The sequence below is a fragment of the Saccostrea cucullata genome, unplaced genomic scaffold (genome assembly GCF_032062105.1).
Source record: "Saccostrea cucullata isolate Sc308-1 unplaced genomic scaffold, CSIRO_AGI_Scuc_v1 ctg5, whole genome shotgun sequence".
NCBI classification, from domain to species: domain Eukaryota; kingdom Metazoa; phylum Mollusca; class Bivalvia; order Ostreida; family Ostreidae; genus Saccostrea; species Saccostrea cuccullata.
The window spans coordinates 87,552-159,640 of record NW_026940631.1 but is presented as its reverse complement, the minus strand read 5'-3'; the positions used below and the strand labels follow the sequence as shown (position 1 = coordinate 159,640).

The 72,089-nt window shown below is 33.0% G+C and overlaps 6 protein-coding genes and 1 long non-coding RNA gene across 8 annotated transcripts in view; 4 read left to right on the top strand and 3 right to left on the bottom strand.

Annotated features, from left to right (window-relative positions):
* Window positions 1-9,313, top strand: part of LOC134255734 (G-protein coupled receptor 161-like) — a 9,512-nt gene extending 199 nt beyond the window's left edge. The window contains exons 2-3 of the mRNA XM_062738246.1: window positions 7,257-7,517; window positions 7,692-9,313. Of these exons, the coding sequence (XP_062594230.1) occupies window positions 7,283-7,517; window positions 7,692-9,313 (1,857 nt within the window). The 5' untranslated portion in view covers window positions 7,257-7,282. The remainder of the gene's footprint in view (window positions 1-7,256; window positions 7,518-7,691) is intronic.
* A 9,762-nt stretch (window positions 9,314-19,075) lies between these two features.
* On the bottom strand, window positions 19,076-34,452 carry LOC134255750 (transcription initiation factor TFIID subunit 10-like). 2 transcript variants are annotated; one of them, XM_062738260.1, is made up of 5 exons: window positions 34,373-34,452; window positions 20,022-20,164; window positions 19,585-19,649; window positions 19,379-19,487; window positions 19,076-19,281 (listed from the first exon to the last, which is right to left on the bottom strand). In XM_062738260.1, exons 1-5 carry the CDS (start codon window positions 34,386-34,388, stop codon window positions 19,192-19,194), a joined length of 423 nt encoding a protein of 140 aa, XP_062594244.1. In that variant the 5' UTR covers window positions 34,389-34,452; the 3' UTR covers window positions 19,076-19,191. The 2 variants fall into 2 exon arrangements, with proteins under 2 accessions (XP_062594244.1, XP_062594245.1); XM_062738261.1 differs by lacking the exon at window positions 34,373-34,452 and adding an exon at window positions 20,568-20,592.
* On the top strand, window positions 21,464-22,464 carry LOC134255765 (uncharacterized). The gene is made up of 3 exons (XR_009989621.1): window positions 21,464-21,642; window positions 22,020-22,124; window positions 22,294-22,464. It is a non-coding gene; the product is annotated as an uncharacterized LOC134255765 (long non-coding RNA).
* LOC134255748 (chloride intracellular channel protein 4-like) lies at window positions 23,256-29,186 on the bottom strand. Its single transcript, XM_062738259.1, has 2 exons — window positions 28,667-29,186; window positions 23,256-26,809 (listed from the first exon to the last, which is right to left on the bottom strand). The coding sequence occupies exon 2, from the start codon at window positions 26,645-26,647 to the stop codon at window positions 25,877-25,879; it is 771 nt and encodes a 256-aa protein (XP_062594243.1). The 5' UTR covers window positions 26,648-26,809; window positions 28,667-29,186; the 3' UTR covers window positions 23,256-25,876.
* A 3,174-nt stretch (window positions 34,453-37,626) lies between the features above and the next one.
* Window positions 37,627-49,247, bottom strand: LOC134255801 (uncharacterized). Its single transcript, XM_062738344.1, has 11 exons — window positions 49,243-49,247; window positions 48,167-48,736; window positions 47,695-47,789; window positions 47,585-47,597; window positions 47,334-47,408; window positions 47,017-47,103; window positions 46,468-46,692; window positions 46,092-46,148; window positions 43,868-43,930; window positions 40,950-41,048; window positions 37,627-38,829 (listed from the first exon to the last, which is right to left on the bottom strand). The coding sequence occupies exons 1-11, from the start codon at window positions 49,244-49,246 to the stop codon at window positions 38,768-38,770; spliced, it is 1,350 nt and encodes a 449-aa protein (XP_062594328.1). The 5' UTR covers window position 49,247; the 3' UTR covers window positions 37,627-38,767.
* Window positions 49,248-49,320: 73 nt separating this feature from the next.
* On the top strand, window positions 49,321-54,982 carry LOC134255772 (leukocyte receptor cluster member 1 homolog). The gene is made up of 8 exons (XM_062738293.1): window positions 49,321-49,386; window positions 50,963-51,062; window positions 51,249-51,443; window positions 51,754-51,874; window positions 53,056-53,128; window positions 53,362-53,458; window positions 53,882-54,135; window positions 54,171-54,982. The coding sequence occupies exons 1-8, from the start codon at window positions 49,364-49,366 to the stop codon at window positions 54,208-54,210; spliced, it is 903 nt and encodes a 300-aa protein (XP_062594277.1). The 5' UTR covers window positions 49,321-49,363; the 3' UTR covers window positions 54,211-54,982.
* Window positions 54,983-56,440: 1,458 nt separating this feature from the next.
* On the top strand, window positions 56,441-68,333 carry LOC134255813 (synaptic vesicle 2-related protein-like). Its single transcript, XM_062738357.1, is given in 17 exon segments — window positions 56,441-56,636; window positions 58,376-58,461; window positions 58,608-58,665; window positions 58,668-58,678; window positions 59,076-59,147; window positions 60,980-61,104; window positions 61,254-61,317; window positions 61,498-61,623; window positions 61,722-61,853; window positions 62,201-62,277; window positions 62,384-62,460; window positions 62,798-62,899; window positions 63,127-63,238; window positions 63,459-63,540; window positions 63,706-63,795; window positions 64,856-64,969; window positions 65,886-68,333. Coding segments are annotated over 17 exon segments (1,557 nt in total). The 3' UTR covers window positions 65,919-68,333.
* The last annotated feature ends 3,756 nt before the right edge of the window (window positions 68,334-72,089 follow it).

Genomic DNA, 72,089 nt, shown 5'->3' with positions numbered 1-72,089 from the left:
CCTTTCGAAAGACCTATAAGAAATACATAAATGATTGTTTAATTAACATTTGTTCTTTTAAAATACCGCGAAAAATGCATTTTCACCTTATGATAATGATAGTAATCTCGAAGTATTCACAATTTTAAAAATAAAAATCGCTGTACCAGGGACTGTTCTTGGTATTCTTAATATTTTCAGTCTTTTGTTAAAGTCGTGAGTAGTATCACATTTTGGTGTGGGTTATTGCTGTTTTTACGCAAAAAGGTCACCGTTTCATTTTTTGACTAGTATAATCTAAATGAACGAAAAACAGGAAAGTATACTTATAGTCTTTGAGTGTCTATTTATATGAATCTGTCGATGTAGAACAAATTATTCAATATAATTAAACTTACAAAATCACAGTACGTGATTTGTTGGTTCTTGTATAGGACATGGTGCGATTTGTTGGTTGCTGTTTTTGGTAAGGTATGATTAGTTGGTTGTTTTATTGGGTATGGTGTAATTTGTTGGTTCTTGTATTGGGTATGATATGATTTGTTGGTTGTTGTATTGGATATGATGTGATTTGTTGGTTGATGTATTGGGTTTGTTGTGATTTGTTGGTTGCTGTATTGGGTATGGTGGGATTTGTTGATTCTTGTTTTGGGTATGGTGTGATTTGTTGATTCTTGTTTTGGGTATGATGTGATTTGTTGTTGTTGTATTGGATATGGTGTGATTTGTTGGTTCTTGTATCAGGTATGGTATGATTTGTTGGTTGCTGTTTTGGGTATGGTGTGATTTGTTGATTGTTGTATTGGGTATGGTGTGATTTGTTGGTTGTTATATTGGGTATGGTGTGATTTGTTGGTTCTTGTATAGGGCATGGTGTGATTTGTTGGTTGCTTTTTTTGGTAAGGTATGATTAGTTGGTTGTTTTATTGGGTATGGTGTAATTTGTTGGTTCTTGTATTGGGTATGATATGATTTGTTGGTTGTTGTATTGGGTATAGTGTGATTTGTTGGTTGATGTATTTGGTATGATGTGATGTGTTGGTTGTTATATTAGGTATGGTGTGATTTGTTGGTTCTTGTTTTGGGTATGATGTGATTTGTTGGTTCTTGTATTGGGTATGGTGTGATTTGTTGATTCTTGTTTTGGGTTTGATGTGATTTGTTGGTTGTTGTATTGGGTATGGTGTGATTTGTTGGTTATTGTATCAGGTATGGTATGATTTGTTGGTTGCTGTATTGGGTATGGTATGATTTGTTGGTTGCTGTATTGGGTATGGTGTGATTTGTTGGTTGTTGTATTGGGTGTGGTGTGATTTGTTGGTTGTTGTATTGGGTGTGGTGTGATTTGTTGGTTGTTGTATTGGGTATGGTGTGATTTGTTGGTTGATGTATTGGGTATGATGTGATGTGTTGGTTTTTATATTGGGTATGGTGTAATTTGTTGGTTGTTGTATTTGGTATGGTGTGATTTGTTGGTTGTTGTATTGGGTATGGTGTGATTTGTTGGTTGCTGTATTGGGTATGGTGTGATTTGTTGATTCTTGTATTGGGTATGGTGTGATTTGTTAGTTGCTGTATTGGTTATGATGTGATTTGTTGGTTGTTATATTGGGTATGATGTGATTTGTTGGTTCTTGTTTTGGGTATGATATGATTTGTTGGTTGTTATATTGGTTATGATGTGATTTGTTGGTTGCTGTATTGGGTATGGTGGGATTTGTTGGTTGTTGTATTGGGTATGGTGTGATTTGTTGTTTCTTGTATCAGGTATGGTATGATTTGTTGGTTGCTGTTTTGGGTTTGGTGTGATTTGTTGGTTGCTGTATTGGGTATGGTGTGATTTGTTGGTTCTTGTTTTGGGTATGATATGATTTGTTGGTTGTTATATTGGGTATGATGTGATTTGTTGGTTGCTGTATTGGGTATGGTGTGATTTGTTGGTTCTTGTTTTGGGTATGATATGATTTGTTGGTTGTTGTATTGGGTGTGGTGTGATTTGTTGGTTGTTGTATTGGGTGTGGTGTGATTTGTTGGTTGTTGTATTGGGTATGGTGTGATTTGTTGGTTGTTTTATTGGGTATGATGTGATTTGTAGGTTGTTTTATTGGGTATGATGTGATTTGTTGGTTGATGTATTGGGTATGGTGTGATTTGTTGGTTGTTGTATTAGGTATAATGTTATATGTTAGTTCTTGCAATAGTAATGATTGCCATATAAAAGTTATAGTAAAGATGGTGTGATTTGTTTCTTATTTTGTTCATATTTACACTATATGTTTTGTTGTTTGTTTCTGTATCTTCCAAAATTGAAGTACGTGATTCGTTGATTCTTAAATAGCTCTGATTAGCTAATTTTGCCTACCAAAATTACAGGGTATGTGAGTTGTTGCATTTTGTGATTATTATGATTTTTCTGCTAAATGCAATACGTGATTTGTCGTTCGTTTCTGTTTTTAATGGTTTCATTGATAAAATAACAGGGTTTTTAAGGGGGGGGGTAATTTTGTTTTCATTAAGCAAGTATTAAAAAAATGATTTGTTTTATTTGTCACTATCTTAAACAAGCAGAGAAATACAGATTTGATGTAGAAGGATTTCAAATCGTTTCAAGACACTCAATTTGGGTCTTGGTAGGAAATCGTGACAGTTCATGGATGTCGTTTTACATTTTCTTAGATCTAATACCTGCCTAATGTCTATCTTACTAGTATTATTTTTCTGAAAATTATCTTTTTCCAATTTATTCTCCTTTTTTCATTCATATAAAATGTCTAATTAATCTCTCCTTCGTTTATGCATATATGATTGAGAAATGGACAGATATTTTTCTTTCGGTCATCAAGGATATTCTCATACTTTTCATTTTTCTGTTACATTTTGTTCCTTTTATGTGATATAAAGGGACACACATAAAAATCGTTTTATCCGACCAACGTTATAATCCGGATATTCCGTAACAACTGACAACACTTCGCAATTTGTATGGAATCAGCATTATATGGCAATATTACATTTAATGATAATCAATCCTAACTTCATCCGGTAAGCATGTCGGCTTTAGCCTTTTCCAGTTATTTGATTGAATTTCTCATCTGTATGTACTGAACATAATACACTTTTGTTAATTAAATAGTTACCATGGATTGAGGATGTATGTTCAATGGCCTTTAATGTGATTAGAAGCATTTGAGCAAATGTGTTGTACGTTCGTATCTTGGGTTGTAAAATAAAATCACCAAATCTTGGTTTGCAGCATCCTAAATAATTTTAATGAAACTGGTGATAGACATACATGTACCTGTATCTCTGCAAGCCAATCCTCACAATTTCAAGGTTTGTTATTTCAAAAACCACGTTTTTTTTGTAATTTCAACAATTATCGAAGTTAATTTGTATCCCATATTATCTGGCAGCATGATCAAGCCTCATCATTCCAGGTATTTAAATTGTCCCCTAATGAAACATGCTCACGTTCATAAAGAAACATCTGTTTCATATATATTTTTTTAAAATCAATACACCAGCTATTGAAGGTAATAAAAAGCAACTATCGTAAAAGCGTACAATTAAAAAGGTAAAAAAGAATTCACAACTCCGGTTTTTATTCCGAATTTCATAAATATTTTCAAGCCTGCTCATACAGTACTGTTTCTTTTGATAGAGATTGCATCATTTGCACCGAGGGAAGTGTTGGATTTTTCACTGGTGTGCACAGTAATTGATTTGATTTTTAAGAAAGTATAAATATGTGTATAATTTTTGTTCAGTAGAAAAAGATGCCTAAATTACATGTGTCTTAGCCAGTTAAAGAATTGGATTGACAGTTGTTCCTTCCTCACTATGTAAATAGAGATTCAGAAATGCTGGTCTGTGTCTGCTGTTGTAACAATTAAAGCAAGAAATCGAAAATTCCATTCACAACCTTCTCCGTCAGTTTCTGTCTATATGACGTATTCTGGAGAAATGACATAATATAGTTATATTTAATGTGATAAACACCGCAGACCTGTATGCAATCTGCATTCGTTAAGAGCAAAGGCCCCATTGACCAAACCACTCAATTCCTTCACCGCAAGAGGATGATTGCTGCTTATCACTAAGAGCTTTGCCATTATTAATGTGAATTTTGAAAAATCCAGAATATTTCTTCATAAACTTTGAATCCAGGGGCCCGTTTTACAAAAGAAACTTACGACTAAAACCAAAATTTATTCTGCTTATAACTCTCTTATTTTTATTAAATTTAAAATTGTTTTAAACTTTAAAAAAGGATTGTAGAAAGATTTTTCCATGAGAGCAATTTTAACTCAATTATTCATTGTGCAAAATATTACAATCAAGCAAAGTTCTTGATCTTTGTCGTAATTTCTTTTGTAAAACGGGCCCCTTGCTAGCGCTCTGACTTTGCCCCGGGTATGTTTTTAATGAACATGGATTGATTAGTCCTGTGCCTAAAGAAATAACAACTGGATCCAGACTTTTAATTAAATCTTACCGAAAATCATCGTCCGATGAAAGATGCTTTAATTTTTATCTGACCAGATTTAAGTAGATGCACCCAAAATCACAATTTCGAGATCTCATGGTATATCTACAGAGCACCGACAATCAACATCCACAGACGATTTGTCTACTGCAAAACTTCTTAAATGAGTTGAGGGAACCAAGTGTTTTATGGAAAAATCATTCTTTTTCGAACCACAAAGCTTAACATAAGGTGAAAATATGATTGCAAATCCAAATGCAAATAGCACATCTATAAGATGTTCTTAATCGTATTTCAGAATATGAATTGGCTACGGAAAAGCTGTAAGAGCAGTTAAGATAAGGTTTTCAAAATTTTCAACAGGACACAAAAATTAAATGTGTTAGTACAAGTATACACTATATGTAGAAAAATGTCAACAACTGACATGGTTTTGAAGAAATTTATCTGTAGAATGGGGACTTTGAGTAAAAGTTGTAATATCACTCGTTGAATTTTAATCAAATTCCTACAAAATTGCAATAGATCTTCAACCAAACCTCTTTTTTTTACTCCTCACTAAGTTATAAACAGTAGTAAAGAGATGCTTCAAGAGTACTGTGCAACAATATATTCAGGAAGTGGTGTTAATCAGATGTGGATACTTAAAATTCCAAGGAACATTTGGACAATTTGAAATCACCTGCTTTTTCAATAACAATGTAACTCGTAAATTTACTTACCTTGTCATTGGTCATTTGCAAAATTATTTTTGTTAAAAATCATTCTGATGTACACACAAGTACTCTGAGGTTGACATAAAAAAAATGCTTGAGTTTCTGATTGACAATATCTATGTCGTTTTTGGAGACCTGGTCTTCCAACAATCTGTTGGAATTCCAATGGGTACCAATTCGACCCGTTATTAACATACCTACTTTTTTATTCCTATGAAGCAGAATTTGTGCAAAATCGTATGCGTGTAAAGAAGAAAACACTTGCTGTAGCCTTCAGCTCGACATTTAGATACATCGACGACGTACTGTCAATTAACAATGGTAATTTCAATTCTTATGTCGATACGATATATCCTAGTGAGCTTGAGATAAAAGATACCACCGAGTCTGACACATCTGTTTCATATTTGAATATTTTACTTGAACAAGACGTTAATGATAATCTTACAACCAGGCTCTATGATAAACGTGATAACTTTAACTTTTCTATCATGAACTTCCCTTACTTATGCAGCAATATACCTTAATCACATGCATACGGAGTTTATATATCTTAGTTGATTCGATACGCAAGAGCATGCTCTACGGATGAACAATTTCTAAAACGACGTAAATTATTGACAAATAAGTTGATGAAAAATTTCAGTTGTCTCGTTTAAAGTCATCATTTTATAAGTTTTTTGGTAGATACAATTACCTTGTCAGCAAATACAATTTATCATTGAGTCAAATGCTGACTGACGTTTGTTAGTCCATTATTTATACACTGAATTGACGACGGATTTTTCCGTTATTTCCCGAACATGACAAGGAGCACACAACGGGTGTGACCGGTCTACAGGGGATGCTCACTCCTCCATGGCACCTGATCCCACCTCTGATGTTTCGGAGTTCTGTGTTTGCTCTGCTCCTATTTTGTATTGTTTTATGGACCTTTGATCTTGAATACTGTTCGTTATCTCCATATTTTTCATCTAATCCGATGTGCACTGGGAGACAAACTTTCTGTCGGAATAGACAGAATGTCGGATTGCACAGTGTAACACACATGAAAAATAGTAAAATGGGAAAGAAATATAACGTCAGAATTCACAGCGCAACGGCTTACACGGGTGTTTTCACTGTACTAATATTCAGAGTGTCATTTTTTGTTGGCATATTTTAGTTGAAGGAATGGCGGATCTCTTAAAAATAATTGTCTCCCGTATAAAGCAAGAAATTCAAAAGCTTATAATGGACAAAGGAAGACCATGTAGAGGTTTATTAAGGGACCAATGTCAATGACTTTAGCTTACGTCTCTAAGTTTTGTTAAAAAGTTCCATAATTCCACATCCGTGAAGTCTGTGGTCATTGACCGTTCAAGTAATTCTTTGTGATAAAACAAGAAATATTAGAGAAACATTTATCCGTTTTAAATGATGAAAACAATATAGATCTATTGCACAAAAATTATTCAGGGGCAGATGTTAGTTCGATTTCTATCATACCTCAATATCACTTGGGGTTTTATTTACTTCTGAGGGAGAACCAGAGTAAATCTGGACAACACATTGTGAAATTCGATAATTATTTTGTATCACTAATTTTTTGAGATGTACATTAATATCTTGGAGACTCACCTGATCTCGTAAAATCCGTATAATCTCTGCTTTTACTTAAGATATCGATTTTTCCCCAGAAAACAATTAGATGACTTCTCTACACTGAACATTTCAAAATCAATGAACAAACTACCAAATAAACAAATTAAGGCATAAAACTTCATACTGTACATTAGGTATAGACATGCGATTGTAAACATGTTAATCACCAACCCATCATTTTATAGATATTCACATCCTTGATCACGTCATATTTTGCCTACTTTGGGTAAATTACCAATTTCGTTCATTATAAGGGGAATGTCTGTCAATTATCGGAGAGTGCCTAATCAGAAAAGTATTATCACTGTGAAGTAAAGCAAAAATGATGCAAAATCATCCCTAGAATTGCTTAAGTATCAATATTTTCTTTTTATCATTCTTATTTACAAATAACTAATGTTTAAATAAAAAAAAACCTGATTTACTTTCAGAAGTGACTTGTGATGCAGAGTCAGAAATGTCCGTGATACTCAGGCGACTTTTGTCCTCCTCCAACCTTGTGTGCAATGGAACAAATTCGGACTGCAGTAGTGAACCAAACGTGGGCTTAGCACTAATGGCGCTCATCGTTGGTGTCATCCTGGCGTTGTCATTGGCCATGAATAGTGTAGTGTGCCTCGTCCTCTACAAAAAGACTTATCTTCTCAGTGTTTCAAACAGTTTTGTACTCAATCTCTCTTGTTGTCAGTTATGTAAGTACAATGAGCGTGTTTGATTTTCTACTTCGAGTATTTGTGCATAAAATGTTTATATTGTTCTTAATCGCAACATACGTTTTCGAGAACCAGTTTTAAATGCAAATATAATCATGATTTAAAAGTTTCAATAAGGATGTCACGATATCAGGTATATTCTGTTTATTACAGGTTTATCCGTCCTTGTTGCTCCATTTGTGTTGGCATCTATATTCTCCACAAAGTGGGCTTTTGACGATACCTTTTGTAAGGTGCAAGGATACTTTTTTACTATTTGTATCATCGCCATTCAGTTATCTCTAATGATTATCTCCATAGACCGAAACTACGCCATTATCAACTCCCTCCGATACCCGTATGTTTTCACACCGAAGCTGGGACACTTCCTGATCGCTTCTGCCTGGATTCTCAGCGTTATCTTTGCATTACCACCCCTAGTGGGATGGGGTTCGTACATTTATATTCCTGACCAGTATTTATGTGGAATTAACTGGAAATCAGGGAAACAATTCTTGTTGTTCTTGGTTGTGGTTTGCTTTTTAGTACCTCTCCTGGTACAGAGTTGGTGTTATTTAAGCATATTTAAAGCTGCAATTGGTCAGACTAAAAGACGCAGTCGTGTTTACCCTTCTATGCCCTCCACAGTTCGTGATCCGCCCAGTAATTCTTCTGATAGTAGTGACCTTTCACAAAGTGTGCAAGTTCAATACAGAAATGTAGAATGTAAGGCCGTTCGAACGATACTTTTGATAGCATTTGCTTGGGCTTTATGCTGGGTTCCGTTTCTAACCATCATAATCAGTCATTTGAGAGACGATTCAATCACATCTGAAGTCAATTCTTTCGCCATTTGTCTGGTATTCTGTACTGGAATAGTTAATCCCATCATATACGCTTTCATGAACAGGGTTACACGTCATGAGATCAACAAATTCTTCTGTGACACGATCAACAAGAGTAACGGACGAACAACAACCGGAAATGATAGTGACGACTTCTACTCCACAACCATGACGACATATTCATCGTCAAAGCAAAATGTGGTTGTTTGGACAACTCAAAAAATGCGCAGCAAACACCCAGCTGCCTGTAACATAGAGATGAATACAATACAGGAGGTTCGTGAAGTTTCTACTTCAAGTTCGCCAAATTCGGAAAGAAAAGAAGTAGAGAAAAGGACAGTTTTACAAGAGACGGAAGAAATGTCGAAATCATCACCTAGTTCTTTGACGATTCATGGATCAAGTCATGTCAACATGTCGAGAGGTTCCAGTGAATCATCGACGTATTCCGAGAGAAGCGCTGGTCAACAAAACAAAGGCAGGTTTCTGCTATCCGTCAGTAGAGACACAACTCCACAAACAAGCCCAAAAGAATCTCGACAGAGGATTTCTCGAGCACAGTCTGAGTTCTTGTCGCGAGGAGAAACGTTCTTAACTAAAACACAGAAAGACTGTGGATCATTTCTCAGTTTCGAATGCAAACACAAAGAAGTCCACGTACACCGAAAGCGTTCCAATTCACATTTTCATGATTCTTCAAAACAATCGGCTTACACAACTTCTCCTACATTCAAACGTGTGACGGATTTGAGGAGAATTAGTGAGGAATGTCCCCCGCGGGAGATATTCTTCTCTGATCCATCACTTTCAGACGTGCCGGAAAAGTCAGTGCTGTATGGGGGAAGGGAGAGGGCAATGACGATCAGCGAAAGTCGTGTGGCTAGGGAGTACACCAGGAACGTAGACGTCAGAAAAGTACCCGAGAAGGACACAATATCAAACCATACTTAATTAATGTTAAATCTGTCCTATTTGAATATGATTTTATATTGTTTGTTGTGTTTTCAAAATGATTTATTAAAGGTTTTCTTTTTTACTTTTGTGATTGAAACGCATCTCCTTTTTATTTTAATTCTGAAGAATTCGGTCGTCTGAACATAAATCGATTTTTAATGTGTTAGGAAGGTAAAAATAACGCTACTGGATGAAGAAACTCGATTGCAAGCAATATTGAATCAAGTGTATTTAATGTTCTGTTTTTAGTTTAGTCCTTCCAACTTCAACTCATTTTTTTCCCTTACGAAGCAGTTACGATTTAATCTTGATCTTTTATGGAGCAGTTAAGGTATCATGAGAAGTCTCTTGACTTATTTCACTCCTAGCCTCGTGGCTCAGCTCTATACACCTTGTGGTCAAACCGAAGATATTTTACGCAATGGGCAATGATATGTACTGTAATAAGATTCATTCAAAGTTATGATTCTCTTAACTTTCATTGCGTGACCTTGACCCGTGCAGACAGTGTCAGCTCGAACGTGATTTTAACTGAACGAAACATGGAGATTACAAACAGTATTCAAAATCAAAGTCCATTAAACAATACAAAATCAGGAGCAGAGCAAACACGGACCTGCAAAACATCAGAGGTGGGATCAGGTGCCATGGAGGAGTAAGAATTCCCCTCCACGTGCTCATTGTCGTGATCGGAAAATAGCGGAAAAATCCGTCGTCACAGTGTATAAATAATGGACTAACAATCAGTATGAAAAACGTCGGTCAGCATTTGACGCAACGATAAATTGTATTTGCTGACAAGGTCATTGTATCGACCATAGAACTTGCGAAATGATGACTTTAAACGAGTCTGCTGAAATTCTTGTTTCATCAACTTGTTTGTCATTAATTTACCTCGTTTTGGAAATTGTTCATACGTATAGCATGCTCCTGCGTATCGAATCAACTGAGATATATAAATTCCGTATGCAGATGGAGGTATATTGCTGCATAAATAAGGGAAGTTGACGGTAGAAAAGTTAGTCATCACGTTTATCATAGATCTTGGTTGCGAGATTACTATTAACGTCTTTTCAAGTAAAATATCCAAATAGGAAACAGATATATCAGACTCGGTGGTATCTTTTATCTCTAGCTCAGCAGGATATGGAAGAATGGAAATTACAATTGTTAATTGACAATACGTCGTCGATATATCTAAATGTCGAGTTGAAGGCAACAGCAAGTGTTTTTTTTTCTTTTCACGCATCAGATTTTGCACAAATTCTGCCTTATATGAATACAAAAATAGGTCTGCTAATAACGGAGTGCAATTGGTACTCATGGGGATTCCAATAGATTGTTGGAAGACCTGGTCTTTAAAATAACATAGATATTGTCAATCAGAAACTCAATTTCAACATTTCATTTTGTTTTCCTGAGTCGAGATCGATCAAAATCTTCACATATTTCATATTAGTGGAAAAGAATTGGGTGAATTCTGTAACAAGTGTAGTAGTGTTGTGATTTGGACAAATTTTCAATTCGGATTGAAAAAATACAGAGTTGAAGCATGACAATCTATGAACTGAAGGTCAAAATTGTAGCAGCATGCTAAAGTTCCAATTTGATAAAGCTAAAAAAATTCAAAATTATATTTTCTCGAAAAATATTTGAGTGGAAAGAACCAGACGTTTGTAATTTTCACATGAACATGTATATCTTTTGGCAAACACACCAAGAAAAACGAGCAAAAAATGTCATTTACCAAGGAGAACTAAGATAACAATAAACGCGAGACTGTAAAGAAGATTTCAAAAATGTCATTAGTACAGTACTCAACAATTTAAAGATAACTTTCTTCTTTGACAAACATCTACTTGTTAGAATGAGCCCCAAATCGTTTCTTTCTTCTTAAATTAGACCAAAGCTGTGCTTTTTTGTGGTGTCTTTTTTTTTAAAACCCGTGACCCCGCAAAAAGGAATGATGTCAGCCATTGTGAGGCCATCAGGATCCAATAATTTTGTAAAATAAAGAGTAACTCATAAAGGGTAAGATGAATACTGAAAAGGGGGCATTTTGCAAAGAATTGTAGGGTAGCATTCCTCCGTTTAAAATACTTGTGCCTATTGAGTATCTCTTCAGAACAACATTTATATCAATTATCATCAAGTTCAATGTACGTGTTGACCAAATCAAAGTGCAAGTAACAAATGTCCACAATGGAGACGTGTCTGAATGAAAGAAAATGAAAATTAAATTGAAATACACATGTACATGTATTTAGAAATTTTCTTCCCTAACACACCTTTAGCCGACCGGCTTCAGGACAGCCGGATCCATCCATCTTTTGGCGCTTCTTTTGACCCTCAAAATCCTCATAGTCGGTAGGAATACAGAAGGTGGCCAGTCTTCTATCCTAGATGGTCAAACTTTCAGCTACTGTCTTCTCTCCTTCGCTACAGCCTCGTTTAGCTTTAGGCAACTTGTCCTTATCTCTTTCTCGTCTTTACACTCATTCCTATATCGGCCATCATCCTCCAAGACGACGCAGCCGTGAATTCTCGTATCCCCACTTTGAATGGGAGGTTTCTTTTTCCCTCCTTACCAAAATAAGGGGAGGTTGATCCTGTAAAGAGTCAGGATACAAGTAGAAACAACTGATAATGTCGGAAGAAGAGTCAAAACTCCGAAATAGGGGAAACCTTTTGTAAAACGACACGAGGCCTAGGCACTTAAATCACCAACTAAATGGATGGAGCTTTAACCATGAAAAGAGTACAGCATTTAATACTTCAGGAGGTGATGTGGCAACAGAAAGGTGAATCAAGAAACAACCAAACAAAGGAGTTCAAAAGCCAGAGAGACTAGATGGGAATATAGATGATTCTGACAAAACGCTATATATGGAAGTATAAGAGCTATGTGTGATTTGCTCACTGTGCTGTCATGTAAGGAAGCAGAGAATCGGGGGAATGGCAGAAATGATGTTCCCATTAAGCTAGCACTCAGCCAGCCCTGAGTACTATTGTCATCTTGCCAGATTGTCGTTTCTCAAGAAAGATAGGAGCCACTCATTCTTAAGGATCAATGGAGTCCGTTGGGTTTATTAAATGGAAATCCCTTCCAGTTTTGAATAATCCAATTTGTAAAATCCATCTGATCAATGCATTATGTATCCAAATACATGGTTCTAGCGATACCAATCTATTTTCATCCATTGCCCTCTACAGTTGATAGGTTATGTCGTAAAGCACGAAGGACAACATTAGTCTTTGAAGTACATGTAGTATGTTTTTGAGGTTATTCATGTACTTCTTTAATTCCTTTTTTTATCTTGTAAAGCACGAGTAGCCAAATTAGTTAGTGCTAATATATTGACAATTTAAAAAAAATTGCATTTCCAAAACAATTAAGCAATTCAACAGTTTAGGCAATATGTAGAAAATCATGAATTGCAAAATTCGCCTGGGCAGTATAGCACATGCTTAAAAATTCAAACATATCTTGCACAAACTTGTCTATACATGTAGTTGTTATGGCGATGTGCTAAGGTATGAGCTGCCAAATTAGTCTGGGGATGCAAGAATTCATGTTCAGTGGAAGATCTATGCCTTAAATTTTGTAGGCGAGCCAGTTTTGTCGATGTTAACCAGTCTCCCCCTCTCTTTCTCTAGGGACCAGATGGGTTGTCAACTTATCATCAGGTTTTCTGAAAAGGTTCCAAGGGGCGGTCTAAAAGATACTCTTCTCCATAATCAGTTGCTTTTAAGGTAATCTGACCTATTGCTATGTGTTTTCGTAGATACAGTTGTGTTAAAAAAGGATGAACTCTTCGTTGAACCGTCCGTTTTGAATTGCGAAGGAGACAAATATGAAACAGTAACGAAAATTTGGAAATTTTTACTGTATCCATTTTTTTCCACTGCTTTTTTCACGTCTTCAGTCAGGAAAAATGTGACGACCTTGATAAAATATCAGTTTATATATACTTTTATTTTAATTTATTGATATTTTTTTTTATCATTATATTTCATTTTTCATGGCCAATTTCATTTCATAACATAAGCATTCTGAAGATCATAATCATGTGGAATTGAATAAACAACAATCCATTGGAATTACCCATGGGTACCTATTCCGCTCCGTTATTTTTGTATTGATATTGAGCAGAATTTGTTCAAAATCTTATACGTGAAAAGCAGAAAACACTTGCTGTGGTCTTCAATGCTACATTTTGTAATATCAATGACGTATTGTCAAATAAGTATTATTTAGAGAACTCGATGGGTTCTGTATCGTAGATACAAATTTGGGGGTCGAGACTCGTGCTGGCGCCCTCGTCCACCCCCAAATTTGTATCTACGATACAGAACCCATCGAGTTCTCTAAATGATTTGTGACACGATCAATCAAAAATAGCTCCGCCCACTTTATAACTTTGCAGCATTCAAAACTTCCGCCAGAGTTCTGTAGACGAGGCCCCGACGGGGAGTACGCATCCGCAGTATATATATTTCCACGGAAAACGTAAAATTCGGTCAGATTAGTTTTGACAATTTTACGGGGTAGACGTAATCGAGTGATAGTCAGTCTTAATGGATAAGGTGGAGGATTTAACCGTCATTGTCAGTGATTGTTGTGATTTATTGTAGATGGAGATTGATCATAAAATATTTCAGGGGTCTTAAAATCCGAATAACTAGATTTACAAAAAACAGGATTTACAGAAAATTCTTCGATGGACATTGATGTCACGGATTTTTATTTTCTAATTGAATTGCGACATTTAAAACGAAGTGAAAGAGACGTGTGGCTTCTTCAGCGAGAAGGATTTTAAAAAATAAAAACGCGGAAAAATGGACTTGAATGATTCTGCACGAGGAGAGTGGATGTTTTCTGTTATTACGAATTTTCCTTTTCGTTTGGATCGAAATTACGTGTAGAGGATGTTTTCCGTTATTGCGAATTTTCCTTTTAGTTTGGATCGAAATAATGTGTAGATTCTGTGTGGAATAAGTTTTTAAAAAGTGATTGAGGATATACCGGGTATTTCTCCAAATTTTATCAGAGGAAAACTTCAGCATTTACTGTTTGTACGTGCTTTTGCTAAATTGAATCAGATTTATTTTTAGACCGTGCTGTATTTTAGATACAGAATAGTAGGCTAATAGAAGACAGTATACAGGGCTAATACAGAACGGAAAGTAGCTCCGCCCACCGTAGTCCCGTTCTGTATTGCTAATACAGAACAGTAAACTTCAAAGAAAAACACCGCTTTCGTGTCACAACAATGGTTATGTCCATTCTTTTGTCGATACAATATATCCCGGTGAGCTTGAAATAAAACATAATAGTACCACAGTCTGACCACATCATATTTGGATAATTTACTAGAAAAAGTGGATAATTATAATCTAACAACCAAGCTCTATGATAAACGTGATGACTTTTTTAATAAAACTTTTCAATCGTCAACTTACCTTAATACCTTACTTATGAAGCACTATATTTTATCAACTTCATACGGGATTTATATCTCTTGATTCGATAAGCGAGAGCATGCTCTACGTATGAGCATTTTCTAAATCGAGGTACGTTATTGACAAATGAGTTCATGAAAAAAACATCATCATTTTGTTAGTTCTATGGTCGATACAGTGACCTTGTCAGCAAATACTATTCATCATTAAGGTCTTTCTCACCCATTCTCAATATAAGGGCACAAATGCCTCTCTGATTTTTTAAAAAATGAAGTTCAAGATAACAATTTTTCTATCAATTACCTTTGAAAGAAAGTATCTGAAGATTTTGTTTCCAGATTTTTTTTCATCAAATTATAATACATGGAATAATGACAAGACGATAAAGTAGAGGGTGATTTCATTCAGAAATGTAGCTTGAAATGTACGTTACTCTTTCTTCAATGTCCAAAAAGATATGTAAAAAAAATGTAGTCATTCACATCACAATTGGAATATCTCATCTTAACACCAGCACATCCTACCAACTCTGTCAGCAACAATTTCCTCGGCATACGAACGTGCGTTTGATTTTTCCTTTCAAAAAACAAAGGTTACTTTTTGATCCAGATGTATAAAAACATTTTTTAAATATATGCTTTAAATTCCTCTCTCTGTTTTGTTTAGAGCGATCAGTTTGGAATCCTGTCATTTTCTATAGATACTGGAACCTAACATGTACATGCAGTAAAATTCTATTTTGTAGTTACTGTCTTTTTTAACATATATCCATGCCGATTTAGAAAACTACGTAAATGTAACGTACATTTCAAGATAAATTTCTGTTTAATAAAAAGCTTAAAATTCATCTAAAAATTCATCGTTTTGTTTCAGTTTATTCCAAAAAGATTCTCAATGTAATCACATTGTGTTATATGTCACAATCACCACTATAAAGACACGATTGCCTCAGAATATGAGTAGGTAACGTACATTTCAAGCTTGTAATAATATTTAAATTAGTAATAAGAAAATATTGAAAAAAAAGCAATTATTGACATAAAAATCATTTCAATGAAGCGTTTTAAGGCAGTAATAAAAGAAATCATAATGTAACAAACGAGGTTATTTGTCATCAACTACATGAATGTCACATCACTTCGGTAACGTTCATTTCACATATTATTGGGGAGTCCCCTCCACCTCAGTTCATTACCATTCTTTTGTGCTGTTGCGCTGAAATTGACACCGGTCGTAGCCTAGTTACTTCTACCTGTGTGCAAGGGTACAGACCAAAAATAAAAGAGTCAGACGTATTTTGCTATGATCTAACAAATGTTCGTGTTTGGCCATTGAAACTTAACATAAATCTATTCCGAATATATCCATCGACAGTTTGTTAACAATTTCATTTAGTATGTAGCAACATCGTTTTTCAAATCACAAACATACGTGCTTTTCAGCAGATCTGGAAAAATATAACCCAAAATGCAATGATTCAAACAAAACTGAGTATTGTGTGCCTTTCAGTATTTGAAATGTACGTGGCCGTCTTGTGTTCTGGGTTTATTTGTTTTGTTTCTTTTTCTTTTTTTCTTTCTTTTTTTTTACCAATTATAAGCCTATGCATACATTGTTTTAGATTATCAACAACAATTAAATTAATATTGACGAAAAGTCGCATATTAAAAGTAAACAAACTGGAAAAAGATGAATTTAAAACACTTAGAAATAAATTTTCTAGCATGTGGTAACAGTCTTAAACATTTACGAGGATTGGGGGTGCATTTAGATGGATTTATGTGGCCAGTTGTCAAAAGGATTGTAACGATAATTTTGTTTCGCTCGTTTAAACGCAATTCATTGACTAAATTAAAAGAAAATGGCAGTTAGAAATACGTGAAATGTACGTTACCATACGTAACGTACATTTCAAATATAAAAATCAATTCTCTTCCACAAGCGTACGTTAGACACGCAATATATTGATACTATTTGAACTTGCATATCATAAGAAATGCATCATACAGGTTTCGTACTCAGAAATATATACCAGGTATCAAAATTATATTACATATAATTGACCTTAATATATTTTTTTTCCTAAGCAGAAACGTTTCTTTTCATTAATTTTTGGATTTAGCCGACCTCCAACCTTTGAAACTTTCCTTTGTGTACACATTCGAGTGTGTGAAAGTATGGGAATACATGAAAATTCTGCGAGATTCACTTAATTCGAATTTCATGGTAACGTACATTTCAGTAACGTACATTTCAAATGATCACTTTTCATGTAAAAAATAATTTTTAATTGTGTGAAGCAAAACGTCTTTGCCAGTTTACAGGATACAAGGGGTTGCTTATTCAGAATGTCTTTCATTCCGTAATCATATTTATAAAAGTTGCTCAAATTGTTCATTTTCATGTTACATTATCTAAGTAGGAGTAATTAATCTTTTGAAATTTCAAATTTAGCCCATCAATAAATAAAGGAGAACAAAACTATCAGGTGTATAATCTTTGTGTTTGCTTGTAATGTGGTTGAAATAGAATTATGCGACAGGGACATTGCACAATAAAAATTATTTATTATCACAAAGAAAATGTATATATTTTTATGAAAAGAAATATAGATGATACAAGGTTTAACTTATCAGAAAATTTTTACTTGAGAATCAAAACTATATATTACACAGAGGGGATTCAGAATAATATTTGCCTCGGCGACAGTAACGTACATTTCAAATAGGCTACTATATTTGAATTTGGAACTCCTTAAATACCCTTTCAGATCGATAATTATATGAATTCTTATTTATTGTTATATGACTATTTGTAATGTTGATTTAAAAATTACATCAGTGGTATTTCTTTTAAATGAAAATGAGGCGACATTATTTGAGCCCTTATATTGAGAATGGGTGTTCTATCCTTATAATTTTAATGGTTCAACGTACAAAAACTGCATTTATTTTTATTTATTATAGTTAAAATTTACCAATTATTGCCAAAAAAATTATAGGTCGCCCTATTCTTTTAAAATGGGAGACATAAATAAACAGAAGTGTATGTCAACATGAAAAAACAGCATACCGTTTGAAAATAGTATTGAAAATATTGTGTAAAAACTGGATCAAATACATAATTCTGATACTAAGAATTCCAAAATAATTGCTACTTATAAGATAATTTTGAAATAAGAATATCAGGGAAACTATTTTACATTAAAAGTACAATAAAGAAGATATGTTAGAAAGATTTATTGCCCTTGTCACAAATTTTCAAAGATTGAATAATTGATTAAAGAATGAAAATAAACATTTTTAAAGTTCTATTACTTAACAATATTTATCATTACACCTATTTAAAAGCATTCTTTCAAAACACTTTGTTCTATTGAGTGATTTGAGTATGAATTTAAATTAATAACAGTTTTTGCAAAAACCTATGACATCATAGCAGGATGGAAATATCTTAAGTCAAATGCTGAATGACGTTTTTCATTCTATTATTTTCACACTGAATTGACGACGGATTTTCCCGTTACTAGTATTTCCCAATCATGACAAGGAACACACTGCGGGTTTTATCGGTAGACAGAGATGCTCACTCCCCCATGCCACCTGATCCCACCTCTGATGTTTTAAACATCCGTGTTTGCTTCGCTCCTGATTTGTATTGTTTAATGGACTTTTGAGCTCGAATACTATTCGTTATCTCCTTATATTTCACTCTTAACATAAACAACTTATGAAGTCTTTGAAATAATCTATATACATCGTAGTACTAGTACTTGAAATACCGGTATGTTAACTTTATGAACTTTATATTACAATTATATTAAACATAACCAACTTTCGGCAAGAATCGCAAGACAATTCGAAGTTTGCATTTTGCAACTTAGTACAATTCTCGGTTAACCTTGAACTTTCAGTAAGGCGTGACATTCTCGACGTTACATAATTAGCGTCTGGAATTTACACAGCTTCCATTTACTGCTGAAATATACATGGGATAGATATTTGGCGAATGTAAAGGAGTGTAGCAATTATCCAATACAGCGTCTCGTATGGCAATGAGGTTGAGCTTAAGTCGTCTCATCGTTGTCAACAACAATTTAAAGTTCCTGATAAAATTTCTTAACCAAGAATCTTTTCGCCATTTGACAGATGCTTATTACGTGGCGCCGAGAATGCCACAACTTACAGTCCAAGGTTAACTGAAAATTATACTAACACATTTGGAAATTGTGAAGAAATTTTCATTAGAAAGGGGGAAAAACAACACACAGTAAAAATAAAATCAAGACAAAAAATGTACGCGTAAAGATATTTTTAGTGAGATCAAATGATAAAAATGAAGAAAAAAAAATATGAGTTTCCATATAAATGTACAATAAATTGTTCGTAAATTTCCAAAGAGCTCTTGAACAGTCATATGAAATATGCTGGCTTTTTAACGTTGATGCCGTATTCCGCAAGCGCCGGGGTTAGATCGTCCATCGTTAGTGTTAGTTTCTTGTCCTGAAATTAACATCACATTATGATAAGTATTATGATATTGAAATATTGGTACTTCTGTTGTGTTTAAATCAATTGAACAATCGGATTTATCTCATACCTTGCCCTTATTCTTCGACTGAACAGATCCTTTCATTTTGCAGTGCTGTAAGGCATCGTTTGCTATGTCAGAAATGAACTTTTGGGCAGCGATAGAAATGAGTCGTGTTCTGGAATATCATAAATACTCGTACATAAATAATAGACCAAGTGCATGTGTTTAAAATCACAGCTAAGGAAGGATAACTCTAACTATAGCAAACTTACACTCTGGGGTCTGAGGCTTCAAAACCTGCGCGATTCAGATAAAACGCTGTTACAGAATCTGGAATCTGAATGGAAAATACTAAATTGTAAATAAAATATAAAAAGTGTGTGCCATACACGATGCATACCTCTAATACTTTTCCTCCCAAAATGATTGCAGTAAAGTTTAATAATGAGATGATAACAAATATATGTACAATGTATTGGAAAACTGGAAGGGAGGCTCATAGATAATGTTTCATTCAAAATCTAAATATATACCTAAAGGATTCAATGACGATTTCAGTGAATTTGGAATTATTTACAAAATTAATTATATAAGGGATATTGAGCATTTCTGTGAAACGTGTACATTTTTTCATTTTATTTTCGCTTAAAACGTTTAAATGTAAATGTTGCCCTGCAATAATCAAACATTACTTGACAGTTACACATACCGTAGGGGCATAGTCCTCCAGTTGCTGAACAAAGTCGGTAAGGGGAACCCCCGCCGTCCTGTCGTGGGTGGGCGTGCCAGATGGTGCCGTAGTGGGCGTGGCACCGGAGATCGCAGATCCCCCACCTGACTGACCGGTATCATCTGAAAATAGAAAATACCATATAGAATGTGAAATTGTCATGCAAGCATTATATTTAGATGTAGAATTTTTTGAAAGCCGTAATAATCATTGCGATTCCAATTCAGAACTTGGTCAGTTTGAAATATATATACTAGTATATTCTATTTCCTGGATTTTTTTTAAAGGTATTCTACAAAAAGTAGCTGCAGATCTGTAGATCGCTAGTCTAATAAAAAAAATCGGGATGGACAACCAAAGAGCTACAGTGCCACCCATCGAAAAATGTAATAATACAATGGTAATGACTGTAATAAAATATTCAGTCTCCAACCTTACAATAAATCCTGTTTGGTGTATGAGATATATGTACATGAACCATTAAACAGGTTTCTATTAAATGTACTGACATATGATTACACTTACTTTTAAACATGATGTTCCTCTTAGAACTGCGTAATTAAGACTCTTTATGTACTATATATAATGAATGTGACATTATATAAAATGTCGTTAGCGTCATAGCATTTTACATAATTACTGTCTAACGGAAAAAGCAAGATAGGTGAAAATTGTACTTGAACATCTAGATATAGTTTGTAAAATCGTCTAATAAAGCTTTAAATTTTTAAGTGGTAACTGCGCCAAATATAAAGCAGTATTTTTGTGGTTGGGCTGTTTACTGTTGGGGGAAATCCCATCGTATATGAGTAGAATATACTAGAGCCGGGGATTTGACTCTGAAGTCACTTTTCGGGAAGGGGGCAGCAGGGAAAGCCAATTCTACAAGACTGGTATTAAAACTAATTTTAATGAAAGTGAATTAAGCAAGTCAGCTTTCTTTTTTATCTTGAGCATTAAATCCAAAACTAAAGATCAAGCAGACTTAAATGAAGTCCATTTTCAGTCAACTTACTTGTATAGGTTTATTCCCTGAACGTCTACTCATTATAAAATTATTTAATTATCACCCTCAAACTAAAATATTGTTATAAATCTGGAGTTCATTAATACATGTACCATAAATAAACTTAAAATTAAGGATGCGATTGCACGGCGAAAGCAGCAAACAAATATATCTTCATATACAATAAATATTTTTTATCTAAAAAACTTTTAAAATTAGAAAAAGAAAAAGTACTAAACAAGACATGTTAAGATAATTTTTGACAACTTATCTTCAAAAATAATTTCAAAAATCCAATTTAGTTTGGGGTGAGGTGAGGAATTTTCAGAGGCCTTATTTTTTAAGCTTGCCGTTAAGGCTGTCTAAAATTAAAACTATGTTTAACGTCACCCGCGCGCGTAGGTTTATGAGAAATTCGTCTTTGAAAAAAACAAACAATTCGGAATTCCGTATGTCCGTTCCGGTTTGGTTCTACAATTAGCGACTAAATTCTGCTTCCCGTAGTGACAGAAAATGTGCTTTGATAGTCGCAGTAAAGGCAGTTGGTGTCTTATTAAAGAAAACTAGTGAATTAAAGAGTTTGGGACCATAAATGTAAGTAAAAAAAAACTTGATTTTATGATTGAAGTTAATGACAAAGTCTAGTTCGTTGATTTTTTGTCAGTCTTCGAATCACATGTACAGACCGACAGACTCTCAGTTCGTGATTATTGGCTGAACTTTTCATTGTATTTTGGAGACAATCTAAAAACTTTTTTACTGAGTGGAAAGTGTGTCAAAAACCAATATTTATATACAGTGAAAAGCATCATTTAAATCTTATTTAGTTTATTTAATATTAAAAAAAAATTTCTGTAAAAATCAAAAGGAACAGTAATGAGTAAAATAATTGATTTCTTCATAATTCATGTACCAGTACAAATAGCTACAGTTTTTGGAAAAGATAATACTTGTCTTAACCATTTGAGCAGGGAGAAGCTTACCGAAGATAGGGCCTTTCAAGTGAAGGAGAGTAAGGAAAGTGGTTTGGGGTATTCCAAGACATGAAGAATCCTGTCCTTTGTGTGGAATTCAAGGTATTAAAGATAATCTAACAGCTATCAGTATGGTCCAAATATTAGTATTCACACTTTCAAAACTTAATGCTAGTAGATCTAGTACTAAGAAAAAATATGACATAATTCAATTTGAGGATATTTCAACATGAACAGTTTTAAATATTGTCATCAATAATTTTAATTGTAGATATTGAGCAACTATTTCCACAAGAAGAAGCATTTGCCTCCAGGGTACCATGGACATGTGGCAATATAAGTCCAAAGGACAACTGAGGCCTATTTAAAAGCCACTTTCCTGCACATTCAGTCTAAGACTACATTTTCGCTAACAATAGGACTCAAACTGATTTACATACTAAGGAAAAACTCTGCTAGGAAAATTAATCTTAGATGTCATATCAATTAAATGCTCATATTACTTAATTGTTATATTTTTAATGTACTGAATAGGTTAATTTGAATAAATTCACAATTGTTTGAAAATTTTGTTTGTTTATTTTTTTCCTCCCTCCCTCGTAGGTTTTGAACTTTAGATGTGACGTTAAACGTAGAATTAACTTTAAACAGCCTAATAATATCTAATAAAACTGGTCACAAAAAGCCAGATAAGTGGTGTTTTTAATTGTTGCTAAAAATTTTTATGAAAAATATACACCAATTGATATGGCTAAAATCTTCAAAAATTAATAATAAAATTTTGGTGTAGAATTCCTCATTTAATAAATACAGGTGTAGATAATTCAGGTAAACTATACCTGTACCCCTTAGAGGGCCCCTTAATTGAGTGTGATAATTACATAATTTTATAATTAGTAGACGTTCAGGGAACACACCTTTGTATAGATGTCAGGAGCGAATCCGTGATTTCATAATCCCCCCCCCCCCCCGAAATAAGTTATTTTTTAACTATTGGCCTAGAGCATAAATACTACGAAATTTCTGACGTTTTCCAAGTTTTATCACGCTTTTGATATTTTACGTGACAGGAAAACTTTTTTCCTAGTACGTAAAATATCAAAATCAAGAAAAGGCTGAAAAACGTCCTGGATATTTCGGACTAGAGTATAAAGGACAAGGTAATTGGTAAAGATAAAAGAAAGCTCCCAACCTATCCATGCATTAAGTGGCACATAAATAAGCAATGTCAAGTAGGAATACTCTCAGCATTTTATTGAAATTGATAAACAATACAACTGTAGAATACACAACAAACGTTTTTAACTCCAAAGCAAAGCTGCTTATAAAGTCTTTTGGGTGATGCTATATAACACCAGAACTAAAAAGTAATATATAACAGTAACTTATTTACAAAGCAAACAAGTCTGTTATCATCAAAGTTTTTATCCTTAACAGTGGTGAAATTAAAGAGTGTTTATGTGCTTTATACACATCTCAATAATAAGACAACTGATCTTAAGGTTATCTGACCCTTTCTAAAGAGAGGTAACTCTTTCATTAATACATCACTATATGTCTCTTTTACACTTTGACTGAAATTTTGCCCTGCATGGTTACTATAAATATGCCTTTTGGCTTTTACCTCAACTTTCGTTAGAACATTGTCATACTTGCACAAACATTTTTATTTTCATTGAGTAGAGGGTCACTAACCCTTCACATTATCAAATATTTTTTAAAAATTTAAAACCCAGATTTGATCTGAAACTAAGGCTCAAACTTTGAGGTAAAGAAGAAATTGAAACATATATCAATTACATTCACAAATTTGCTGCCAAAAAATGAAAATGAGGGGAAAAAATCTGAGGAAACTGAAAGCTTATGTTTTTAAGGCATGTTTTAAAAAGCAAACATAACACTTTAACACAACACAACAAATAAACACTAACATGTATATGATATGATGCATGCAACTAAATATATCACTAGAATAACATAATGACTAGCTCAAAATAAAACTACTCATAATTGCTAGGTACATAGGAGCCTTGTTTATCAAGGTGCCCATAATCCAGACACTTCATTCTTCAGAAAATGTTGAAGGGGAACAATTTGTATTTATTTATATATACTGTATATAAGATTATTTTTGTCCACATGTTATTTTCACCCTTTCAAACATGCAAACAATTTTGCCTCGTTTTAAATTCACCCAGTCACAGTTTTGTATAAGAAAATATACTGTGTTTTTTTAATTCGTCTCGTTTTAAATTCACCCAGCTGAAAGTAGGGCGAAAATAAAACAGGGGTGAAAATATTCCTGTATACAGTAATAAGTACAATTATTTTAATCCTAACACTTCATTAATCCAGATGATTAACAAGGCTCAACTGTATATGTATATATAGGGCTACAAGTCATTGGTACATGTAATGTCATCAGTACTATTTATTCAAAACCTTCTATACCAGTACATTTTCAATAAAATATAATCTACTTGGTATATCAAAAGGACCCTTATTTTAACTTGAATTGTTATTTTATTCGTTTATTGGAAAGAGTCAGGTAGAGGGATATTTTCCTTTTTTTGCTATTTCAGCAAACATTATAAATGTACTTGTTTGATACCAAGTGAGTGATTTATACAGATGATTTTCAATACAAGATTTGGAAATAACCAAGAGGATATTACAATATTTTTTTAAAATAGCAAAATATTTCATTGAACTGTAGGTAATGTTCTTCATTTGTAGCTGACTTGTAGCCTTAAATCAGTTGTTTATTGCAATTTCACTTTAATAAAAAAAAAGTTACTACAATAAAAAAACAAGCAAAATACATAAAATAAAATAATGATATAATAATAAAATATTTGTGTACAATACATTGTAAATATATGAATTATTTGTAGACATAAAATGGCAAGACAATTTATGGCTATTACAGGGACTAGAATATTGCTATAGTGTAAATAAACAATACAAAAAACAACCTTTCAGATATAAATCAGATGCCTCCTTTGTATAAGTTTAGTTTACAAAAAGATAATTAATTATATTTTAAGATAAAAAATTTTAGAAGTTGTCCAAGTTTCCTTAAATATTCAAACTTGATATAGTTTGAAAAACAAACAAAAAAAAATTATGAATAATTCTGATACTGGATATTATAAGAATCAGTACAAATGACATTTTTTTATGCAATAAATGTACCGGTACACTGAAAAGATTCTCTTATATACACTCCTATTTGTAAAGGTTTAGCACACTCTTAATCAAAATATTGCCTTTATAAAAAAAAATTGGAATAAAATAAAAACACAAAACAAACAAACGTCGAAATTGTAAATCTTTAAATGCCAGATCTGGTATGTGAGCACAGGAATATCGTGTACTACTGCAAGTAAAACATGTACATAGGTCCCACTACATAAGTAAATTAAGGGATTGCTTCCTTTTGTGGGACTATATCTCTAAATCAAAATGGATTTTAATCAGGCCTTAATTATCTCCCCTGATACAGGCTGACGAGAGTGGAAAATGTCAAAACATGTCCCAGAGGGCAAATGTTATCTAACTATGCTCACAAATGTCAACTAAATTCCAACCATCCCAGTCAAACAAACTATTTACATCTCATCGGCATCCAAAGCTTATTAATCAAGTGTACAAATGTTTAACTTATTTAGTTATTTGAGAGATTTTGTCTCTTGCAAATCTGCTTCCTATCTAAGCATTGTAAACCCAATCATGGGAAAATTTACAATGCATACATAATATAAAAGCATGCTAAATTTGTAAACATTAACACTATAACTCTGTTCAAAAATTCAAAAAGCATTGGCATGCCAAGATTGTAACTGATATTTGAATCACTGTCCATTGGATGAGGGTAAATCTGGTATCTCCATGGAAAACTGAGGTTCGACATATCCATCCATTGTGTAGATTTTCTTTTTTGATTCCGAGAGAGGGGGGATTCCAGCCTTTGACTCCCATTCGTGGACAATCTCCTGATCTGAGGGACAGGTTTTACGAAATGTATCGTTTTCATATGCCCTTTTAAGGTATTGCCAAAGGCCTACCATATCCTCTGGGATTTCGAAATCTTTGAACGCTTTTGCAGCTACTCGAATATGCTGAAGCTTTGGCAACATTAAACAATCGAGGTGACACAGCTCATCCCTGCACATGTACTTATAGGTACTGGTTTCTAAATAGTCATTGATTGCCTGCAGTTCCTTCAAGAGGGCCTCTGGTCCATGACTGACTTGTTTAATGTAATAGGAAAACTTGGCAAAGACGTCCAAACACACACTGTGTGCCATCATGTTGTCGTACTTCAGCGAAGGATACGGGAAGTGTTCGTCAATGTACTGCAGAATCTCATCATTATCTATCAGAATTTCATCATTATGTCTCAGAACTGGAAGGCGATTAGCAAAGCGTTTGAATTCTGCAGGTGGCCTGGCCATGTTGATTGTGATGACATCATAAGTTAAGGTTCCGTGCTTAGCCTTGATATCCAGAATCATGTAAAATCTCTGGCAGAATACATTGGCTCCATAACTTTCTCCATCTTTTCCAGCCTTCACGTAAAGTTCCACATGATTGGAGGGCAAAGAATCTGATTGCCCATTCATGATGAAAATATTTCTCCAACAATCACAATTTCCTGTTTAGACTTCGTAAGGTTTCTAAATGATATCACTTGAAGGAAGCAATTCTAAGAATTTCTGTCTGGAAACACTCAGCAATAGAGGTCCTGTGTCACCATTTCACAGAGACGATAACTCGAATTACACCTGCAGAAAATAAGAAAAGAGAATTAAGTGCTCATTGATGTAAAATGTTACAGAAGACACTTGAAGACAGCAAATCAAAAAGGATTTAAACTGTAAAAAGTTAATGTTACTGCCACCTAGTAAAACTATGCATTCATTACATCTTAATTTAGCTACCCTGAAGACATATTTTATCATTCAAAGGATAAGAAAGTTTGCTGAGGATAAACATCGTAATTTGGTGACATTCCATAAACTCATGGCAGGTTGCCATCTTTATGTCTGCTGGTCTGGTCCCTTCAGTAATCATTCCCACTGCTCTGTAGACAGTTTTACACACTTACAGACAACTCAATAAATGGAACTGATGCTGCACATCAAGAAATTGAAAGGAAAAGGCCAGGAAATCTCTAAAACCAAAACATGAAAGAGCAATTAAAAGTACCAGCACTTCAATTGACATGCACACGAATGCCCTTAGACCCAGTCTGATATTATTTTACAAATAAGATTTGAAACTCCATCAAACACAGGAAGCCAATCAAGCAAACAAGTGCCAGCTCTGATAAGATCCACAATGCTGCATTCTACTACACATTTCAGCTGTTGAAGCTAACAACAGAGCTCCGTCCATCAAATTACTCTCATAATATTAGCATGACCAAGCACACAAATGAATTTCTGCAATGTATTCAATGTGGTTAAAACTCTATTAGCCGTACCTCTTTTTCCATCATATTTGCATTTTTAAAAAAGAAAAGCTATTTTTATCTTGACCATGATAAGGGCCATTTACATAGTTTCACTTTATCTTAATAAGATGGATCTTAAAGGTGTAACATTTGAGTCATATCAATGTTTTACTGTTGATTTTACACAGTTTACGTTTTAAGATGGCTGGGATAACAAACATTAACTGCTTAGCTATAAACGGCATTTCTTTCTTTTTGTTTATCGGCTCACAAATAAAAAGAAACATAGCTGCTGGAAAAATTGTTCTCTTGCTAAAAACTTAAGTCAGCTCAAAGGTAAACATAGCTTCTCCCACTTAATGAATTACAGGCCAGCTAGGGTTTTTATCAGTAGAAAGTGAAGAAGGGATGTTTTGACAATCAGCTATGACCACTTCATGCCTGACATACACACAACAAACACATTCACTGAAGTATCTACAAAGGAAATCAATACAATGTCTAGAAACTCAGAGAGATGAATGTTTCCTTTAAATACAGCAGCTGGTCAGACAAGGAGTTAGGGCTAGTGCATTAACAACCACTAAAAAACAAATCAATCAATTCTTAGAAGCATGCTGCACAGCGCTACTGCTTTATACTACTGAAGTCTTTGCTCCAGGGAGGAGTGTAGGCAGTAGACAATAGCCATCATTGCACAAGATTTTCTTATTAAGCTGACAAATTTGCAATCTAAGTGGATCCACACTGCATCTTTAAAAACTTGAATGCCAGATTGTCTTGGATTAATGGTTGACTATCAGAAAATGACACAAATATATGACAAAAATTTGAACACAATATTTTCAGTCTATCAGACAGCAAAGAAAAATGTTCTCTCTTGAGAGAAGCAGAGCTGATGATTCAATCAGATTTGGCAACAAATAAGATACAACTTGATGAAATTAATGGCAAACTTAGTCTCATCTGACAGCCACAAGTAACGGAGAAAACACTCATAATACACACCAAAGCAATCTGTAAAATCAATACACACTCTGCTACAAAAATAGCTTTGAGCAATAAACACATTCCATATCAAATATTAATCATATTTCTACATACATGTAAATAAGAACATAATAATTCCCTACAGAAATGGAATATTCCAGAAAACAATATAAACTAAAAGAAAATGAAGACTTACTGTCTTTGACTCTGCATGAAGTGGTATAAGAGTTAAACTCCTTCAGTGTTGCGGAGAAACTGGGACACACCCAGTCCTGTGTAACTACCTGTTTAACACTGTGGGCTTCCCTCCTTATCAAACACAGGTATATATATATAAATATCTATCAATTTCTCCCAGTCTATCAATCACATAGACACACTACTCCAGTCACAACTGAACAGGCACACATGAATTAATTCCTGTAATATAGACGTAATGTACATGTACCGATATACAGAGGGTAAAGTCACACACAGGGGTCCAACAAATGTCAGAAAGTGTCCCTTCCAGAATCCCTCATTCCTACTGCATCTCTCTGGTGTATCAATCTGCTAATGTCTGATGTACGTCTGCTCTCAGTGGCTGCAGTGCTCTGTCAGTGAATACTGCATGCTCCAGAATTCATCAATCTATAATTAGACACACACGCCACCAATAGTCCACTCCTCTCCCTCCTAAAAGTGCTAGTTTTCACTCCTGGACAAATCTCCTTTCTAAAAAAACACTGGGCTGTATGTTTTTATCATGCTTACACACAACCATGTGGTGATTTATGAGGAATTGGACCCAATAAAAAAATTATTTATATCTGCAGCATTTTTTAGGATTTGAATCTAAAAACATTTTATCATGAGCATGTCTGCTATGCACTTTTCATAAAATCAAATGACATTGTTATCTTTAATGTATGTATCAACAATTTCCTACATCTTGCTCATATAGTACAAATATAGTGTAGCATTATTAATATGATAGGCCCAAGCCTATTCTTCCCACACAGCTCTCCTTTACAACACCTACAATCTTACACCTCTCCCTTCATATTCTATCACTAATTCTGGACCTGTTTACCTGTTTTCAAGGTATATTCAGGTAAAAAGTTACAACAGATTACTTAGGTTTAAGTCAAATCAATACCAATCAAATGGGAACATTTTTCAATGAGCCTACAAACATATTGGTGTGTTTGCCTGGAACATTCCTAAGTACCGCACGGTAGTGGGGAGGGGTTATAAATTCCTCCAGAAATGCTTCTACACCCCAATCTTTACCTGTCTTATCTAGGAGCAAGCAAGGTACCTCCATAAAGAATTTACACAAGGGAGTTGGCAGTTAATCAAAGACCCCAATAACACTTTGACAAGACTAAGATTGAGCAAATATGGTGGGCAGATCTGATCATGAATAAATATGAAACATCAAACTGATATATCAAAATTCACATTCCATCAAATGAACATGCACCATTTTAAAGTGTGCTTTAATTGTATATATATATATTTATATATTCTATAATTACATGTATTTGGTAACTTCATAGTAACTTTTAAAGGAAATATAATTGATGTACATGTATATAAACTTTGCAGAAATAATGCTTGTATTGTAAACATATCAATCACACTTATAGAAAAGAAAAAAGGCTCTGAATGTTGATTTGCATCTCAACAAATCAGTATTTCACCCTGTAATGATTGTGATTTTCAATTATTTCCATATACAGACTGTATAAAATACAAAACTTGATCATGCTTACCATTCACATCTTACTACCACCATTTTACAATCACTGAGATCTGTCTGTCGACTGTCTGTTATAAAATTCTGTCTGAGTTATATTATATGTGACTGAAGTAAAATCAAACTTCATTTTTTTGCTAATGTCTAACGACTTTGTATAATTTCACATTTTTAAGACTGAAGGCAATAACTGTAGAAATCTTTTCAGATTTTTTTTTTTAATGTTATTAATAATTTTCTTATTTTTCTACCTCTGACATTACATGATGTACTCAAAGAAACATATGGTCAAAGTCATTTCTAAAAGGTTATTGGGATATGTTGGACTGAAATCTGCAATCCATTATCTAAAAGCCTTGTCTTAATTTTGAATATTGTTCCCATGGCTCAATGAAGTGCATTGATTCTCCCTCAAAACCAAAAGATCTACTAGCTAGGTCACCAGAGAAGAAATCATTCAAATGCATTCTCATGTTTATCAAATCTTTTTACATTAAACTTAAGAGTTAAACTGTTTCCATTGATTAAACAATTTTTAATCTTATAGTAAACATTTTTATTAAATCAAAAAAGTCTTTTAAAAAGGAAATATCCATTTTTATTCCTATTTAATTTATACCCCTTTACCAATTAAGGATCCTTTGTTGCAAGTTTGGTAAAAATTGACCCAGTGGCCATTAAGAAGAAGTCTATAAAAATGTTAAATGCTTGCAGAAAACATAGGTAATCAGAGATTACAGAGCTCACCTCAACGAATGTTGTCTTTAAGTAAGGCAAAGTCACACAATTAATCAACAAAAAGTGTACATTCCAAAAATGAAAATATTTAAGCAATTTTGATGTGATACTTTGAAATAGACCTACATAAACAATTTAAACTAGTTCTTCTTCATGAAAATGTAATCAAAATCCAGCATCTGAAGCAAATTTGAGAATTTTCATCTCTTGATGAACACTTTAACCTGTTCACTCAACCGCAAAATTAAGTCAGATTCAGCATCCGAAGCAAGCCCGGTAGTGTGCATCCTTAGATGTATCATCCATGCAAGTTTGGTCAACATAGGGCTAAAAGTTACTTGGAAATGAAACCTACACCAAAAACTTTAACCTGTTCACTCAACCGCAAAATGTAGGTCAGATTCAGCATCCGAAGCAAGCCCGGTAGTATGCATCCTTAGATGTATCATCCATGCAAATTTGGTCAACATAGGTTTCATAGTTACTTGGAAATGAAACCTACACCAAAAACTTTAACCTGTTCACTCAACCGCAAAATGTAGGTCAGATTCAGCATCCGAAGCAAGCCCGGTAGTATGCATCCTTAGATGTATCATCCATGCAAGTTTGGTCAACATAGGGCTTATAGTTACTTGGAAATGAGACCTGCACCAAAAACTTTAACCTGTTCACTTTACCGGAAAATGTAGGTCAGATTCAGCATCCGAAGCAAGCCCGGTAATATCCATCCTTAGATGTATCATCCATGCAAGTTTGGTCAACATAGGCTTATAGTTACTTGGAAATGAGACCTGCACCAAAAACTTAAACCTGTTCACTCAACCGGAAAATGTAGGTCAGATTCAGCATCCGAAGCAAGCCCGGTAGTATGCATCCTTAGATGTATCATCCATGCAAGTTTGGTCAACGTAGGGCTTATAGTTACTTGGAAATGAAACCTGCACCAAAAACTTAAACCTGTTCACTCAACCAGAAAATGTAGGTCAGATTCAGCATCCGAAGCAAGCCCGGTAGTATCCATCCTTAGATGTATCATCCATGCAAGTTTGGTCAACATGGGGATTATAGTTACTTGGAAATGAAACCTACACCAAAAACTGCACCAAAAATGTTAACCTGCTCCAAAAACATTAACCTGGTCATTCCTTTGCAGAAATTGCAGCATCTGAAACTTTGACTGGTACAATGAAACACACTATAACCATCTTCCATGCATGTCTAATCAATATAGGACATAGAAGTACTTAAAAAGAAAACTGCTCCAAAAAAACTTAACCTGGGACGCCGACACCGACGCCGACGCCGAGGGTATTACATAAGCTCCCCCAACTTCGTTGAGGTGAGCTAAAAAAGGCAAGGGTCAGCTAAAAATGGTGGTGCTACTTCTCAATAATTAAAAAATAAGACAGCGATAAAACACCAGTCTGTCTGGAGTCTGCCAAACAAAACCAAATCTTTACCAGACTGTATGTCATAAAAAAGTCTTAAGGCAGTCTACTCTACAGATGTATTAAAGTAAACCATGAAGATGACCTGAGAACCTCTCCCGTGGTAAAACAGACTTCTGATTAGTTAAAAAAGAGCTATATAAAATGTATGTACTTGCAAATAAAGTTACATCTCTTGTCAATGATTTTAATACACAATTTAAATTACTAATACTTTAAAAATAATCTACAGAGTAGGTCATTGCTAGATAAAATATTACCAATGAAATGTTGAGCCAGATAATAATTTCAGCAGATTTCATATTATAGAGAAAGTCTCCTAGGTGATGTGAAGGAGGAAAGCTTAAGATGTCAAGCTACAGTAAACCTCGGTTATCACAAAGTCACTGCCACCTATGAAATTACTTCACTTTATATCTGTAATTCATTATATTTGTATAAGGAATTTGTTAATTTTTTATAGATATTAATAAATTCGTTATATTCATGAATTTTGCAATATCTGTGTTTGTACTAAACAAGTTTTACTGTATATCAATCTAATTAAAATTAGATGTTTGATCCGCTTTACTTGCTAAAAATTTTGCTGTTAATTTTAATGCATCCATTATGTCTATATAATAAAATATTATTGTTTTCCATAAATACTGAGTCTGCATGAGGTTTCATTTTTGAACTTTCTACCTGCAACATATTGCACTTGTACAAACCTAATCTAAGCTTAAGTAATAGTACTTAATATGCTGAGGAGATTCTGCACTTTACTGGAAGAAGAGATACCCTTGACACAGGAACATTGCAACATGTGAGCACCAAATTTCTTGATAAAGTCATACTGATGATGAATATGGCAAAATATTTGCCAAAAAATGATTACCTCATAGATTAACTATTTTGCATAATAATTTTTGCAAAATTGTTCGTTAACAAAGTAATCATTTTTTGGCAAATATTTTGTTGTATTCATCATCAGTATGACTTTATCAAGAAATTTGGTGTTCACCATAATGTGCCATTCCTGCATTTGGCCATAAAATTAAAAATGTAAGTAAAGCAAAAAGTAGGTAAAAATAACTACTCTGGGTAGGTTTAAATATCAACGTAGCTAAAAGTAGCTACGTAGGTAGAAATAGTCTTTTTGGTCTACAGGTCAACAATTTTTTTTGCTATATGGCTTGATTTAGCTATATAGCTTTATTAAGCTATCGTAGCTTATATGCGATTTTATCACAATTTTTTCTCAAATGTTTTATTTTTTCAGCATGTGCAAAACGTCACACCTTGGTGCAGTGGAAATATAAGACTTTGAACTCTTCTGAATACAATGCATGTAAAAGTCACTCACCAAATTGTGTCTCCTTGAAAGACTTTGTACACAATTTTTAAAAGTTTGGGGGCTATTGATGAGTGACCACACAGTTATTTCTTGAATGAAATTATAAAGGAGGTCAGTTATGGCCAACAGGATAATTGATTAGTAACAGTTCAACACAATGAGAGGTCATACTTATCCACGCCTCAACGCACTCAGTAGGACACTTTCCCCATGTACAGTTACCCAAACAATGGAAATTTATCTATTGCTTAAAAGTATTCAACAACAGCAATGTTAGAACTTTCTATGATTTAGGTTGTTTTTTGATAGCCCAAAGTACATATATGAATAGTCAAATACTTGCGACTTTTAATGATACGGAAAGATGTCTTCATTTTAGAAAGAACATCTCTTTATTCAACTCATTAAGTTAATAATTAACTTAATGTGTTGAATAACAAGATATTCTTGATGTGGTTATAAGCCTAACGTTATATATACAAAGGAAGTCAGAATTTCCTCAACTCAAGTTTCACCTGTCTTCCAAGTTATTTTCCATCATAAAATAAATATGACGGTGTTTTATCTAACAATGTTAAAAAATAGGATGCTCATTACTTTTTCGATAAAGTGTGCCTATTTAGTCATTATTTCGCTCACCTGATTCTGTATTCATCACAATCCATCAAATATCAATATGTAAACACCGTTTTGATTGGACGATTTAAATATAATAAACTCGAACCGGACGGATGGAATCTTCCCGGAATAAGTAAATAGTTGTTAAAAATCACACTATTTAAATCAGAGACGTATACATCTTTGTTTAAATATATCATGTAAAATGTGATAAAAAAGCTGAATTTTACTTGAAGGTCATAAATAACTTGTTAAAAGTATTGATGAATACTAGTTGTAAAAAGGTTCTTAAAATATTATCATCATTTTTATGTCAAATATCTGATATAAGAAAAAATACTTTAGTCATAAATGAGTAACTATATTGTACTGAATCATTTGTATGTATTTAGTATTTGATAATTACAATACATAATTTGCTACACCAATTGTTTGTATCCTGGTTGTGTTCTACTGTATTTTCATACTTATCACTATGCCTTTACCAATTACTGTAATTGTGTTTGTGCCAATAAAATATTTGTATTTGTATTTGTAAATAAAGAATCTTTTTAAAAATGTTTTTAATGTGACTAGCCATAGAATCCAGTATAAGAATGTCATGAGTGACACACTTCAAGGTCACAGAATGCACAAATTTTACTAGCTGCATGACATTAGATTTGATGATCATGGGCTTCAAAGTGTCAAATTAAGTTATGCATCAAAACCAAGAAATTGAAAATGATAACCAGTAAATTCAAAAAGTTAAGTTCACCATGTCCACCTTCTTTTGAATTGACATATGTAATCGAGGTGCTTAGTTGCATCAACTCTCAAGATTTAATTGCTGATCCCAGCTAGGCCATTATTAGTGTTGTGGAATATCAGTTTTCACAAAAAATATTTTATGTCAAATTTACAGTATATACCCTTGGATATATATTTTTAAACTCCCCGCACAATATATAGGATATATATCGTTATGTATCTTTATGCCTAGTAAGTTTAATTCTTGAAAAATTCTTTTCAATATTGCTACTTTTGTTTTTATTTCCCTAATTATCTCCCCTTCCGGCTTGTTTAAAGGTTAAAAAAACTATATACCCTACTTTTAGCATAAATGAAAGCCCTTAATTTAAAAAAAAAAAAAACCTCTTTGACAAATCTGACAAAAGTTGATCTAGGGGTTCTTAAATTAAAGTTTATTCACACTGCACATGGTCATATAGCAGTAGATGTTTGAACCTTTAGTAGCTAAAAAATTCTTAATTTTTAAATTCAATAAACCAAAAGAAAACTTTAAAGCAGTATTTTATTAATATATTATTCATGTTGTGTAACAATGACAATGTTTAGACCTATCCAACATTATAATAAGGAATAAAAGACAATTATATAGTTATGTCATTAATGGCCACTTTAGAAAACTATTTAAACAGAGGGACCTATATACAGTAACAGTACTGGTAAATAGGTCCCTGGTATGAAGATAATTGTTATAGCTTTTTCACATGTACCTGGTAACAAAATACAACATTAAACATACCATCTTGGATATAAATAACACATACAGCATAATATTATACCACATACTATCATCAATAATGCCACAATTGTGTAGAAGTGCATGCATTTCTAAAAATAACAAAGTGCACCAAATCCATAAAAAATAATACATGTAAGTGTCCATGACATGACAAGCACCTGCTGGAAATCTGTACAGGAAATATACCAGTCAGCTGGAGCACATAAACATCATCTACACAACAATTCTTATGATAAAATACTATCAAAAATATTATGCTATATTATTCAGTTTCTAATACTAAGAGATTTTCAAAGAATTTCACAGCAAACAGCAATGCATTGTTTTAACAAGTACATGTATCTTGCAAATACTAAAAAATTCTCTGGAAAATTATATGCAATATGATGTCAGAACATACATGAAATGAATTTCTGCAACCTTCAAAGAACAAGTATTCTAAAATAAAAAAAAGAAGATAAAAAAAAAATGTTCAGAAATTACACCGGTAAATAATATTAAAGCTGATCCATGTAACTTTTTAAGTAACTTGCTGATTCTACAAACTAAAGATGGTGCTTATATGAAGGGGTGCAAAGCTTTGAGCTAGATGAAAAATGAGAAATTAATAAAAAAAATAGTCTAACAGACAAATACATGCATACCCAATGCAAAAAACAAATCATTAAAATCAATTGAAAAATATATGATATTTAATATTAAAATGACTTTGAATATATACTGTGTATCTCCACAAAAGAAATATATTATAACAGTTAATGTGGGAAGTCTTTAAAAAACAAGAGGCCCATGGGCCACATCGCTCACCTGAGAAGCTTTGACCATTTTTTCTTTACCAGATTTCACCCTTGTTATACATAATGCATTCCCACCCTACCCCACTGATCATAATTTAGACATTTTGAAATCTACACTACCCCATGATCCTTCCATGGGCACATATGTTTCAGCTTTTTTGGCCCAGTGGTTCCTGAAAAGAAGATTTTCAACGATTTTTCCTATATATTTCTATGTAAAACTTTGATTCCCTATAATGGCCCCGCCCTTCCCCCGGGGGTCATGATTCCTACAATTTAGAATTTACACTACCCCAGAATGCTTCCACATAAGCTTCACTTTTTCTGGCCCAGTGGTTCTTGAGAAGAAAATTTTCAAAGATTTTTCCTATATATTTCTATATAAAACTTTGATTCCCCATTGTGGCCCCGCCCTTCCCCCGGGGGTCATTATTTGAACAATTTAGAATCTACATTATACCAGGATGCTTCCACATAAGTTTCAGCTTTTCTGGCCCAGTGGTTCTTGAGAAGAAGATTTTCAAAGATTGTTCCTATATATTTCTATGTAAAAATTTGATTCCCCATTGTGGCCCCACCCATCCCCCGGGGGTCACTATTTGAACAATTTAGAATCTACATTATACCAGAATGCTTCCACATAAGTTTCAGCTTTTCTGGCCCAGTGGTTCTTGAGAAGAAGATTTTCAAAGCTTTTTCCTATATATTTCTATGTAAAACTTTGATTCCCCATTGTGGCCCCGCCCTTCCCCCGGGGATCATGATTTGAACAATTTAGAATCTACACTATACCAGGATGCTTCCATATAAGTTTCAGCTTTTCTGGCCCAGTGGTTCTTGAGAAGAAGATTTTCAAAGATTGTTCCTATATATTTCTATGCAAAACTTTGATTCCCCATTGTGGCCCCGCCCTTCCCTCTCAAAAATAGAATCTACACTACCCCAGGATGCTTCCACATAAGTTTCAGCTTTACTGGCCCAGTGGTTCTTGAGAAGAAGATTTTTTAATGACCCCACCCTATTTTTGTCTTTTCTTGATTATCTCCCCTTGCGAGGGAATATGTCCCTTCATTTTAACAAATTTAATTCCCCTTTACCCAAGGATGCTTTGTACCAAGTTTGGTCAAAATTGGCCCAGTGGTTCTTGAGAAGAAGTCGAAAATGTGAAAAGTTTACGGACAGACAGACGGACGGACGGACGACGGACAAAATGTGATCAGAAAAGCTCACTTGAGCCTTCGGCTAAGGTGAGCTAAAAATAAATTACACGATGAACAACCACAGATGTTAATGCTGCATGGTGTTGAATATGAACATGAAAGCTTGTATATCACAAAAGTGAGCTAACAAGATTTTGTGCATTTGATAGAAATCTGTGCTAAACTAGATTTAGAGAGGAAAAAATATTTCTAGTACAGAAATTGTATATGTCCTGGGGAGAAACCCATACACAGAAAACAGATAAGTTAAAATTTCAAATCTGTATACCAGTGATCTTTGAAATACTGGAGAATGAAGAAAACAATATAAAATGTTCACTTGTTTTTTTTTTATCTGCATATTTTACAAAACTTGCAACGAAATCATTGCTATCAAAAATCCAGATTTGACTTAGTTTATGGTCTTGGGGCCTGGTTTATAAAAAATTACAAAAAAAAATGTTTTTCTTTGATCTTTTCCCTAATATTCTTTTTCATTTTACTGCCATGTTCATTTATACATAATTTGTTTAAAATAAAACCTTAAAAAGGATCACAGCAACAGTAGACTTTGATGAAAATTAACTTATCTATACACAAAATATACATGTATTATAGTAAAGACTCAGACATGTTTCAGTCATTGTCAAAATTTCTAAAAATAATCAAACAAGAAACTTCAAAGTATTACCTATAAACATTTACAAAATCATCTTAAATTGTCACAGCTGATCTCCTATGAGTGTGATTCTATATTAAGAATTTAAAATTCTATAATTCATTTATCAGTTATTAATTAATTATGCCAAATGCTCAGGTGTAAATCTAGAAAAAATCACTTTTTTTGACAAAGCAGTGTATGAATTTTCTTACAATGATAAATAACAGTAATTTATTCTCCTTGTCTATTGTAAATTTCTTCCTCTGTTTCTTTCTCCTTCTCTCTTTCCAAATCTACCAGGAAAGACAAAACAGAATCAAGATTGAATTAACAACAAATAAATGTGAACATATTTGATAAAAGTGAACATTCCTTAAACATGTGAACTCACTTATATAGGTCAACATACACAGGTGAACATACATGAAACAGACTCAACAGTTAAACATATTGACACAGGTGAACATTCCTGACACAGGTGAATATACCTGACATGTTAATGTACATGGTATAAGTTAATATACTGGCATAACTATTCATTTCAAAAGCCAAACCAAATATAATTGAAAATAAGTAACAGAACATGACAAAGGTGAACAATTGAACATACCTGACACAGGTGAACATACCTTACACAAGTGAACATTCTGACACAAGTGAACATACTGACACAAGTAAACACACTGACACAGGTGAAGATACCTAACACAAGTGGACATACCTTACACAAGTGAACATACTGACACAAGTGAACATACCTTACACAAGTGAACATACTGATACAGGAAAACATACTTACATAAGTGAACATACTGACACAAGTGAACATACTGACACAGGTGAACATACTGACATAAGTAAACACACTGACACAGGTGAACATACCTAACACAAGTGAACATACCTTACACAAGTGAACATACTGGCACAAGTGAACATACCTTACACAAGTGAACATACTGATACAGGTGAACATACTTACATACTGTAAAACGAGAAAATTTGGCGCATACGTATTTTAGCGCAAACGCAAGTGGGAATGCATTGGCGCAAATATATTTTAGCGCTTGCACTTGTCAGTAAAATATATAATTGTGATATTTTAGTTTTTTTTATCCACACCCGTATTTGACTTTTTGGTTAGTCAAGCACGGAAACACATTAGTACTCCCGTGCCATAAATCAGTAAACATTCGTTACCTTTACAGCAGTACATGTACGTGTTGCTATCACATGGACGTGGCACAATGTTAAAATTTATTTTATTTCTATTTTCAATTAAAAGAAGTGGAGTATTTACTCATTTAAATCACATTAAAACAATGCATGCATCGACAGAAAATTACTTGGATAAAACGGTAATCCTAATCAGGTATTGTCTGCAAGCTCAATCGCCATGCTTGATTGCATTGTTTACCTCGAGGCGATTGATGATTGACACGCCGAGAAGCCAAACTTTGAAGGCGCTAATGATAATTATCGGGTAACAACTACTGGGGTAACAATAGTTTAATTAAATTATAATTTGGCAGAACTGTCTGTCTTCTGAACATGTGCAGTACTAGTGTGTATATAAAATCCAATGACCCTTAGACATTACGTAATCGAGCGTTCTGGTTAACATGTACTTGTGTAAAAGCTTTGAACACGCACAAAAAATATTATTTAGAAATCCTTTAGCGCACAATAAATTTTAGCGCTCAGGGGCTCTTGCGCCAAAGGCGCTAAAATTAGTAGTGCGCCAAATATTCTCGTTTTACAGTAAGTGAACATACTGACACAAGTGAACATACTTACATAAGTGAACATACTGACACAAGTGAACATACTGACACAGGTGAACATACCTAACACAAGTGAACATACCTTACACAAGTGAACATACCGACACAAGTGAACATACTGACACAAGTTAACATACTGACACAAGTGAACATACCTTACACAAGTGAACATACCGACACAAGTGAACATACTGACACAAGTGAACATACTGACACAGGTGAACATACCTAACACAAGTGAACATACCTTACACAAGTAAACATACTGATACAGTGAACATACTGACACAAGTGAACATACTGATACAGGTGAACATACCTTACACAAGTGAACATACTGACACAAGTGAACATACTGATACAGGTAAACATACTTACATAAGTGAACATACTGAAACAGATGCAGGTGATGCATACTGACACATCCTACCCTACCTGACACAACTGAACATAATGAAACTGGTGCAGGTGAACTTACTGAAACAGGTAAACAAACCCAACACAAGCCAACCTATTGGTATGACTGAACATTCCAAATGCTATGAAAACAAACTAAATATAACTGAATATATCTTACACAAGTCCACATACCTAACATAGGAAACCATACCTATCACTACTGAACATACCTGGCACATTGACATGCATGGTATTTCCATCTCCGACCTGGACATTATAGTTGTGTTGATGTTGGTGGAGATGGTGGTGTTGATGAAGGTGAAGGCACCCTTAAACAAATAATACCCAGATTTAAAGTAAGCAGAATTATAAACAAATGATACCCAGATATAAAGTTAGCAGAATTATAAACAAATAATATCCAGATTTAAAGTGAGCAGAATTATAAACAATTCTACTACGATTATTGCAGAGATCAAAGAAATGCCGCGGACATTATTCTCCAACAAATCACGAAAGTCATCAAAAAATTATCAGATCAGAAACACGTATCAAACCTGTGCAGTTGAAGTGTACATTTGACCTAAGAATGAAATACTTATTTAGACCACATCGATGTGTCATTTTTTTGCAATTCAAACACTGTATATTGCAGAAAGTAGCTGATTAATGTAGGTTTCTAAAGCAAAGCGTTGCTGTTTCACGAACCTCCTTACACCATATTTAAACTCCATGATTTTAGTGATTAAGTGGTAAAATAGGAAATGTTATTGTATATTGATAGAGATTATTCTATATAAGCTACTAACAGATTTATAGTTAATAAAAGGCTAATTTTAATGCAATGAATTGTCTGCATTCTGTTCACATATTTACACTATGGTGTTAAATGGAACAGTGTTAGCGCAGCATAGTGACCTAATTCGTTTCTCTATAGAGAAATGATCAGTCATAGTTTAGAGCTGTTAGTACATGTAGTAGAATAGAAATGAAGTCCTTGTTGTCGTGAATGATGCAGAATAACCTCCTCGGTCTCGAAATCTTGTTTGAAATATAAAGAGCCTTGGCTAAATTAACGCCTCAACTTTTATCTTTCAAACAACTTTCTCGACCTCGAAGGTTATTCTGCAACATTCACAAAAACTTTATTTCTTAAATAAAACCCAGATATAAAGTTAGCAGAATTATAAACAAATAATACCCAGATATAAAGTTAGCAGAATTAGAAACAAATAATACTGTATACAGGGAAATTTTCGCCCCCGTTTTATTTTTGCCCCTTTTGCCCTATCCTTCATCGGGCGAATTTTAAATGGGGCAAATTCAAATTACACCTCACAATTTCTTAAACAGAACTATGACTGGGCGAATTTAAAACAGGGCAAAACTATCACTGGGTGAAAATAACCCTGTATACAGTACCCAGATATAAAGTGAGCAGAATTAGAAACAAATAATACCCAGATATAAATTTAGCAGAATTAGAAACAAATAATACCCAGATATAAAGTGAGCAGAATTATAATCAACAAGAAGGGTTTCCAACAGCAAGATTCACTAAGAGCCGTATTCAGCTCTATAAAACTTAAAGTCAAAATTAATCAAAGAACTATATACTGTAAAGTAAATTCTTCCCCCCTCCCCCCATTATATTCATATTTTGAAAAAAAAAAATGAACTTGAAATACGACATGTACACAAGTAAAATACATTTTAATTCTTGGAGGGAAATTTCTTATTTGTACAATGAAAGCATGGAATCTCTATAAGCACAAATGTACCGGTAAAAGACATGGCAACATGGTGAACGTAGATTTAAATGGTCTATAGATTGGATTATTATACCTCTACTGTAATTACTCTATATAAAATTAATACCATAAAACTGTCTATTTTCCCGAGAAGAGACTATTTCCCTCATCTGAAGACTATTCTCTGGAAAATCAGAGCTACTCCCTGAGACTACTCCCTCATATTTATTAGTAATTCTAACCAATCAAAGTGTTCAGTGGGTGAAGCATTCAAGGAATCTCGAATCTGTGACGTCATGTTATTAGCAATGTAAGTATGACGTCAAAACATTTCGACATGTGATATGACAAAATCATACTTGAGTTCTAGCAAAATGAAGACAAGAACAATTCTTCGAAATGTCAGTGAAAATACTTTTTAAAAATAATTTCATTGTTTTAGGACACGATGCATTACTTATTATACAGTCTTTTAAACCACATGCATTTGTAATTAAGCCTCTACAGTGGTTTTTTTAAATGTTGGAATATTGGGTAAAAAAAATTAAATTGCCTATGATTGTTTTGGTATAATAAAACAGTTATGGAATGGGAACTTGGAAAATAGAAAATTTATGGTCCCTCTCAGCAGGAAACTATTTCCCTCGGGGGCTTCCCCACCTCGGGAAATAGTTTCCTCCCTAGGGGAACCATAAATTTGCTATTTCCCTTGTACCCATATTCCATAACTGTATACTACTTTATGGTAAAGTGCACCTATTTCTTTTCATTAAAGGCAGTGATACAGTGTTTTGATTTGATAACAATCTTAAGGACAGATGATACAAACATTTTTTTTTCTTTGGATGAGACTTAATATCATATGTCAAAGGTTTAGAAAAGTAGATAATTTTTTATTTAGTCTTTATTTTTTCTCCTTGGCCATGGACTATGTGAAATAGACTTGGAAAATATTAGTTAATATTTCAATAAAATTTCAAATATTAACAAATCATACTCAGTAGAGGTTTACAGAAGAAAACAAAATTCAGAATATGTTAGTTTGATGCTAAAAGTGAAATATAAACCTTCAAAAAATATACCAAGCCAGGTAAATTTTATGAGGAAAAACAAAATGGTAAAAATAAGCCTATATATGTGATTTTTCTGATTTTTCACCATTTTGCGTTTCCTCATAAAATTTACCTGGCTTGGTATATTTTGGTAAAGTTTATATGACACTTTTAGCACCAAGTATTAACTAATATTTCCAAGTTCATTTCATTTTCCAAGTCTAAGGATAAAAATCAAAGAATTATCCACTTTTCTAAACCTGTTAGATGAAATTAAGAAATCCTCCAAAGAAAAAATTTGTTTGTATCATCTGTCCCTAACTTCTGTAGATAGAGGGTACATACCAGGGTTACATGTGGAGGAGTTTCGTGCCCACTCATCATTTGATGGAAGTCTGGCCAACTGATCTAAAATCAATATAACATGTCTTCTTTTAAAAAAAAACAGCAAATTTATAAATTTTCTCACTCTTTTTAAATCATGGCTATATGATTAATCTATCAAACAAATACAAGTAACAAAACAAGTAAAAATCAAAGCAGGTCTGTAGGACAAAAGCATAAAGTATAGCTATCATTTTGAAAGTACACTATATATCTGCAAAATTATTGGGAAGAAGATTTATCCCTAAGATCTTAAGGCCTCAGAAAGAAGTTCATATACATGTATTTACATTCACTGTGTTTTTCTACTAAGCCAAGTGTGAAATTAATTTGAATACCATTTCATGTATACTCATGCATATAATTATACTGTACACAGAGAAATGTGCGCTAACGTGACATCACAATAAGGCTACAGCGACATTAGTAAAAGAATAACGATATACATGTAGCTAGGGCTAGGGCTAGAAATTCAAATTAAGCATATTTTTGGTGCTTCCAAACAAGTAAAATGTAAATATAAGGAATGTTTTTAAGTTTACTGTGAATTATTGGTGTGTGAATCACACAGACTTCCACATAGGCAAATATTTTACATGAAGCGCTAGCCATACATGTGATAATTTCTAGACCAAAATACTGTACTGTAGTCTTCAAAATACTGGAATTTTGGTGAAAATACTGTACATTGCCAATCAACTGTAAAACTGTACAAAATATTGACAAAAAATCAATGAGAGATGTTCAATTTTTATTAATAAAGAACAAGGTTCATTTTCGCTTTATTTGGCCCTGTGAATTTCTGAAAAATTAAACTGCATAGTTTTAGTTAACAATGCATTAAATATCACTTATATCTTTGGTGACTGCGTATCTATTAAAAATGATGTCATTTTCTGGCTAGTCAATGCATTATGACGTCACGAAATGTGTCAATTTCCTCATACTCTGAAAAAGTCTACAAAAACGGCCAATTCTCAAAGCTATTTTTTGATATTGATATAAAGCGCAACCTCTGATCTAATATATGAACTAGTAAATGAAAGATCCGTTTCTTAGGATTAGAAACATGTTTTATTTTTTAGATCAGAGAGTGCGCTCATATTATTTTTCTTCACTGAAAGTACTCAATTATACCTGTTTACCTAAAAATTCAAGAACATTGCAATTTCATAAAGCTAGTTCTCCTAGACCTGGACTTTTAGAAGAATTTTTTTTAATAGGATATGAAAGCACCAAGTCTCTACTTTATTTTAATGCTTCAAATAGAAAATCAAGTGTTGATCAATTTATTGGTATATCTACAGGGCCATTTTATGCATAAAGTGAACCGACTTCTTTCAAATCAATGTACAGGTACACCACTGCATGTAATATTATACGTAATTTTACTAATTTCAAGAAACTCTTGAAGATTTTAAATTTCAGCAATCTCTAATTCTCTATGGTAAATGATGAACATGGTAAAAAGTACATTGTTTACTCAATGCAAGAGTCAGGTTTCCATTCATCCGCATTTTTTAAATGATACCAAGAGCAATTCTCTTAATTTGTATTTGAATGGACAATACTTATGCCTAATAATTAAGCAAATAATATACTAAATTTCATTTTGCTGTCACAAAGTTACTCTGATTCTTAAGAATGCTGTTTTTTCTTTGAAATGTCTTTAATTTCTATCTACAAAATTTTAACAAATTATAGATGCAGTTGAAAATTCCTTGATAAGGGTCCTGTTAAAAATATTCAGCCTAACAAAAAGCTTTGCCGATGTAATTATCACGGGAATGTTTCACACCTTTGTTCATGCTGTTTTGCTTACATTGACCAAGAGCAGAAAGTCATGCATTGATCGAGATTTCCGATGTTGCAAGAATGAAAGAAAAATGGCGGTTTCCAGTTAACATTTCAAAATACGGTACAAATTTTCATTTCCCGTGAATTTTAGTGTACCGCCATGAGCCTGTGAATAGGGTAAAAAATAAGTGACATTTTGTGTACCGCCAGTATATCACATGTATGGCTAGCGCGCTTCATGAAATATGCCTGCGTGATAAGTCAGTGTGACTCACACACCAATAAATCACACAAAATTTAAAAAATCATAATACTTTTTCACACTTCAGAACATAATAGCATAAATTCAGAATTTTAGAAATACAATGCAAAAGAAAACTGCAGTTACCTGATCTTGAATTCTTTGAAGTGCAGAACTCTGCTGCAATTTCTTCTAATTTTTCATCTGAAAATTTCAATAGTTAATTTTATTTTCATTCCATAAGTATTCAAAAGGCCCATGTTATAAGAAAAAAAGAAACCACATTAAAATTAAGAGAGCTCTCTGGCTGGGCCTTGTCCTTGTAAAATGAAAACTTTGCTCTCTTTCAATACGAAAATATACCGGTAATTACATGTAATTAAAGTTTCAAACTGTTCAAATGCATTTTTAAAACCATTGAGGGTTAACATCAGCAAAAGAATAAAATAAATTTTTATCAGAAACCAATAAGCTTTTGAATTGAAAACTGAACAAAACCAATCCAGAAGAACTGACAGGGTACCTGATACGTCGTGAATTTTCTGAGTGGCCCTCCAGCGAGGATCTGACTTCTTCTGTTGATTCTGGTAAACTACTTGAAGCACTCCCTCCTTGTTAAGACTGTGAAGATATCTATTTATACCTCTTTTAGAGGCATTTTTACCTATGCATTTCTTGGCAACATCTAGTGGTTTCTCTCCATTTGATGGTGTTGATTGAAAGTATTGAATAATGGAAACAATTATGTCTGAAATATAGAACTACACTGTTATCAGGTTCTATCACATGATTTATACTGGTATACACAACAAAGCAAGAACTTAAGAACTAAGATTAGTCAATTCCTCTTCCTAAATACTGTTATCAAACAATTACTGTTTAAAAAACTAACAAAATTGTAGGAAAATCTATTTAAGGGAAGAAATAATTCTTCAAACTTTTGTTAAAGCATAAACTATTAGAAATCAGTCAAATAAAACTGTAGTAAAGTTTTCATCAAGATGAATATAATTTTTTGAACACATAATTTTAGCATATAAAACTCTGCATCATGTGTACTGGGTAATCATACCTTTGTGTTGTTTTACAGCAGGGTCTATTCTTGACAGTTGCCATGACTGCACTGAACTAGAAGTCTCAATCTGACCCCCTCCAACAACTTCAAAAATCAGAGGAAGGCAAAATATTATTATGTTGCAAATTACTTCATATCTCAGACATTTTCCTCGTTCTCATATGCTTTAGTAATACATTTATTTAAGATTTTACATGTTCAAATGTTGCACATGCTTCAATAACAATTAAGCATAATATCTTTTTGCCTTGATGATTTAGTAGAATACAGTTTTCAACACCTTCACAAAAGCAAACCAACTGATATTTGCTCACCCATGCTAACTGTCTGGTCAGAGTTCTGTCTCGGAATGACAGGTTGCCTACCTTTACAAGGAATTAATGCACCATCTGAAAATTTGAGTTTTAATTAGAATCTTAATTTGTTTTTATTTTAGCGTAATTTCCAACCATGTCAAAATACATGAGGACCCTGCTCATGTATTCTCAATTGATTTAAAAAAAATGAACTTTTAAGAAAACTACTGTGAAGGTTTTATTAATTTTTTCCTCTTTCTTCTATATACCTGAAGGTGATTGGTTAGTTTAAAATATATTTTATTCATATAAAGAAATGGATTGAACAGCAGGCAAAAATGCCTATGATCGTTCTCTCCATAGGTCAATGTACAATTACAAGTACATGTAAACACTGAAAAATGTATGAAGAGTAGATTATAAATTGGTTACCAGGTTCTTTTAAAGAGGTTGCCTCTAGTCTTCTTGACAAAGCTGTAAAATAAAGGATATGCATCAGGTCACTCTTTAGATCTAAGTAAAATATACACAAAATGTTATTTTTTTTTGCTTATAATTTTCCTGACAAAGGTGATCAACTTGTAAAAAAATGAATGATGGAGGAATCTTTCATTAATTGAAAATTATTATTATAAGAAAAATAAATTAATGTCTTGGGGAATTCAAATTGTGCCATCTAAAACATAAAATGTTTAGTTGATCAGTCACTTAAACAGTGAAAGTTATCCCAGAATTATCTATCTGACAGTAAGGTACATGAAAAATTCTTATCTTTTCCATTTAATGAGTATCATGTTGTGAAATGAATAAGAATCTACATATGTATATCATTGATTGAAACTTTTTCATACCTTCATCCTCTAATCCGGATAATGTCACCTCTTCAGCCTCTTGTATAAATGGTGTTGAGGAGCAATTGGCACCAGATCTCTCTCTACTTGTCACTTTAGGGTTTGTAGCATCAGATGCCTGAGAAACATTATATGCAGCTCTCAAAGGACTACTGGTAATGGAACTGTTATATTCTGCATTTGATGCAGAATTATTTGGGACTTTAGGACTAGTGCTTGAGCTTGAATCACTGGGTGAGGTCCTGGCCTGATGTAGAGCTTTTAGTTCTGTCTCAGGCTCTGGTGCCTCTTTTAAAAATGTTTCCTTTTGTTTTTGTATCACAACAGGTCCCGGCAGTGAGTCATCAAACCTCTCTGCGTCAAGAGACAGATCATCCCCTGTATCATTAATACTACAGGAAAACCAGAGTCCCTGAGAATTCGAGTTAATGAGGCCGATAGATTTAAGATTCTCTAATATTTCCTCAATCTGTGTTTCTGGTTTTTTACACTTTCTACACATGTAACTAACAGATAGTGGTGTTTTCGAGGATTCCAGCTCTTCAAGTATTTGTGCACCTAAAAGTTCAGCTACAAAACAATTTTTTTTAAAATTAAAGTCTTAAACCTTTGAATCATGAAGTCAAAAGCACAAGTAATGAATGACTGATCACAAAGAATTAAGGAACTGAGCTTTGGTTGATAGGCCTGAACTACAGTTTCTTTTTCTAAATATTCTATATATATTTGTGTTTACTTGACACTGCAATAATTATTACACGACTTCATACCTCATGCAGATGTCAAATACGTTAAATAGTCTATTATACGTCTTTGATATCATTAATCAGGCCTACCTGTCATCAGGGACCTATATACTTAGGATATAGTTCCCTGTTGTCATAAGATAAAAATGAAAGTAGATAAGATTTGTATAAATGTTTTTCTGGTGTCAATTTATGAACTGATTTCATGAAAAATAATGTATGCCTCTCTTAAATCAAAGTATTAGTCACAATAAAAATCCATAGTTAGTGATTTAAACTGCTCTACATTGACTTTCCAGCTTTCTTCAAGAATGATATAAAATACTTCACCCATTCCTCGAGCCCGTCGGATAATGTCTTCTGCTTTTCTGATCGGGATCGGAATTCATTCGCATTGTTGACACTCGAGAACGTTGTTGGTTTGGTCTTTGGAACTGATGAGGAAGGCAAAATGAATATTCTTCATCATAAGAGGTATTGTATTGTGTTTTATTAATTTAAGGAACTCGAAGTTGCTAATTTTTATCAGAATAATTCTTTCACACTACGAACAAGGACGTATACAAGGAAGAAATTCGTCACTTAACATGCTTAAACGTTTTTTCATTAGTAATTTAACAATAACCAGGTCTGGTACAATTACTAGATTTAGCTACGTAGCTTGATTTACCTACATAGCTTTATTTACCTACCTGAGGTAGCTTTATTTAGCTACCAAATTGATCTATTTCTATTAAAAAGCATTTTTCTCAGGGTGTGCAGAAAATATCATTTTGATGCAGTGATCATTTTCAACTTTGAACTCATCTGAAAACAACTCATGAAAAAATCCCTCTTGGAAAAATGTCTTTTTCTGCGCAATTGCAATCAAAGTTCTGAAAGTTTTGGGGCTATGTATGACAGTTAGAACGGTTACTCCTTGAATGAAATGACAAAGAAGTCCAGTTCCGGTTAACACGATAATATGTCGGTAATTATTCAGCACAATGTGAAGTAATCATACTCAGTCATGCCTCACCGCACGGTCAGATAACCAAACAATGGAATTATATGTTTTGCTCTAAATTGTCCAAACGCAGAAATGTATAAACTTTCTCTGCTTTGGATTGTTTTTTAAAGTCTCCCTAGTATAAATATGAATAGTCATTTAATTGCAACTTTTTGTCTCTTTTTTATAAAAAGACAACTTTTGAAAACTTACCTTGAAATAGCTAAATAAAGCTACCTGAGGTAGGTAAGTAAAGCTATGTAGGTAATTCTACCTACGTAGCTAAATCTATTGATTGTACTGGACCTGATAACATCAAACTAATGATGTAATTAAATTGATAATATTCAACTTAATTCAATATTTTTATAAAGTTCCTTTCAGATGTTTTATCTCAATTTATTTCATGCGTGTTGAATATCAATACAATAAGCCATTTCTAGAATCTTGGATTTTCACAATAAACACTTGTGAAGTTTTGTAAAACAGGAGTAGGCCTGGGTAATTTTAACAATAAAGCAAGGTTACTGGGAGTATTGTCACTAAATCTGAAAATACTCCACAAAGGGAAGAAAACAAACTATAACTTATAGGCTTCAACTATTTAAATGATAGAAATGGTAAAAGTTTGTATCAAATTGAACATTTTAATCTTTTTTTTTTTTAAATGTCGATTTTTGCATAATTTGATGCCCATTTCTTGAGAAACAGTAAAGCAATTCATGGTTTTATATATTTTAACATAAACAAACATTTATCTACATTAAAAAGAAACTACAAGTATTTATGTACAGATAAAAATGGATCTCCATGAATCACGACAATACACCAGAAGGTGGTTTGCCGTTTAAAAGGAAGGATAAGAATACTGGAAAATAGAAATAGAAATAGAAATCTTAACATGTTCACAGAGATGATTGGACAGAAATGTTTATTTTTGATACCACTTACAAAATGTATCATTCTACAGTCAAAGCTATCTGTTGATTGATTTCACTCCAAGTACAATATTATTTTTTTATGCGTTATTCTACTTACATTAAAAAAATTCCATGCTTACAGTTGGCATGTACGCAATAAGGACAACATTGCCCGAGTCAGACGAGATGAAGAGAAAGCTGCCAACGAAGAGAAGGAGAGACAACGCAAAATAGCACTTGCTGTAAGGACCGTAGAAAAATCTAAGGAACTTTTTTAGAATGATTATTGCAATAAAAAAGTTGATATTTATGATTGTAAGATATTGATGCAAAAAGGAATATTTTTCTTAATTAAGAAAAATATATCTTTAACATCAATTTCGCTTTCTAGTGTAGTTATAATTATGTAAATGAATCTATTTCTGCAGGAACAGGAGGCTAGAACAGAGTTTCTAAGACAAAAGTCCAGAAAACACTTAGAAGGTGCTGGTAAAGGGGAACAGTTGAATGATGGGAAATCACTGGTTAGCAGTGAGGCCGCTGTTTCAACATTTGGAGCAGGTGCCCTTACTGATGACATCTACTCTGGAAGGCACATCAACTTTTTCAAAGAAACAGATGGGGTAAAGATTTGTGGAGATCAAATCATGTCATGTATTCCTTTAGAAATGCATATAAAACAGGCTTTAGAATGTTATTAAATATAGATAGGTTCGTGTTAATTCAAATTCAAATACATGTACTTTGTGATTTAATTGTTTGTGCAAGAGACAAAATATATATTTTGGAAGGAAGCCCATGTATAGTTTATGATCCCCCATACCTCTCCTCTTGAATAAAACATTGTCATCAAAAACTGTCTGGATGATGGTAGTAGAACACAGGTGCTAAAGTTTGATTAGAGAATGATGGATATCATTTTAACTCTTGCAGATGGTAGTGTCTGACAGAAAGAATGCTGAACATGAAGCGGAGAAGAAAGCGGAGCAAGAGGAGTGGGAGAAGAAAGTGGGCATTCTCACGTACCTAGGTCAAAGCTCTAATGAAACTTCAGGTATCTGTTACTATTGTGATGTATTGTATAAGTGGGCATCCTCACGTATCTAGGTCAAAGCTCTAATGAAACCTCGGGTATCTGTTACTATTGTGATCTGTTGTAAAGACAGTCACACACATCTTATTTGTGAATTCTGAGGCTGGCACTTTAAGGAATCCTATAACTTAAGAAGTAAGAGTTGTTCCCCATCAATACTTTCCTCTGATTTTGTATTTTGTGAGTTTATGGAAAGTCCCACCACTTCAGACTCAGAAATTTTAATTCAGATTTTTTAATCAATAAACATTTAAGCTCTATTCAGTTTTTGACTGACCACTACTTAGCATACTTTTCTTCAATATTTATAAAACATAATTATATTTATGCCCTCTATATGACCATGGTATATGGGTATGTCATTTTTTCATATTTGGTTACAAAGCACTCTGAAAATGCAGATTAAATATTTCATAAAATTGTTATACAATTACATGTACCGGTAGTTGTATTTTTATATTGAGACCACATTCATGTCTCTTCAAAATAGAAAATAATAAATTTTATCCTGCAACTACCCCTTGCATTGACCTTATAAAGGTAACCTAATAAACCAAAGCTTTATCCGGTCACTGCCCTAATAAAGCATCGTGCATGTATTCCGACGTTCTAAAAGCATTGTGACGTCATGTATACTGCATTGTTTACGCCATGGCGTCTTGGTTTCCACTGTAGAGACGTGTCTAAATCTGTCGAAAATAGCTAGTTTTGGACGTTCAAATGTAAGAAATAAGTTGCAGGATAAACAAAATACATGATAACTGTCTTGAAATATAAACAATATTTGGGCTCGGGTCGAAAACGTAAGAGGGTTCGGCAGGCCTCGCCCTCTATCACGTTTTCTTGCCCTCGCCCAAATATCGCTTATATTTCAAGACAGTAACCATGTATTTTATATTAATACAATTTAACAAATTCACAATATTTTGATCTGTAAATAGCTATGGATTGTAGTTGGGACATAAAAGGTTGTTCGAAAACAGAGCCTTGGAATGCCTCTACCTGTCACCTGAATATTCAGATTTCATGATTTGATCAATACAAACATAGTCTTGGTGGGACATAAATATAAATTTGACTGATAACTGTTTGATTGTAAAATTTCAAGCACTGATTTAACTTAAAGATTTGTTTTCATTCAGCTTCTTGGTATAATCAAAGAAAGAGAAAACATGAAGAGGAGGAAGAGGATAATGATTATGAGAAACAGAAAAGGTCAAACATTTTGTCTGAAGTATTTTTTTTTTTGTTCATATAAAATGATAACCTTTTTTCATTAGTAAACAAATCAGATCAAATGTGAAATTATGTTGACATACATGGAATAATTAAAATGAAAAGTAATCAAATACATGTAATATAAAAAAGTTTGCTATTATCAAAGCGAAAACAAATTAAGCTAGGATGTTTAAATGTGAAAGTGAAAGTAGTTTGTTGTGTGGTTTCAGGAGAGAGAAGAACAGGAAGCTACAGGATCACCTGGATCCTATCCACCAGATGAACAGCTTCCTCCATAAGAAGAAAGGCAAGGACGGCAAGGATAAGGTTAATATAGCCATTTATTTTGCTAAATTATATCACAGTGTTAATTCTAATACATGTATGTCTTTTAATTAAGAAATATCAACTGTTCTATGTGGGGAATATATGTACATATGGTGAGATTAATTGATTGGAGTAAATGGTAATGGTCCTATAAATGCTCTAGGTGTCTGTTTTACTTAGAAACCATTCAGAATAAACTCAGATTTAAACATGTGGGATGTGGCCACAAAAAGAGCTGAAGTATTCTTTAAGTAGGACACATTCTTACTTGTAGGATTATTCTTCAATTCACTATTAGCAAGTTTGCTATAACTTTATTAATGTCGGATACCTGCAGGTGATCTTGTCTCTTACTCATCACAAGATGAGATCACTCATGGGTACCCAACCATGTAACTGTATTTTACTGTATTTATTCTGCAGCATAAAAAACACAAGAAGAAAAAACACAAACATGACAAGGAAAGATCAGAGAGTAAACATAAATCTGGCACATTTTTCATAAAAAAGAAATCCTCAGTATCCATGGAGCAGCTGAGGGCAGAAAGGTTAAAGAGGGAGATGGAAGAGAGACAGAGAACCGCTCAGTTACTGGCGAAACACCGCGGGGAGAAAGTGGAGACGGAACCACAGGAGGTACCAGAGAGACAGCAAAAATATAACTCACAGTATAACCCGAGAGACAGCAAAAATACAACTCACAGTATAATCCAGACTTTGTACGCCAGCCGAGGAAAAAACATAGAGACTGAAATATAACTCACAGTATAACCCAGACTTTGTACGACAGCCAAGGAGAAAACACAGAGACTGAAATATAACTCACAGTATAACCCCGACTTTGATGACAGCTGAGAAAAAACACAGGGACTGAATTTACTAAATCTTACTTTGATTATGAATTTTGTACAAAAATCTTGAAGAAAATATTAAAGGGAATTGTCTAGGTGTTAAAAGACTGTTAAGTAGAATACAGTTTTAAAAAGATGCTAAAAAAGGGTGGTTTCTAAAAAGGGGTGGTTCCTTACTTTAATCCTTCATTGAGTTTATCAATCAACACACACTTATTTTTCTTTTGGAGAGGTTACCTATTTATTTGTTTTTATTGCAAGTTATATTGTGTGAACATCTATAAGGAACTTATATTTATGTGATTTACATCTGTTTTAGGGTCTTGTATTTATTAAATGATGATATTGCTCGTTTTATTTTTGTTGACTTTGAAATTATTTGTTGTTTAAAGCAAAGTCATTCATTGCTTAGATTAAGTTACTCAAATGTTTTCATATTATGACACTGAAAAAATAAATTATCCAAGAATTAATAACTCATTAGATTTAATAAACTGTTGATACAACTGAATCCAGTGATGAAACACAAATTGTAAGTTCATTGAGGACCTTATAACAGACTCTGTTAATGTCCAGATGTACTCAAGATCAGCTGTATCTATTTCCTGTACAAGCTGATAATTTATAAACATGTATGGTTTAAATAATAGTGATTCAGATAATAAAAGACTTTAGACCCAACTTAGTTTTCTTTTAAATCACAAAATACTGTAGTGAGGTTCAAAGTCAATGTGAAAAAAACCTGGTTTATTGTTCTCTGACAGTGAAATGCCAGATTAATTTTTATGTTACGGAAATAATAATAAGGGGACAATTAAAGATGATAACAGAAAAGAAATCGCACACTTCAAAACTATTTGTTGGAAAGGGAGGGGGTAGTAGCAATAGCGGAGGACAGATTATTTATTTCCTTGCCAGTGGAGGACAGATTCTTTTTTCAATGACCCATTGTTTTGTACCACAAAAACATGGAGTGATTGGCTAGAGTTCAAGTAAACACTGGTTCATTGAATTCTATAGAGATACAAAAGCATTATTCTGTCACATAATATATATTTTTTAAGTTTGTTTCAACGTCTTTAAGGTAACTTCACTTTGTAATTTGATTCAACTTTAATCTTGATTTCCAACTTAAAAAGTTGGCATTTTCAGCTTAATTTAAAGTAATTAAGATTTTCCAACTTTAATCCGGGCATTTTTTAATATTTTTAATATACTTTATAGTTTGTAATAATTGGCTTTTCCAACTACACGAACATGAAAGTTAATTGATATCTATAGCTGATTTTTCCACTCCAAAGTTGTTAATTTCAACTTTTGCTGTGTAGTTTAAAGTTGATATTTACAACTTAAAAGTTGGTAATTTACAACTTTAAAATTGATAATTTACACCTTTAAAGTTGGTAATTTACAACTTTAAAATTGCTAATTCACACCTTTAAAGTTACTAATTTCAACTTAAATCTTGGTTTTAATGATACAGGTGTTATATATCGAATCAAAGATGAACGCATTACTAAATTAAACTGGTTCTTGACGTTGACGCAGAGGAGCGAAAACTAGTTTACTACACTGGATATCGATCTCGCGATGACAATTTGTCAAATTAGATGAAATGAATGCACGGAACAAGAAGAACAGGCATTGATTATTAAATTAGATTTTTGAGGCATGGTATCTGATGGAAGCTGAGACAATCATTCACCGTCGTCCAGTTTAAAATTGAAGTGGAGTTGACTGCTGCAGCAGAAAACAAGTAAACTGGTATAAGTCCTTGGAGTTTTACTTTACCTCACTTTTTCTAGTGGACCTAAATATTGATGAAATGAAGTACTGGGCTATATAATGCCTACGAGAGAACGTGATTTTGAGAATTTATTTTACCCAGGAAAGGACTTCGATATGTATTTATCATTTTGTGTGTAAACCTTGTAATGAATTAGGGGCCTATAAGGAATCATTCATTAGAAAAGATGGTTTTTATTGCCTGCCAGCATTTTCTAGTTGTTGTAAAATTAGACATTCAAAATGTCGTTTTAAGGATGTCCCTATTTACACTTGATTAATTCAATTACTTTTTACAGTTAAATATACTGGTTGGAGCTGCAGCCTGCATTAGCACTTTCTCGAGATGTTTAACCGCTTGGCAAAGTTCAGAAGAGGCGGGGATAACTATGAGGACTTGGATGAGTCTAATGTTGACCTAGATTTTACAGATCCTGCAATGAAGAACATTGTAAACTCTGAAAATGCGGATTCAATGGAGATGAGTGAAAATCCTGAGGAGACAAGTCCAAAACAATCCACAGGCGCCGTGGGGACTGAAGGTAAGTGTGCAGATGGGTCCCAGTTACCTGTTAAATAGAAACATTTGACAGATCATTTCAAGGAACAGTCAACTGTTTATTCTGCATTTTGCTTCTATAATTGTGTTGTATATAAATACATGGAATACTTTTATTCTTCTTGAATATGCATCATTTTTAGCTCACCTCGACAAGATCGAGATGAACTTCTGCTAATTGTGGATTTAGTGTCTGTATGAGTGTGGGCATCCTGGTTAAAGTTATAGGAGCAAGTCCAGTCCAAAGAAAATATAAGATTGACCAGTTTTTTATTTTTCAATTTTTTGGAAAAGGTTACTACACTTGCTTTAGATGCCTGAACTGACTTATATTTTTACAGATGTAAAAATTTTTGCCAGGCTATATACCTGGACCAAACTTGCATTGATGATGCTATTTAGTGCTGTCTATTAGGTTAACCGGTGGACCTTCACAATACGTACACTTGCTTTTGTTATAAAAAGAGTGCCGTGAAAAATATGGCTGACTTAACATTTTTCAGATAAGTAACAGGTTAAAATTTATTACAACTTGGAGCAGGTCCACTTGCGCCGACACAACGAGACCAGGCAGTTGCAATATCAACTCGAGAATACATGTAATTTGAGTTCGTGTTTTCATTTGACATTGACAAAAAGCAAAATTTATTAAAAATTTTATATTGTGATATATTGCAATACAAAATATAATATTGCTATATTGATTTTAGCTCTATCTTGCATAAAATTTATGGATGAGTGAATTTTAGCCATACTTTAATGAAATTAGGATGGATGACATATCTAGGTGGATGCTGAATTTGACTTATATTTTCCATATGAATGAACAGGGTAATGTTTTTGGAGTAGCTCTGTTATTATATGACCTGTTATGATTAAACTTGCCTGGATGATGCATCTAGGGATGGACACTTCCAGTTTTGCTTCGGATGCTGGAGTTAAGATACGTACATTATCTTGATAGAACAATTGTGATGTAAGATTTGCCTTATAGGCAACATTCATCAAGACGAGCTTTCTAATCTTTGAATTTTTATCAAATACACATTCTGTATCTCTTTATTATATATTTTTATCAGAAACCTACAACATTTTGACTTAGATGAAGATAAAACAAGCTATAAAATTAATTTAACAATTATCAGGTACATTGTGTGTTTGGGAAATTTCAAGTAAAGTGTCTATCCTCACAGGATTTGCCTCCACACAAAGATAAGTCAAACTTGACCCAAGTAAATTAAAGCTTTCCTGTCCGCATATATCTTTCTTAGCTTATTATTTCACACAAGATATTAAGTGTGTTCATATATTGACAATTGTAATAAAAAAGTTGTCAACAAAAAAATAAACATCTTTCAGCAGCATTTATAAAGACACAAACATGAAAAATACTGTTTATAGATAGCTGTATATGACAGATTTCTTTTGTTTTTAATTTAGTCTTTTTTTTTATTAGATTCGGCAGTTACATTTGCACTGTTATAGCATTTCTCTCTTCTCTTAGGATTTAGCACTTCTGAGATGATCTTGGCTTCTATTATTTTTGTTGCTCTGAGTAAGCGTTTGTTAAAAATTACTTCACTGTGAATGGCAGCGGGCTTAGTCGAGGAAAATGTGATGTAAGATTTACCTTATAGGCAACATTCATCAAGATGAGCTTTCTAATCTTTGAATTTTTATTAATTACACATTCTGTATCTCTTTATTCTATATTTTTATCAGAAACCTACAACATACAGCAAGCTATAGATGCTATAGGTTTTGGGAAATTTCAAGTAAAGCTGTCTATCCTCACAGGATTTGCCTGGGTAAGTCAAACTTTAAGTAAATACAAAAAGATAAAAATTGACAATTGTAAAAAAAATTTGTTCATGCATTTAAAAAGACACAAACATGAAAATTACTGTTTTATCGCTAGATCTGTATGAAAGATTTCCTTGTTTTTTAACTTTAGATGGCTGATGCCATGGAGATGATGATCTTGGCTATTTTGTCATGTGAATGGCAATTAGAAAGATTACCACTGTGCCTAACAAAATACTGTAAATGTGGAAATTTATGCAAGAAGTAAATTGGGCTATATAGAATTACATGTACATGATAAGAAAGATTTTGCCTATAAAATCTCCAAGGTTTCAATGCCTTTATCATAACTTTTGTTACTTTATTTAGTCTCCTCTCCAAAAAAAATTCTACTATGGGTATATGGGCCAGATATTATCACTTTAGAAGGTCAATTTTGAACTGCCAGCTAGAATAAAAAATTAATTGCATTTAAATTGCTGTGATCCAACATCAAGTCTTGCTCATTAGTTTAACTCTAGCATTGATTCCACTGAACATGATAATAAAGAATAATGCATGAAATAAAGAATAAATACATGATATTCCTATTTTACATGTAATACATGTGCTGTTGTAGGTTGTATTTGCTGGTATGATGTGCAGCTCTAGCTTATGGGGCAGTATGAGTGATAAATATGGACGGAAAACAGTAAGTCAAACTTAAATAGGTGTTTTTTTTATAGTTGAATAATCTGTTTAGATTTATTTAATACAAAGTTAATGGTAGTTGTATACATGCACTAGAATCCATCATCTGTGTGTACATCTGTAGAGGAATGGTTAAATCCAGACTTAGATCTATTTCAAGGTAACCATTAGTGGAGTTTTATCCTTTCCAGGCCATGGAGCTTATAAGGCTGGCACTCAAACTCAGTTTTTTGTGTCGCAAAGCTGAGGAGAGTCATCTCCTAAATGGGACATCAGTCCATCATATTACTTCACTGAATAAAGAAAAAAAAACCTTGATTGAATTTAAACAATATTTTATTATGTATAAACATTGCAGGATTGGACAGCAGGCACTGCCTTTATAAGTCCTCTCCACATAAAAAACATAACAAAAACATTTTGATTTAATTGAGTCATTTCTAAAATTGATATTTATTATTTTTAATCGATTTAATCTAATCGGTCAATCGGTTCTAAAATTTATGTAAATTTGAGCGCAGTTTCCTTAAAATCCCCTACTTTTTTTTTTTTTTAGAAAGGAAAGCGCTGCATGCATATTTTTTGGTGTTTTTACACATCTTATAATTAAGAATATTTGGAGGAAATTATAGCTCTCCTGATTGAGATGACAGGATAATTGGTCAATTGGTAAAGAGTTAATTACTGTTTTTATAACTTCATGCCATTACTCAGATCGTCAAGTTGTTTTTTTAATGATATTAAAAACATCACCGTTAAGCATTTTAATTATAGTTATATATTTTGCATCTATTAAATTATATTAACGTTGTAAATTGTAAATTAAAAGAATTCAGTTGACTACATGTAATATTATCATTTATTCTTTAACATCTGTAAAAATGATTTCTCAAAGCAAGATTCATGGTTAACTTAATTTTTTCTTGTCTATTGAAATTGAAATAAAATATTCTCTTATGTACATAAAATTTCCCGATCAAAATAATAAACAGAATGTAACTTCTTACATCTTTTTAGCCTTTTTGTGTATATGAAAAGAAAAGTCAAAATGTATTTATCTTGATACGACTAACCGGTTAATCTTTTTAACCGATTAGCAATTCTTAATTTTCCCTATATTTATAAATCCAAGCTTGCCTGTTTTGAATGAATACTTGCTTGAAATGTGCTGTGTTTTAATACTTAGAACACCCATATGTTCAAATAAAACAAAAAATTAAGAACAGTTTACATTTATAATCATTTATCAAGGTAAAAATGATGCACATTCACAAGGGTATGCCATGCTATGCATTCAGTGATAAGAATTATCTTTTATTACATTTTTACCCGTGAAATACTGTAATTTATTCATTGAATAAAAATGATATCCTGTCACACCGTGAAAGGATACAAAAATGATATCCTGTCACAGTGTGATGAATATCAGAAGTGCGGGTAAACTCTCGATTTCCCTTCCCATAACGAAGATTGCTGTAAAAAAATCTTCCTTGACCTAATATAAGATAGATGGAAATAAATGAACCATTCTGACAGCGAATAAAACTGTCAGAATTACCAAAAATATGTTGCTAAATCCATGTTTACAGTGTTTTCACCTTACTAAGCTATGACGTCTCAACCGTTCAACTATGACGTCACGAACCTATGACTGTATCACAAAATGACAGAGACAAAGGAAAAAATCAAAGAATTTTAAAAAAAAAATGTAATAAACAGAAAATTCAATGTTATAATATGTATTTCTTTTAAATTTTGTTTTTCACTTGTGCTTGTGATTGATTGACTTTTTATCAACACAACTTTTTAATTCTTATTTTATTAAATTTGTAGGAATTGATACTGTGTTCAGTGATGACATGTTACTTTGGAATCCTAAGTGCATTTGCACCTAACTTTTTGTGGATTCTCATTTTGAGGGGGCTGGTGGGATTTGGTATAGGTGGAGCACCACAATCGTGAGTGTCATCAATATATGAATTAGAGTTTTTGTGCGTTAAACAAATCAATGTTTCATTATTTATTGGTTATACAGTATACATGTACATGTATTTCTTTTAAATTTTGTTGTGCATGTAATTGATTGAAGTTTTTTCCCCCCAAATAGGGTAACATTGTATTCAGAATTCTTGCCATCAGCATCAAGAGCCACTTGTGTTGTTCTTGTTGAGGTAATGCAGCATATATTAATATGTAAATCTATAATTTCTATTAGATTATTGCAATGGTGTTAAAAAAAAGTAGAAAAAAAGATATTCATGTATACAACGATGAATACATGCTTCTATGGTTGTGTATATGAACACAATTTTTATAAATAACAAACATTAAAAGGTTTTCTTTTTTTGCAGATCTTTTGGGCTATTGGAGCTTGTTTTGAAGTTTTGTTGGCCCTTGTTGTCATGCCAACACTGGGTTGGCAATGGCTGCTGGCTCTGTCAGCACTTCCACTTCTCCTGTTCTCCATCTGCTGTTATGTACGTGAGATCCAGATTGAAGGTCAATCTGAAAGAGATACATGCTGACATACAACGTGCCATCACTTACTTTACTAACCTTATTGTTTATTTTCTAGTGGTTGCCAGAAAGTGCCAGGTATGACATGACAAGGGGACACACAGAGAAAGCTATAGCTACACTCAAAAGAATTGCTCAAGAGAATGGCAAACCAATGCCCCCAGGAAGACTAGTGGAACCCTCTAGCAAGGTCAGATTGACGGGTTATGAAGGGAGAAAATACATGTATTTCTGTTTGGTTATTTAAATGTGCATGAATTTTATTTGCAATCTTTTATTCATGTGTTCCATTTAGTTATGCCCAGTACTGTAAATCAATAATTATAATTTCTACAGTATGCTACAATTTTATTTGCCAATTGCCAATGGAAAACTGGTCCAAGATTAATTTTAAATAATGAAGTGATGTTTACAACATCATACACATGTACATTTGTTGTGTTTTAGTATAAGATTATGTCGTATAATATATTGAATTTGTCATTTTGCAGTGTATATGGAAAGAAATTTTTTCAAAAAAATGTTTTTCTTTTACAGGCATCAAATAGGGGAAGCATGAAGGATCTTTTTATGCCAGAATTTAGGAAGACAACATGTTTCCTATGGGTTATATGGTAGGAAAAGCATTTAATATTGAAGATTAAAATGAAGATATGAGTCTTAATATGTAATTAAGCTCAGTAAAAGTGATTGAAAAAATATCTTGTAAATGTCTTTCAGGCTGGTGTCAGCATTTTCATACTATGGAATAGTTTTAATGACCACAGAATTGTTTGAAATATCTGATGGATGTCATGGTAATTTCCCATTTATTCTCTAATTCAAAGAAAAATATACAAAAATTACCAACCATATATTCTAGATGTTTTATTTATCCAAACAGTGAAACTTGTTAAAGAAGAAGTGTACAACAACATCAAAAGTTCCTTTTAGTATTGGAACTCTTCAACTCCAGGGGAAAAAAGCGATAACATTCTAACTATGTTGCACATGTCCTTAAAAAATCAAATAGAAATATATATATATATAAAATTATCCTTGGTATATTTCACACAACCATCCCAAAGATATTTTATGCTGACATTTAAGACAAATTGTTTAAGGTAATCACTTTACCTGATGCTCTTTTCTTAGGTTCCTCTGAGAAGATAGAGCAGCCTTGCTTTGTTCAGTGTAAAGGTCTGAAAACAGCTGATTATGTCGATCTTACCTGGACAACTTTTGCAGAATTCCCAGGTATGAACTGAGCAAAATTTTAGAATTAATTAAATATACTTGATGTTGATGATGAACTAGAAAGTATATGTTAGATGCAAGATAGGAATTATGTTGAATCCTTGACAGAACATTTCTGTATTATTACTAATTTGTCTCTATAAAGCAATTCAGTACATGTAGTACATTTAGTTTATATATTTTATGCCAAGGAAATGTCTCAAGTTACTCGTCTCTTTGTTGATTAGGACTGTTTGTGACTGTTTTCATCATAGAGAGGATAGGGAGGAAATTCACCATGGGATTTGAGTTCTTTGTCTTCAGTGTATTTGTCTTATTAGCAAACATCTGCACTTCAAGGTAAAGACTTTAAAATTGCAGAAAGTTGCATTAAAAAAAAAATTATGACTTTCAGCTTTACTATTTTCAAAATTGTAAGGGTTAATCTCATGTTTATTTTCTTTATGATAAACTTGCAAAGATGAATTAACTTACTGTAGTTTTTTTTTCTGTGTGTGTGTGTAATTGGCTAACAGATTTTTATAGATAAAAACTGAATATTTTTTCTTTTGATTTTCAGACCTGTATTGACATTTTTCCTCTTTGTTGCTCGAGCTTTCATATCTGGAGCTTTCCAGGCAGCTTATGTTTACACACCAGAGGTATAAAGTCCCTGGACAATCATTTTAATAAGAACAGAACTGGTTTGAATTTGTGAATTTGTGAATGACATATTCCAAAAAATAACAAAAAAACAGAGAAATTGATTAGTATGCCAAACTATTCTCTGTCATTTAAATGAATTATTGATTTTGTTCCTTTGGTAGGTGTATCCAACTTCTATGAGAGCCATAGGGTTGGGATCCTGTAGTATGATGGCAAGGATAGGTGCTATCATAACCCCATTTGTGGCCCAGGTATGAACATTGCTTTTTACAGGTATTTTAAAACATTTAATCACAAGGGGGATGTTTTTTTTTCTAGAAATTGGGAGAGGTATCAGATTTCAAATGAAAAAAAAAATAGTGAAAATTTGATTGTATTTTTGTGATCATAGATATTTTTAGCTCACCTGAGCGGAAGGCTCAAATGAGCTTTTCTGATCACATTTTTCTCCGTCTGTCTGTCTGCTGTCCGTCTGTATTTTCACATTTTCGACTTCTTCTCAAGAACCACTGGGCCAATTTTGACCAAACTTGGTACAAAGCATTCTTGGGTAAAGGGGAATTTAAATTGTTAAAATGAAGGGACATATCCCCTCGCAAGGGGAGATAATGAAGAAAAGACAAAAATAGGGTGGGGTCATTAAAAAATCTTCTCAAGAACCACTGGGCCAGAAAAGCTGAAACTTATGTGAAAGCATCCTAGGGTAGGGTAGATATTAAATTGTTCAAATCATGACCCCCGGGGGAAGGGCGGGGCCACAATGGGGAATCAAAGTTTTACATAGAAAATATATAGGAAAAATCTTTGAAAATCTTCTTCTCAAGAACTACTGGGCCAGAAAAGCTGATTGTGGAAGCATCCTGGTATAGTGTAGATTCTAAATTAAATCATGACCCCCGGGGGAAGGGTGGGGCCACAATTGGTAATCAAAGTTTTACATAGAAATATATTGTAAAAATCTTTGAAAATCTTCTTCTCAAGAACCACCGGGCCATTATGTGGAAGCATTCTTGGGTAATGTAGATTGTAAATTGTTCAAATCATGACCCCCAGATTGGAGCCACAATGGGGGGATCTTCATAAAAATATATAGGAAAAATCTTTGAAAATCTTCTTCTCAAAACCACTGGGCCAGAAAAGCTGAAAAGACATGGAAGTCCTGGGGTAATTTCAATGTCTTAATTATGATCAGTGGGGTAGGGTGGGGATACATAATGTATTACATGGGGGAAATCTGGTAAAGAACAGAATGGTCAAAGCTTCTCAGGTGAGCGATGTGGCCCATGGGCCTCTTGTTTTCTCCTGTGTCAGGTTTTATTAAAAGAATCTTCCTACCTTGCAATATCAACATATGGAGTTATCTCCCTTATTGCTACTGGCGCAGCCATTTTACTTCCCATTGAAACCAAAGGAAAAGAAATGAAAGTAAGATTCAGTATTCATTAAAACATCTAACAACCAGTTACTAACTTGTACCTTATGGTACACATGTGCAGTACAAAGGACAAGATATTTTTGTCCCTTATGTCATTGAAAATTCAAAACTGGGTTAAAATTGCTCATTTTAAAGTTTTTGATTCAAAACTTACAGGAAGGTCACAAGAAGGTGCCAAAACAGGACATTTTACCATATTTCCTCAATTCTAATTTAATTTTTAAATTTGTAAGATTGAAGGTAATGTTCACTTTGGGAAAATTAAGAGCACAATTTTGCCTTTCTGAGATATTTATACACAAGATGGCCCTGATACTAATGCATGAAATGCAACAATTCTTTGACTTATAAATTAGAATCAATACTCTCTGTGTAAGAAGGATGACAACAGAATTTTGGATTGTTCTTGGAGACACCCTATACCAGGGGAGTCACCCATATGGCGCCGTGGTTAGAGCATATGCTTTTGTTGTGGAGCAAGGAGGTGATCCTTATGTAGCACATTCAGATCTCTCTGGGGGACTTAAACACCAGTCCTTTACATGAGACTGTATAAGCCAAGGTCCTGTGATGCAATTGGTGCTTACACGAAAAAGATCCCTCAGTGCTCAATGGCCCTGATTATAGGTCAAAATTTGCAGCCCTCCATCGGCAAGTGGTGGCATCTCTATATGAGTGAAAAATTCATGAGAGGGATGTTTTAAAAACAAACAAACAATAAATTAGGGGTCAGAAAGATGTCTCAGCCTTTATTCATTGTTGTGACATGTTGGCCACGTAGTCAAATTTTATGCATTTATTTGAAAATTTAAGAATGATTGCATGTCTAAATTTAAAGCGTACTGGTAATTTACTTAATGTACAGGTAAATGCTAAATATATATATTGTGTTTTATACTTTAATAGGATACCAGTTCAGAAATAACAGTTCAACACTAGGGGTGTGGTGTACGTAAGGTGTTCAGCATATTAACCATTATGTCATTGTATGTGTATGTAACAAGTGTATAATGAGGCGGTCAATCTGTGATAGTGTAGTGATAGATCCCTGTATGTTTAATTGTTATTGCTTATGTATTGAGGTCCCATTATTCAAGTGCATCATAGGATTCTGTCTATACAACTTTGTCTTTATGTCCCAAAGTTTTGTCCCACTGCCTGGAAGTTAAAATCTTTGTTTGTTATGGCCAGCTTTATAAATTCTATTGTCGTTACATGTTATCTATGCTTTCATAAGCAATTATCAACATGTTAAAAAATTTTTTTTAATAAAATTGTAAACAGAAATGGTAATACAACTGTGCCCAGGCCCCTTAAATGTAATACCATCTTAAGTTTTAGGCTCTCTCTTTCTATATATTATGCATGATCGTCAAAGCCATGTAGTAAATTTTTCAAGGGGTACTACTTGAAGTATTAGTTTTACGTCTGTTTGCATATACAATGTACTATGTTTTTGTTTAGATTATTTACGTTTCACTGTGATAGATTAATAAAGCATACATTTTCTACTTATCACCTAATCATTTATATTCACCAGGGTATCATGAGAGTTTTTTTTCTCTAATTTGTTACTGATGGAACTAGAAAAAAATCGTTCATTGTCAATACTTTCCTCATTCCAAATGTATCTCTGTTTAAAACATTTCAAATGTATTTCAGTTAAATTTATTTGAAACATTCCAGAGAATAAACTACTTAAGGTTGAAAAGCATTCCAATCGTAATGGAAAATTTTCCTGGCCTTTTAAGTTATTTTGATTTTGTTATGATAATTTTTAGAAAATCTACATGTAAATATATTGTATATACATGTACATATTGTTCAGTTTCTGAATGCTGTACACAGACTTGATCTTGCCCCATATTTATTTTGTCCTGCCCCATATTAATTTTGTCCAAACCCACTTGCAAACAGCTTGGATTCATTTTTAATTTGCCCAGACAAGTTCTGAAAATATGTTCATCTTTGATTTGCCCAATGGTAATGAGAGCAAAAGGGAAAATTAGATTGAGAAAAAATATTGCTGTTTTTACAGTATATACTGCCTAAGCAGAACAGATACTGATATTCACAGAGGTTATTGAATATATACATGTATGATTAAATCTTAATGGTAACCAAGTAAAGAATGATTGAACAAAAATTGGATTGCTTGAATTTTGATTTAGGTATTATTTATTTACCATTGCTCAAATTTTCACAAATTAAGGACAGGTGATGCAAAAAATAAACAACAACAACAAAAAACCAAAAACAAAGGACTTAATTAAACACTTTTGAATATGTTTTAGTTGTCAATGATGGAAATAATAAATTTCTATAAAGAAATTTCTTTCAAGAATTTTTTTTTGTTCAAAAAAACCTTTTTGTAACCATCCATATGTAATGAAAAATGTGTTATTAAACTTATTCATTTTACTTATATAACATGAGTTAGGTTGCTTTCTTCATGATTTTTGTTTATTTATTTTATTTTAATTTTTTAGATTATCTGTATCATCTGTCCTTAACAGTATATTAAGTGTAATTTTTACTCGAACTTGTCAGAATTCAGTACCAATGTACAGTTATTAATTTTGCAGTGGAAGCTAGGACATTATTTATTTGTTACACAAATAAAACATAATTTTTATTAGTTTTTGCCTGTTAATAAAGCCCATGATGCATATGCCAAAATCAAGTTGTGTTTAAACAATATCTTGACAATTCTTTTCATATTCATGATTTATTTCTTGAAATTTAACTCAAGTTATAGTTAAACTCAATTGAATCTCACAATATTTTAATACGGGGTATTATTGTACAAGTAAATGTATATATAAACTTACTATTTATTGTATTGATGATTTAAATGTGAATATCATGCATTATTTTATATTATTATTTTCTTTTTTTTAACATTTTCTTTTTTATTTGAAAGAGTACTGGGTACATTATTCTTTACAGTATGTTAAGAAATAAATATTGATACATATCTAAGACTGATACAATGTACATGTACCATACAAGGCAATGCTAAGGTTTAGCAATATTGATATCTGCATTTACTGTATATCAACCTGAGTACAATATACAACCTACAATCCACATAATGTATAAAGTACAGAAAAAATTTGTAAAAATAAATTTTCTTTGGCATGCTCCTAAAACCAACATAACAATGAGCACTGTTCTTATTTTTATCTGATAGCTGTAACTGTGTTCTATATCATTTAACACTTGATTAAACCTGCTTGATATTATGCCATAATTGTCAAAAGTGCAATATCAATAATATAGTTCAGTAAATAAATATCATTTAATGTTGTAATAAATTGAATTGTTACTTACAGAGTAAAACATGAACATATATTTTAATGTTGTTCTGTTTATTTCAAAAGACAAAGATTAAGTTAAAGACAGGTATGCACTGAACAAAACGCTTCAAAAATACTCAGTAACATTTGTAAAATTCAGGGTTTTATCGGAGTGTGAAAAAACCTACACCTCTGTTTTCACTGTTCTCCTCATAATTTTTTTTCAAAAAAATGATTGAGTATCTGATTGACACTATCTATGTAGTTTTTAGAGATTAGGTCTTCCAAAATTTGTCGGAATTCCCATGGGTACCAATCACGCTAGATCATTAACAGACATATTTTTGTATTCATATGAATGAAATGTATAAAGATATCCAGCAGCATTGAAGCTCAAAAGCCTATTCAGAGAATACAAATCAGGAGCAGAGCAACACGGTATTCTTAAACATCAGAGGTGGGATCAGGTCACATTCCTGTGCAGTGGGGGGCTGAGCATCCCCTGCTGACCGGTCACATCTACCGCGTTCTTCTTGACATGATGGGGATATAATGGAAAATCCTCAAATGATTTTTATTAAAAAGAATCAGTATGAGTAGAAGAAACCACGTGATGTGGCCTTCAACTCGATACATAAATATATCGACGACATTTTTTCAATTAACAATAGTTTCTTCCATTCTTATGTGCCGTTACGGTAGTTCAGTCGGTAGAGCGCTCGCTTCGTGATCGGATGATGATAAAAATAGGTAACAACTCTTCCTTCGCACATGCAAACACACTTTGAAGTGAAGTTGCGGGTCTTTTGGATGAGGCCTTTAAATCCGAGGCCCAGCGGCTGGGGTTGGCACGATAAAGGACCCTCACTAATTAGTGACGTCTCTGTTCGAGTGAAACATTCTCGAATGGGACATAAAACATCAATCATTCAGATATTGATTCGATATATCCTACTAAACTTGATACATAAGATCAACAAAGTCGAACACATCTGTTTCATATTTGAATATCGTTTTACTAGAAAAGGACGGTAAAATAGCAACGAAACTTTGTGATAAACGTGACTTTTTTTTTATCGCCAACTCCATTCACTAATGCAATACATGTATGCGGTTTTGGGGGCTAATGTCTCTCAGTTGATTTAATAAACAAAAGCATGATATAAGTACAATCATTCTTTTTTTACTATGGGACAAGCTAATGATAAAGAAGTTAATGAATCAGGGATATCAACAGTCTCGTTTAAAGTCAATGGTTCGCAAATTCTATGATCGATACAATCACCTTGTCAGCAACTATATATGGCATGCCAAATTCACAAAAATGAGCTAAACATAGTTTCACAGTCGATAAACTGGGTTTATTTTTGTTGTGAATCCCAATGAACACGTAAAGAAATTTGTTTCAGCAGAAACTGGGTTTAGATTATAATGAACCAGTTTTGTAAACTGTTATTTGTTCCAAAAATAAAATGGTTTTAAAGTAGTTTAAACCCAGAACCGGTTTTCCATTTGTTTTGGCTGTAACTGAAACTAGTTTGTTACACCAACCAAACCATATACCGATGGTGGTTTACTCGGTTTAAGTCACGAAAAAGCGGGAAATATTCCAGTATGGCGGTGATGAAAGATGGTGATTATTCTAATAAAGATAAAAATTTATAAATAATTGTTCTTTCGAGGACAAACAACTCTTTTGACTAAAATGTGACATTCTGCTATTTGATGTTTTATATATAAGGCTTCAGAGAATAGATAAATGCTGCATATTGTAAATAATGGTGTTTGTTCAATAATAATGAACAGAATGTTAAATTTTCCTTTTCAAAAATAAGTTTTGAATCATTTGAACAAACTTCAACATGTATGGTAAATTGTAGAACATACTGTAAAGACAGCTTAAATATTGGAAACCTAAGAGTAATAATAAATACCTGAGTGTTTATCTTTCCACGTGTTAAATGTGGAAATTGTTCAATGCATTTGATTATTAATCTTCAGCTGCACTTTAATTATAAGTAAGATAATCAAAGAGTATAAATACGCTATAATTTTTTGGATTCTTTTATTAAGAAAAATTTTTTAACAAATTTATTTGCATGTGTAATTTGGATATGTTGTTCTTCATCTTTTTGACGCCATCTTGTATAAACTGTTCATTTGTTTTACCGAAGTAAACCGGATTGAAATTTAAACCAGTTTGAAAATACTTGTTTTAAACCTTAAACCAAAAACCTGAAACAGTGTGTATGTGCAACAAATTCTCCAGGATAGTTTCACGATTTGTGAAATTATGTTAACTGACAACTCTTATATATCTATAGTTCACGATTGTAAATTATAGTTTACAAAGATTTTGCAATAATTCTGCTTCATATCAACAAAATTTTTTGCGGAGCGCATTGGTACATGATTCCAGATTGTTGGAAGACCTATTCTCCAAAAACCAAATAGATATTGTCAATTAACATCTTTTTGGTGTCAAACTATATTGTGTGTGCAATCAGAGTGTGTTTTAGCAATAATATTTTTGCAAATGACCAATTACCAGGTAAGTAATTAACAAGATCCATTTTTATTGAAAAAGCAGCTGTCAATGAAATCAAAAAGCCTGGACTTTAAACTAATGGTTTGTATAAAGTTGAAAAATCTAAGTTTTTAAGCTGTTGATTTTGGTAAAATCTTGTGATTTCAAATTGTCCAAGAGTTCTTAAAGTAACTTGGTTTAACATTTTGGAACCAATGAATTTTTGTATAGATTCTGATGAAGTTTGCTCCAATATATAGGTTTTAATTTCATTTTGGCTAGTTTAAAAATATTCAAAACCATATGATTTTTCCAGAATTTGTTTTGGAAGGGAAGTAAAGTACCAGTTCGATTGCCACTTGTAGAATTAAATCCAAGTTCTTGTAAAATACAATTTATATAATGAGCCTTACAAACGAAGACAATGTTGTTACCTGCTTTGTCGGCAGGGATCAGTACGTACTGATCATGTATTCTATCTAATTCATTTTTCACTTCTGGAATTGAAAAAAGGCTTATAAATAATTGTTTTTTCGCAATGCATTACCTGAACAAAGTAATGCTCTAATGTGTAATGCCCAAAAATTCCACATTACATGTAATAGTAATGTAATGCATTATATATATAATGCTGGCATTACATAGAATAACACAGCATTATTTTGTGAATACCTATTTCAAGAAATTTAAATGGACATGGATGATGGAAATTGTTGTTCAGGTAATTTATTTTATTTATTTATTTCTATTTTTTTTTTTTTAGCAAATGATACTTTTGAGTAAAAATGTTAACCTATTTAGATAACATTCAAAATCTATTTTTAAAAAGGAAAATTTACATTTAATTAAATTATTCAGATATAATTGTTTCAAATTTATGTAAAATAGTTTTAAAAGATTTTTTTTTTTATCGCATATGAGATACACTAATAACATGTATATGATAATTGCTACCTTTTGAACATACTGTAAAAAACACACTAGGCCTCTGGGTTATGTAACAATTAAACCAATGTAATGTTTAAATACTCCAAATGTTTATTTTTCCACTGTGTTTATAAAAATGTGGAAATTGTTCATTTGATTAATTTTGAGGCATTAAAAATATAAGCCATGCAGGCATTCTGCTTTACTTGCTTACTAAAATGTAAGATAATTTTCAAAAATATAAATACGTTATATTTTCTACGATACTTTTATCAAAAAAAGATTTTTTTTTATATATTTTAAGTTATTTGCATGTGTTAAATTTGGTTAATAGTACATAAAAAGTACATTGTATGT

Coding starts and splice junctions, on each gene's coding strand:
- LOC134255748 (XM_062738259.1), bottom strand. CDS start 26,647: ATGAATGGGCAATCAGATTCTTTGCCCTCCAATCATGTGGAACTTTAC.
- LOC134255750 (XM_062738260.1), bottom strand. Junction 19,650..20,021: donor TGGAGGACTATGCCCCTACG/GTATGTGTAACT, acceptor TTTTCCATTCAG/ATTCCAGATTCTGTAACAGC. Junction 19,282..19,378: donor AGTCGAAGAATAAGGGCAAG/GTATGAGATAAA, acceptor TGTTAATTTCAG/GACAAGAAACTAACACTAAC.
- LOC134255801 (XM_062738344.1), bottom strand. Junction 46,149..46,467: donor GAAAATTCACGACGTATCAG/GTACCCTGTCAG, acceptor TGAAATTTTCAG/ATGAAAAATTAGAAGAAATT. Junction 43,931..46,091: donor TTCAAAGAATTCAAGATCAG/GTAACTGCAGTT, acceptor TATTGATTTTAG/ATCAGTTGGCCAGACTTCCA.
- LOC134255772 (XM_062738293.1), top strand. CDS start 49,364: ATGAATATTCTTCATCATAAGAG. Junction 49,387..50,962: donor AATATTCTTCATCATAAGAG/GTATTGTATTGT, acceptor CCATGCTTACAG/TTGGCATGTACGCAATAAGG. Junction 53,129..53,361: donor GATTATGAGAAACAGAAAAG/GTCAAACATTTT, acceptor GTGTGGTTTCAG/GAGAGAGAAGAACAGGAAGC.